Below are 71,815 nucleotides of genomic sequence, written 5' to 3'. Positions count from 1 at the left end.
GAGAGAAGGAGGCAGAGAGGGGGGAGGAGGGAGAGCGGGGGAGCTAAAGCGAGAGGAGAGGAAAAGGCGAGAGGGGCGGGGGCTGAGGTAGAAGAAGAGGAAGGAAGGAAACGGGCAAGGGAGGAGGTGGAGAAAGGGGTCTATAGACAAGAGGGAGCGAGAGAGACTCACTCACCCCTTTTATTTCCTCTTGAAGAAAGAGGGTAGGAGCAAAAGAAGGCGAGAGTGAGGAATTGAGAGTGGGAGCAGAAAAGGTAGAATACAGGTATAAAGAGGAGGACTGGGAGAGGCTAGTGGGTGGAGAGAAGAAGGAAGAGAGACGCTGCTGAGAGGCGTAGAAGCAAGAGAGACATGAGAAACTACTGAGAAGAAACAGGAGCAGCGAAGAGAGGAAACAAGTGATTCTACCGAGAGAAGAAAGTGAAGGAGGGGGGGACTGAAAGACTCTGCTGGCAAAAAGGAGGAGTTGAGAGACTCCTCTGAGAGAAGACAAACCAGAGACTGACTCTAACTCTCTCTTTGTGTGTCACACCAAAAGAATTTGATGCCCCTCAGTCTGTTCACCTCTGTGTGTTCATGTTTCCCACAGGTTTCTCTTCCCCCAACCCCCCAGCAGCAGCTCAGGAGGTCAGACCTGCCACTGATGGTAATAGCAGCAGCAGCTCCTCCTCCTGCAAGAAGAGAAAGTTAAACAACAGCAGCAACAATTCTGAAAGAGAAGAGTTTGATTCCATTTCCTCCTGCTCCTCTTCTCCTTCCAAAAACAACTCATCATCATCTTCCTCCATCATCACCACCTCCTCGGGGGGCCCCTCATCCAACCATCACCTGCAGAAGAAGCTGCGCTTTGAGGACTCCTTGGATTTTATTGGACTCGATGTGAAGATGGCTGAAGAGTCTTCCTCATCCTCTTCTCCTGCTGCCTCTTCTCAGCAGCAGCACCAGCAACAGCTCAAAAATAAAAGCCTTTTAATTTCTTCAGTGGCAGTGGGGCACCATGCAAATGGCTTGACCAAAGCTGCCTCCTCCACGGTCTCCAGTTTCGCCAACAGTAAACCTGGCTCTGCCAAGAAGTTAGTGATCAAGAACTTTAAAGGTAATAACAAGCCATAATTTGTCCTCACCTTTGATGAGTTGACACTCAACTCATGTGCTATTTCAACATGACAAGCTATCCAGCTGGCTTGTAAATAGGCTTTATTGGAAATACACTTCTGTGGTGAATGCCTGAATCTGTATGTAAAAAGGAAAATAATCTCTTATGGTGTAGACTTGCCAAATCTAATGCACACTTGGAGGCAAACTCCATCATTTGGGATTGCTTTTTAAGGCAGCTTTCATTGTGTCCTCTTGAGAGGAAGGATTTGAGACCTCTTACTCCTGATTTTTGCTTTTAAATCAACCTTATTCAGAATGGTACCATTTGATATCCCTAATGTAGTAATTCCAACTCCAGAAACAACAAATAGTTTAGTCCAGGGTGTTTGACAGGTCTCTGCAGAAGATAAGATAATTGTCCATCTCATTTTGTCCATCACAGTATGGTCTCTGTCTATTTTATTTCATTTTTAAATAACTTAAATTTGTAGGTGATTACTAAGCTTTTATGATTGAGCTGCTCTTCCCTTTCCCAGGTCTCTAAATGGATTGGCATACTTTTTTTTTTTTTTTTTTTGTCTTTTCCTCTCCTTGTTGCTCCACTTCTCCATCCTCTCACCAGAAGAATATGTGCTGCTCTTGTTGCTTGAGTTTTGGAGTGCTATGTGAGGCCAGGCAGCATTGTGACAGAGCTGATTGCTGCAGAAGCAGAGAAGCAAAGCTTGGGCTGATGTGATGCTGCCTGAGAGCTATTTCAGCAAATAGCTGCATTATGGGCCATTATAGGAGCAGGCAGGGAATGTGCATAGCTTTCAAGGAGCTGCCTGTCACTTTACCTGAAAACCATGGGTAAAATCCAAGGTTCATGCACCTTTTCTTGTTTCTTCCCTCTGCACCACCTCATGCTAGTCTCACAACTTAATTCCCTACCCCTATTCTACTCCCTCACATTGAACAAACGGTGGTTTATATAACACAGGGGTTGGCAACCTTTCAGAAGTGGTGTGCCAAGTCTTCATTTATTCACCCTAATTTAAGGTTTCGTGTGCCAGTAATACATTTTAACATTTTTAGAAGGTCTCTATCTATAAGTCTATAATATATAACTAAACTATTGTTGTATGTAAAGTAAATAAGGTTTTAAAAATGTTTAAGAAGCTTCATTTAAAATTAAATTAAAATGCAGAGCCCCCCGGACCAGTGGCCAGGACCTGGGCAGTGTGAGTGCCACTGAAAATCAGCTCACATGCCGCCTTTGGCACGTGTGCCATAGGTTGCCTACCCCTGATACAACATTTGCATCCCAAAGGATACTGAGCTGCTTCTTCATATGCTTTTAAGATATACAAGAGAAGAGGGGTTTTTTCTCTTATTCAGGACAGTAAGTTTGTAGTGCATCTATATCTAGTGCTAATTTATGGTGCTTAAATTAGATTATAACTGTGCTCTGTGGTATTCATGATAGCACTTATGAAAAGTTCTTCCACCCTACTGCGGAATGCACTATCCTCATTTAGTTTGACTGAGTTCTGGAATTTTAGGATGGTGATGCATGATAGTGAAGTCTAGTCTTCGTTTATGGCTTCTCTTACAGGTCATAGGTGAACAGAATATGGGCAGTAGTTTTCACAACTTACTTAATGTTTGTTAATGTTGTAAATTACACATTCTTGTGACCACTTGTTGCATATTATGAATTGTTGTGTTGTCTGACACTTAAAAAAATTACCAGCTCTGTGACTACTATTTATTGAGTCAGCATTAAATGACAGATTGAAAATATTTTTTTTAATTATGCCCTTATCTGTGTTACTAATAACACCTTATTAAAATTAGAATACATTTTAAAAATAGTAATTTTTCACTGTTTTATTTATGTATTTCTTTTTTTAATTCACTCAGCTTGGATAGTGAAAGTGGGCTAATCGCATTTCTACTTAGTGCATAAGAACCTGAATGGGAAACTAACATAATGCTGGAATATTGCCAACACTCTAGGAAATATATATATAAAAAACAAAATACCTGTCTCTATTATGACTTCCTTTTTCTCTCCCCCCCAAAAAAAATCACAAATTTCTGTTGTCTTAATTTTGTTTAAAAACTGGGTTTGCAACACCCAAACTACGGGCCAAACTTGACCTGAAAGTGTGCATGTCTTTCTCTTTAAACTCCCTCCCCCCCTTCCTTTCCCATATCCCAATAGTCCTCCTGGAATAAAGATGATCACTTAAGTATTTTGTTTTTAGAATTCTAAGTCTGCTCTGTCCTGAAACCCCTGATATTTTTTGATGCCTTGAGATGTGGCTATGATCCTGGCTGAAAAGAGTGAGAACCAATCATTTAGGCATCTCATCCATTTGTGTTAATTGTTCAGAAGGGTTCCTGTTGAACACTACAAGGGATTCTCCATCTCATAGGTGTTAAGGTCTCCACTTATGCTGCACTTCTAGCCCTTGCCAGAGGCTAGTGTTACTCACAGGATCCTGTTACTGAGCTAATTAATATTAATTTTTTTCATTAAAAAAATCCCCAAATATTTCCATAAACTTGCTTTAGGCAATCATTTTGTGGTTAGATTTGTGATTTAAAAATCAAACTCACTGCAGCACTGAGGATTTGACTTCGGAGATTTTTGTTAACCCGTTTTACATACTTTTTTGTTGAAGGTAATGTACAGTGGAAGAAGGCTGTACTAAATGATAGTGGAGTTGAATTTTTCCAAGTTTGACGTACTTGAACATAAAGAACAGGGCTTGAAAAACATAACATACACCTACTGGCCAGAACCTGCAGACCTAGGAAAACACCACTGCATTGGTTCAGATTGGAAGGTTTTCTTTGCAAACAAAGGTCTATAATCATAATGTTTCCTGTGTAAATATAGCTTGAAACCTGCATAAATTGTTGGGATGAGTCTCTTTCACCAGTTTCCCACTTGGCCATTGTATAGATGTTTTTCAGGTTGTGAGGAAGAGTAGTACATAATAATTACAACGTTCTTACTAGGTATATACAGTTGTCTGGCTTGGAACATCTGTCATACATATCTAAAAAGGGCTGGCTCCATCTTACCAACACGTGATGATCAATCTGTATGTCACTTTCTAATTATTTTGTCCTGTGCTGCTAGCCTAATAAAAAGTCAGTATTAATGAAAGTATAGACTGACAATATTTTTTCACTTGAACTGTTAAGTCATAGGTATTGCAGTGTTTATAGACCAGTGTCTGGTATCTGCTACAAGTGCTGTGATGTGCAGGCACAACAGGGTGACTTGAAGACTGAGAGTCGAGTTGAAACTTAGAATTTCCTTGCTACCTAACAATGAAAGCAGAATCTGCTATATGCCTAAAAAGACTTTCTTCATGTATGTTTTAGTGGAAGCTAGAGTGTTTTTGCAAATTTGTCATCTTCACATCATAAAACAGCTGGAATTTTCTGCTCTCCTTAAACAGGATCTCAACCTTTGTTTATATCCTAGATAAACCTAAATTGCCTGAAAACTACACAGATGAAACCTGGCAAAAATTGAAAGAAGCTGTAGAAGCTATCCAGAACAGTACTTCAATTAAGTACAATTTAGAAGAGCTCTATCAGGTAAGTGGGCCCGGTCTATATTTAAAGCCCTTCAGTCTAAATAAAATCTGGATATGCTCTGTTCATTTTTCATTTCTCAAAATGATTTTTATGATGATTAAAAAAAAAAGGAAATATGACAATTTGTAGTTACTTTCCTAGTGAACAAACTATTTACTTAGAACAGTTTCTCAAAGTGAATTTAAAAATCCAGAATAAAGGATTTGCAAGAGCTAAAGTTGAACTGAGAACCTTTTTACCTGCCAAGAGCATAATCTAAGGTGTGGTTTCCCTTGCAACAGTTGACACGAATTAAATAAGGCAAGGAGCTGTATTCCCTTTACTACTGCTTTTGAGTTTGTGCTGTGTAGCTGCTCAAGGAGAAACATGAAATCCTAAAACGTTTGGTGTTTAGGTAAGAAAAGGACAACTTGGATTAAAATGTAATCTATTTGTGTCTGTCTAAACACAATCTGTTCATAATTTAGGATCATAAACAACCATGTAAAAAAAAAATCATTTAACTTTTAAAGTAGGTGTAAAGTGTGTCACGATATTTCCTCATGAAAATCATATTCATTTGGTTGTCAGTGCTTGCCATTAGAATTATGTATATTTGACAGTGAAAACATTCAAACTACTTTTCCCCCCCATCATTAGTAATGATTAGTTTGCCCTGATTATTTATTTGTTTGTTTATTTTATTTAATTTATTTTTAAAGAATGCTGTCAGGTCTAAATTGAGTATTAGACCTTTTTTTATAAGCTCTTCAGTCTTTATATAATTACATTTCTGTTTCTGCATTCTTCATGTACAGTTACTTAACTAAATTTGTTTAGTCAAAATAACTGGGACTTCCTAAACTTAAGGTTTTTTTGTACCACCTAGTGCTGCAACTAGTTATAAAGAAGTATTTCTATTCTTTGGTCTGTTTTCCAGCTTTTATCGTTTGATTGGTTTTCATGTTTTTTCTCAAAAAGGTGAATTTTGAACTCCAGCAAATATGTGATGACATTCTATTTTTAGGTCTTATTGAAGTTTGGGATGGGTTGAATTGCCTGAATATGGGCTGATTGATTGATTTATTTATTTGGTCATTCCCATGTTCCTCCCCACCCACTGCATGTTACATGCACTTTAGATTCTTGTTTTGAACTTTTAAATCAAAACCAGCGAGGTTGAGAAATTTCATGTTTGGCACGTGCATGGTTCCACAATAAAGAGCACCTTCTTTGCAGCATTTGGAGGAATTGATGGCAAATTAGATACACGTGCAGTTGTTGATTGCAGGGTATTTCACCTCAGTACAAATAGGCTTATACTGTATTGAATAATGCAGAACTGCAAATAAACGTGTTTTTAAAAAATAAAGGGAATCATGGGCTAATCTACCACTCAGAGGACAAACAAATCAGTTAACTAGTTGAAATGACCTTTATCTACAAAGTCATACTGAAAACCTTGCCACTACTTCAAAGTAGTAATTTTAAATGAAGTTGCCCTCTTGGAGGTTGATATCAAACCAGGTTTCACTGTGGTACTTATGCTCAAGGAGAGTGAGTTACAACTACTTTGAGTGTCATGACTTTGAATATCCTGACATATGTGTTGAAAATCTCAGCCGTAATGTTACAATTATTTAAATATATTTAAGTGACTAGGAACATTTCATACTTGACTGCCCTCTAAGTTGAATCTAAAAATAAATGTCTTAATTTAAAAATAGTAATAGTGATTGCTAGTATTTTAAATGGTAAATAAACCAGTGCTGCTTGTGAACAGCTGCTTAGTAAATGGATCTGATTCCAAATATGCTTTGGCAGACACCATTATCTAAGCAGAGAGAGGAATGGCCAAAAAAAAAGCCTATAGAGGTTCCTTCCCACACTCTTCAAAAGGATTTATTCATATTTTGTTTTTGAACAGAGCTAAGCTTCTTGGTTTGACACATCTGTTTGCCAGTAAAATCCCACCGAGTGAACATTTTTTAAGCCTTTAATTTTTTAGACCACTAGCCATTAGCACTGTGTTAGTTCTTCTACTTCTCAGGTTGAAGTTGGGGAAGAGTGCACATAGATAAGCAGCTAAATAATCCTGGAGAACTGAAAGCTTTATACAAATGTTTATTTTTCAGAATAATTTTCTTCAGTACATCAATACTAGACTTGGGCAATAATTCCCTGTTTTAAATGTATGATTACAAATAAGAAAGGTCAGCTTTTTAAACATTTCTTGAAGTACCCAGTGCTGTGGCCTCAGACAGCCATGTGTGGTTTTCCCCCCTGCCTTCTCTTCTTCCTTATCCTCCCCCAAAACAAATGTAAACTTCACAATACCCAGATGGGTCTGGGGAGCCTTGATCCCATGTCCTGAGTATGGCTAATACATCTGAGAGTGCAGAATCCCGAGGCAGGGCGTCTTATTCTGAACAACCCACTTCTGTGAACGGCAAGTAGGTAGTGTGATTATTTGAAGTGTTACCACACAAGACATTCTGCTATTGCTATTATTTTAAATATTGATCTAGTACAATGTTGCAGTAGCAATTATACAGTATCGGTGGAAATACTTCCATTTAAAAGCACACAGTTTTCAGTGGAAATTCCCTCTATCTGCCTGTTTTAAAACAAAACAAAAAACTTGTCTGTTTTTTTCTGAAATTTCACACTTTGTGTGGAATTTTTTCTCCATTAAAACGCATGTATTTTGTATTTGATTTCTTGTGTTAAAACAAAAGGTTTGAAAATCCTATTTGACACAAGCGCGTCGTGAATTTTCCACTACTTACGACTGTGTAGAACTCCAGATATACATGTATATGTGTGAAGTTTCATACATTAAAATCATCTGAGTTTTATTTCACTTATTACACATTGAAATAAATACACCTGGGATGAAATCCATCCATTCATAATGGGCCTGTAGAAGGTCCTCCAAGGTGCATAAGTCCTTGCATCCATGCAAAGAGTGGGGAAACGGAGCGTTTATTTATGCAGCCACTGTTTTCTAAGGTCGGGGGGGACTCTGTAACACCTCAAAATAGGCTGGCAAAGAGGGGTGCAGATCAGGAGCAGATCAATTGCCAGAAACCATTGCCCTACGGAGTATGGAGAGCCAGCCATTGTTAACCCTCCTTATTAGCTAGAAGAATGGCTGCAGAGGGGTTGTGCACCTGGCTTGAAGGTGGTGTTCCATATTTCCAGCCCCCAGTAGTCATCTTCTCCCCCCCCCCCCCCAGCCCATTTGGGTGGAAGAGGGGTTACATTTTGTATCCTGTGTTTACTTGAAAGTTTGATCTGACTTCTCACATTTTAATGATATGTAAGTTAGAAGCTGACAACGTAGGCTATAGTAGCATGAGAGAAAGGGAGAAAACTCCAACCCATATGCCATCAAACTAAACAAAGAACTGTATAGTGGTTTTCTGTTAGATCAGTGGTTTTCAACTTGTGGTCCATGGACCCTTGGGATCCACAGACTATAATTAAGATTTCCAAAGGGGTCCGCACCTCCATTCAAAAAATGTTTAGGGGTCAGCAAATAAAAAATGATTGAAAACCATTATGTTAGATTCATACAATTTAAAAAAAAAAAAAAAAAAAACGAACTCAAGACTGAGAATTCTCAAGAACTCTCAGATACCAGGAAATTCAGTTCTGGCTTTCCTGGCAGCCAGAACTCAACCATTTTGTGCTTATGTAGCATTTTGTGTATGTGTTGTTGATACATCTTGCTTTCATGACTAAAACTACATTGAAAAAATGATGAATTCTAACTCCGTAAATCTGCGTCCCATATATATTCAGAGTTAACTGCTTGTTTCTGACAAAAGAAGTTTGTACTACTTTTTACTCCCTGTTCATCCTTTGGAGCTAATATAATTATGGGTGAGCATTTCACAGAATTGCTAACTTTGGATTGTAGAGTCTTTAATGCTTTACTGTTGTTGCAGAAGCTAGAAAGAACCCAACTTAACTGTCAGATCCCACGCTGAGTTAGTAGTGAACTGAGCAAATACAGTCTGACAATCATGGAGACAATACATGTGGAACTAAAGACTAGCTCTTCTACAGATCTCCACATATTCTTACACAAAAACCTTGTTAACCTAACAGTTAAAGTTGTTCATGTGCATTCCATGTAAACACAATCAATACAAATTAGGAAAACACCAGGTGAGGGTCCATCCACATAACAAGCAATGTCACTTCACATTGCCATTATGCCTACAGACTTTATCTTAATTGCCTTTTACTTCCCACTTAAACATCCAGGATGCATGCATTCATTTTTTCTAAATCACACCCAAATGCTCATATTAACTATGCCCTCAGGTAGTTTAAGATACTTTATTGAGAAAGTATAGAACACAGAGCACTACCAAAAAAATCTGAGGTCATAATTAGGCTTGTGTGACCTGGAGAGATGTTGCAGGATACCTCAGGATTTAGAGGGAACTTGAAGTGGGGAGTGTGAAAGGGTGACAGTGGAAATCATGCTCTCTTGCACTAAGGCTTCCCTGTCTCTCCCAGTGGAACAGCAAATGGCTTGGTAAGTTTAGTAGCTCATAAAATAAAACCTTAAGTGTCTGTGCTTCAGAGTAATAAAACCCATAAATTGCTGGAAAATTGAACTACCTTTGTTGCTTTAGGGACAAATCCTGCATTTCTCACTTGGGCACTTAATATATGTCTACACAGCAGTTAAGCACCTGCAGCTGGTGTGGGTCAGCTGACTCGGGCTCACAAGGCTCCGACTGCAGGGCTGTAAAATTGCTGCGCAGAAATTCAGGCTCAGGCTGGAGCCCAAACCCTGGGGCCTCCTGAGTGGGAAGGGTCCCAGACTCTAGCTTGAGCCCAAACATCTACACAACAGTTTTTAGCTCGGCAGCCCAAGCCCTGTGAGCCTGTGTCAGTTGACTCAGACCAGCTGTAGCTGTGCCACAGGTCTTTTATTCCAGTGTAGACGTATGCTAAGTCTCCCGTTGAAGTCTGTAGACCCGTGGGTTGTGAACTGTTTAGGGGCAGGCCCTTTTTGTGTCTTCTTACTGCTGTAAAGTGCTTCGTACATCTACTGTGCTCTGTAAGCAGCAGTATGTAATGTAGAGTTCGAGAGCGGGTAGATCTTGCTCAAGGATCAAAAACAAACATATCATGCTATTTTTTTTTTTTTATGGAAGCCATATGGAGAAATTCATATTTATCTTGCTATATCTGTTTCATTATTTATTTTAGGCTGTCGAAAATCTCTGCTCCTACAAGATTTCTGCAAACTTGTATAAACAATTGAGACAGATTTGTGAAGACCACATCAAAGCACAAATTCACCAATTCAGAGAATATCCTTTAACTGAAAGTCTTTTCATCTGCCAATCTCAGGAGTCATGTTTCTTGTGCATCAGTTGATGGCACTGGGGAGGTAGCATTATCTTATAGTTTGGCATTGTGACTGTTCTTTCTATTTCTGCCAGACTAGAAGATAAATGTTTGTAAAGCCATTTGGGATCTTCACAGAGAACAATGAAGCAAAATGAGTGCAGTCCCTGAACTGTTCTATTTATAACACACTTCTATAGCACCTTCTAAGTATTAGCAATGGCATCAACTGTTGTAATGCACAGGAAGACACCCGAAACTGCTTTATGTGCAGGTAAACAAAGAGAGAATTAATTTCAGCAACTTTAGTTTTGAACTGTATTAAGAATCTAGAAATATCTAGTATCAGAGGGGTAGCCGTGTTAGTCTGAATCTGTAAAAAGTAACAGAGGGTCCTGTGGCACCTTTAAGACTAACAGAAGTATTGGGAGCATAAGCTTTCGTGGGTAAGAACCTCACTTCTTGCATCTGAAGAAGTGAGGTTCTTACCCACGAAAGCTTATGCTCCCAATACTTCTGTTAGTCTTAAAGGTGCCACAGGACCCTCTGTTAGAAATATCTAGTACTCAGTTACTGGTTTGGGATCTTTAAAGCTTTCCTGCTGAAATGGAAAATGGACTATTGCTAGTACTTTTCCAAGAGGCAGACTTTCAATAACCCACTAATTTTAAACCTGCATATTTTGTGCCCACAATAAAATGTGGATGCAAATGTTATGTTTAGATATGTACCTGTAGGATTTGGGGTCACATGTTTGGTATTAGACACCTTAATTCTGGCATTTGTGCTTGGAAATGATCTCGTGTGCAAACTTTGTAAGTTTCAGGCCATATTTTCAGAGGGACTCAAACTGTAACATTCTGTATGTTTACACTTTAGTAAATCATTGTGTCTGAATAAAACAACATATAATGGACATTTTCCATATGCTAGCAAAGTACTATTGTTAACGGAGATTAGGCTTCTGAGTCCAAACATTTTTTTGTTTTTGATAATGGGACTTCAGCTCCTGAGTGATTTTAGGTGCTTTTAATAATTTTACCCTGGTCTTGAACTACTGTTAAAAACCATGACTCTAATAGAAACTAAAAATAGCCTATGAAAAAAAATTGTGATCCTTTCCAAAAGGTAGCTAGTGAATTTGTGATGCACTCTACTGAAAGTATTGTGGAAAAGCAAACAAGTAGTGTTGAGCTTCTTATGTAGCTAATGTCAGCTATGGGATTTTGGTCATAATTTTCTTAACTGCCTTTTCATGGATTCGCTGGACAGTGTTCTTTTTCTAAAGAAAATAGACAAATGTTGGCAAGATCACTGCAGACAAATGGTAAGTTTTTTGTTTTTTTTTCTTTTAAAAACAAACCTGTCTATTCCTGACAGTTTACTTATCTCGCTCATATTTTTTTTTTTTTTTTTTTACAAATACACTTTGTGCTTCTGAAGTGTTATCTAATGTCTAATGTAAAGGCTTCCTTTATAGGAGGAAATGACATCTAACTTGTTAGAAATGAAACTCTGAAAGCACTTCCCTGAGATGTACTTCTGAACATATAGCTTTGGTCTTGAATAAACATTTGAAACCCACATTGCGTGTGTGTATATGCTAGCCTTTCCCCTCGTGTTTGTAACTCGGAGACTAATTCTAATTTTACCCTTGATTCATGTCTAAATGCTATTTTGCATTCTTTCCCACCCTAAATCAAATACTAAATGTCATGTTGATCATCTTACTTAAAACATCCCACTGCATACTAATAAATGCAGAATACTCCCGAAATTGTTGGTAATTTTGGCACATACACATCTATAGGTATATGGCATTTCAATTTCAACTGATATAAAAATGCTGGTGACTTTGTCCCTCCTCCCCCAACAGATCATGATTAGGAGTATCTTTTTGTTCCTGGATCGAACTTATGTTCTTCAAAATTCAATGCTGCCATCTATTTGGTAAGGATGCAAAGAATAAAATAGATTTTTTTTTTTTAAAAACGCTTTCGTACTGTCTTACTAGTTGAAATATAGGAATTGCAGCTAGCTTATAATTTTCTGTCCTCCTTGAAGAGAGAGAGGGTTTGAATTTCATTTCCATGAAATGTGAGAGTTTTGCAGTGACTAATAGCAAATTTTAACTGAACTGATACCATCTAACTCCAGTTTGCATAATACAAGAAAGTAATTGAAAAGCCAGGATTTAGGGTCAAAGAGTCATTGGCTACACAGGTACACTACAAAGGTAGTGAGGCTATTTGTTACATCTGTAACATTCTAAAGATACAATGCTTTAAATATATTGGATAACGAATATGTACAACTCCTAATTTTATAAAGGGGTAAACTAAGGTTATGTCTACAGTACCAGCTAAGGCTGTGATTTCCAGGTCATCTACACATACTCACGTTAGTTCGATGAGAACTAGTGCAAGTATAAATAGCAGTTTAGCTGCAGTAGCAGAGGCAGCAACAGCATGGCTTACCCATGCTGAGTCCATACCTACAGGCAGGTTGTATTCAATATGGCTAAGCCATGCCACTGCTGCCACTGCCTTTGCTACCATGGCCACATTGCTATTTATACTCACAATAGCTCTCATCAAGCTAGCGCAAGTCAGAGTATGTGAGCTGGGAAATCACAGGATTTTTGAAAGTGAATTGCAGTGATTGGATGCCTCCGTTTTGGGGCGTCCAACTTAAATGTCTAACTTTTCAGAAAGTACTGAGCACCCACTCTCAAATCAGACCCATTTAAGGCATCACTTTGGACACCCAAAACGGAGATCCCTGCTTCCACATCACCATTCATCATTTAAAATCTTTAGTTAAGGACACCCAGTGATAGAGCTGAGATTAGAACCCTGGCTTCCATTCCATGCTTAGTTCTTTTGACAAAACTGCTTTAACTTTGTATATATGCTAGTCTTAATATTAAATTGAGGAAACACTTTTTAAGGCACATCAGTTTTTAATCTTTCTAAATCCAGCTAATCCAAGCTAAGAATGGTTAATGTCCTAAAACAAGGTGATTATCAAAAATAAATCTCACTTGTATATGCAGATGTGAGAATGTGTACAAGAGTTTTACTTTAGATAGTTGCCTATTGTTGTATGTGTGCATTTACCTCTGAAATGGCTTAGGAAACTCTGAGAAAGTAAATATTTGAGCATCAGAATCGAGAACGTGTGCTGTTGTTTTTATTGTAATGGTTAAAAATAAAAAATCAGGGATGGGTCTGATGCAAATTATTTAAGAGGCTTTTTTCTCTTTTTAGGGATATGGGTTTAGAGTTATTTAGGACTCATATAATTAGCGATCAGAAAGTTCAGAACAAGACCATTGATGGCATTCTTCTCCTGATTGAGAGGGAAAGAAATGGTGAGGCTATTGATAGGAGTTTGCTCCGAAGCCTTCTAAGTATGCTTTCTGATTTGCAGGTGAGTACATTTTCTTCAGTTTGCAGAAAACTGAAAAAAGCATCACACTTGGGTTCAAGGATACAATATGCTTTAAACTGAATTATTCTTCTTTATTCCCTAGATTTATCAAGATTCTTTTGAACATAGATTCTTGGAAGAGACTAATCGTCTGTATGCAGCAGAGGGACAGAGGCTTATGCAAGAACGAGAGGTATTTTATGTTTTAATCTTTTTCCTCTTGTTTGCAGCCACTGAGGTAACATCTTAGCTAAGAGAGAGCAGAATAATGTGTTCCTATAGTGCATTCTCCTCGTGCATAAGGGTAGCAGGAAATATTCTCCGCAATAGTGGGACCCACACGTTTACCTTTTTAAAGACTGTACTCGTGGCAAATGTACTCAAGCACCATCACTTTAGGGCCTGGTGTTCTTGGTCCCAAAATTGGTCTGTAGCTGCTGCTGTCAGACTTTGGTCTCAGCATCTCTTCAACATTTCTTCATTATGTAAACAGTAAAATAACTTTCTTCCATCTTTTCAGGTTCCAGAGTATCTTCATCATGTCAACAAGCGATTAGAAGAAGAAGCAGATAGAATTATCACATACTTGGATCAAAGTACACAGTAAGTGTGTGATCTGCCTTGGCTTGGTATCTTTAGCCATTCGGTTCTAATCCTGTTGAAGGCTTTTGCCACACAAAATAACTATAGTTATTGACTAACTTGTTATTTGTATACAAATGTAATGTAAGCTGCCAAATGCTTCTCCTCTTCCCTAAAACTGCTTGGAGCCAATCAATCATTGTCTTATTTTGCACAGCTAACTGGAGTGGTTCAGATTAGAGGCTGATTTGACTTTTGGGCAATTAATTTGATTTGCGGGTCATTTTAGGGGAGAGAGCCTGTGTTCCTACTAGCAGTGGCAACTACCTGTATGAGCAAATACTCAGTTACCTTCCTAACGAAAGTAGAGCGAGGCCAGCAATAGTTATCGGGTATTCTCAGAGGGAAAACTCTAAACTAGTTAAAGGATGTAAATACCATTCAAGGAAGAAAACCCCTTGAATGTCAGTTTCTTGGATAACACAGTCATCACCCTGGAAACTTAAAATGAAGATTACCTTTCGGGGTGGACTCAGGTGCAGGAGGTTGCTGGTGGGGATGCTGGAATTCCCCTACTGAGACATACTCTGAGGCCACTGCTGTGGTTACTGGGAGGAAGTGGAGACCTGCAATAGGATGTATGGCCCTCTTTGAATACGTGGGCAGCAGGTCTTACATTGGAGTTGGGAGGGAGCAGGCCACTGAATGATATAGAGGCCTCTTACTGTAGTGCAGGGGTTCTCCTAACAAATATTTTGGTGGCCTCAGAGTGTGGCCACCAGCTCTTGCTGCTGGCCACTCTGACAAACCAGTCTCTCTGTTCCTGCCCGCCATAGTCCTTCAGCAAGCGCCCGCCCCAGGGAAGGTGTGTCGGGAACTCACTGGCCACCTGTGGAGTCCCAGGCTCCCCATACCCCAGGCAAGCGGGAGCAGAAGAGTGCCCCAATGACTGAACACCATAGCTGACTCCGGTGCTGTGCACACCAGCCCCATGTGTCTCCAGAAGTGCTGCTTGGGGCCCCCGAGGAGGCTGCGTGGTGCAGGACGCCGATCCCTGCTGGCGGCGCCAAAACAAACACCCAGGCAGCGCATCTCGCTGCCCTTGGTAACAATTATTCAGAAGCAACAGCTGGGTGCTGCAGGGAGAGGCTGCTGCTCCCTCTCTTGCCCCCCCCCCCGAATCTCCACCCATGCTTTGGCTGTCATGGCCACAAAAAAATCTGCTGGTGGCTGCATTTGAGAAATGCTGCTCTAGTGGATGAGGAGGCAGCACCAGAGATGAACTCTCTGAGGGAGGGGATTTGGGACTGCTGTGTATGCTGTTTCTCCAGTCCTGCTGTCCCTACCCCCTCAGCCACTAGAGTAAGAGGCTGCTAGATCCTTCAGTGGATCCCTTCTTCCTGAGTTCATTATTAGCAAAGTCCCCGTTCTAATTTAGGAGCTGTTGGTTCAAATACCTGTCATCTTTGCCCCTTCCTGGTCACTGTCTCCTTGCTTTATGGTCTCTTGAAAGGCCTGAATGCCCTCTTGCATGAGGTTGGAGGAAACATATTCCCTGAGGAGCTGCTTCCCTAACTTTCTGCCCTGATGAGATCCATCTTGTGCATCACCTCGAGGCACTCAGATACCATAGTGATGAGTTTACTATAAATCCCTAGTCAGCAACCAGCATGTAGAGTCACCTACTGGGGGAAACAGGTTAAATATATTTATTAAACAAACAGCCCCGAGTTATTGATCAGGAGCCTACCAAATGCCAAGTGTAGATTTAAGTCAGGCTAGTCTGTTCTTCAAATGGGATTTAAAACTGTTAGTGATAGAAAAAGGAAAAGTAATTCTAAACATTTCTTCTATAGGAAGCCACTAATTGCTACTGTAGAAAAGCAACTGCTAGGTGAACATTTAACAGCCATTCTTCAGAAAGGTAATCTTTCTTCTTTATAGAAATGTTTCTAATTACTGCTTCGGGGCTTTCATTCCTGTGCTGAAAAGAAAGTGACACATTCAGGTGCTGGGGGAGGACACAAGCCACATCATTCTTTAACACTCCTTGCTACTCAGTTCATGAAATAGCACTGAACATTTTGCAGGAGGGCAAGTCCCAGTCTCCTTTTCAGAGGTAAGGAGCCACAATGGTGTCTTCAAATACATTGCAGAGCAGAAGGAAAACTAGAATTAAAATATAGATGTTGGGTTGAGGATTCAAGTAACCTTTTGAAGATCATGAGTGGGGGTAGCCTTTGCATTAGGGCCCGATGTAGCAAGGGAGACCATTCGGGATTAGCAAGCAAACATGCTACTGTACTCTAAAGAAGGCAAAAGCAGTGAAGATACACTGCTTTAGCCCTGTAATAATCTCTCCTCCTGGTCATGAGACCGTGTGTGCTCCAAGGAAGGTGAATAATGGATACATGAGTGCAGCCTGCACAAATTGTTCATCTAATATGCTTTAATATTTTTCCTTTGACTTGAAAATTACTAGACACCTGTTAGCCGAATGGTGTGTGGGAGGGTGTTCTGTTAAGAAGCCCTGCCCCCACCTGTTCCCTCTTCCTAGCTACTAGAAGTGAGGGTATTCGGGGATTCTTACTTATGTGATGTCCCTGGACTCTGCTGTGGTTTTTCAGACATCTGCTACCAAGAGGTTAATATGAAAGATGAAGATGCTGCTTGGCTACATGAAGAGACTTGCATTTTTTATAGGGTTATAAAGCTTAATTTTCTGCAAAAATTGAGGTTTAGGACTTCTGAGCTTCCTAGCAAAGCTTCCCAGGGGCTAATGGAGCATAAACTTTTTTTATTACTGAATTTAAAGGAGCAATGAAGTGTGATGAGACAGTTATGTATAGTACGATAGTCCAAGATACATGGCCCAATTAAACAAGGGCTTTCAGGTACAGAGTTAATTCAGATTGCCATTCAGTTTTTTGTTGTCTAGCCAGTTTGACTGCCAATTTTTTTTTTTTTTTTTAAATCGACAAACTATTCCATTGGAGAATAAATGGATATATTGAGTGATAATATGGCTGGGTTAACATGAGATTTGAAGTTCTTTACATTCCAGTAGCATGCATGGATCACTTCCAATGATTATACCTTTTTTTAGATGTTTAAACTTTCAAACTCACAGGTTTAAACCACCTTCTTGATGAAAACCGAATTCAAGACTTGTCTCTTCTATATCAGTTGTTCAGTCGGGTCAGAGGTGGAGTGCAAGTTCTCTTACAGCATTGGATTGAATACATAAAGGTACTGATATATATCCAGGATCTTGTACTGACTTTTTATAATCCCTGAGGCTTGTCCACAAACATTTCTTTTCATAAACAAGTATTACAGCTTAGAAAGATGCAACATAGTTTTAACAGATGACTTGGAAACTTTTAAACAGCATGCTTATATGCAACCGAACAACCTGTGAAATTGCACTGGGAATGATGTATTGTTTTAGAATAATTTGAATATTGTCTTGAAGTATCTATCATTCCAAAATCTGGATTTTTGTTTTTGGTTTACACAGAACAACATGTATTGATCGAGGAAAGACATATTCCTGGTATCTTCCTGTCACTTTAGAATAACGTTGGCTGTAATTTATACCTTTATTTCCAGGTCAAGTTTACCTTGTCTACACTTACAGAGCTGTAGCGCTTAATGATGACTCTACCTACGCCGACGGAAGAACTTCTCCCGTTGGCATAGGTACTCCACCTCCGAGAAGTGATAACTATGTCTATGGGAGAAGCCCTTCCATCAACATGGTGCTGTCTGCACCGGGGGGCTAGGTTGGTAGAACTGTGTCACTCGGGTGTGGATTTTCCACACCTCTGAACAACATAGTTATACTGACATAGGCTTGGTCTACACCACTACCTGAAGTGATACTGCCAGTTATCTTTTTTTATAGTTAACTCTTTGGGTTTCCACTCATTTGTTCAGAAAAGTCCACTGAGAAATTTGGAATTTAAAATGTTAATTCATACTAATTGTGTACCAAAGGAAAAACACTTCTCTATTTCTAACAATGAAGCTTATGTGATTGTATTTTGATTACTTTTGACTGTGCACCAGCATCATGGATATTGCCAGGCTAGGATCTTGTCTGAAAGAGCAGTTTGCTGCCAACAGCATATGTGGGGTTTTGTTAGTTTGCTGTTGCCTTGTGTTGCACATAGAAAAAAATCCAAAAGCACTAACTTTCAGCAACAAATGTAAAGTTTTTGCTTATTAAGTGGAATACACTTTCATACATGCAGTATTTGTATTCCTGAGTGTGTGAGTAGAGTATCACCAGTCTGTATTGCTCCAGCCTACACTTAAATTCTCTGCTTTAATTGAGTGGTGGATTTAGGGGGGAAAAGCTACTTAAAAAGCAAAGGACATACATACTAGATTACAACACTAAAGACCTTTATTATCCTTCATTTATTCATAGGAAAACTCCCATTGACTTAAGTGTTCAGTGGGCAGATGATTCTGTAACTTTAATAATATTGTCACACAGGCATCCTAACTTTGGTAGGAGAGTGCTTTGTATTACTGTTGTGGTGAAATTGACTTCACTGGGAGTCTTGCCCATGTAAGTCTCTGCAGGAATGAGTCCTTACAGCATGTAATATTTTGGTCGTATATAGTTTGACTATCATCTTTAAGTGTTTGTACCATAAAGTTGGCTTACCATTGTGTTTGCATCTCTTCTGAAATCCAAGTTCTGCTATATACTGACTTCAGCAATTTGATTTTTTTTTTTTTTAATTGCTGTCTATCTTGGTATGGTGATTCAAAATATAAAATACTATCTGTGTGTAGCAAGTACATTCTGCCATTTTAATTATTGTTGTGTTAGGGAAGCAAACATTTTTCATTGTAAAATCTGAACTTTTACATCATCCAACTTTTGTTTGAAGATTTCATTCAGATCTGATATTTAGAATTTTGATTGAAGGGTGAATTTTTGTTTTTCAGGCATTTGGTAGCACTATAGTAATTAACCCAGAAAAAGACAAAACTATGGTCCAAGAACTGCTAGATTTTAAGGATAAAGTTGACCATATTATTGATGTCTGCTTTCTGAAGAATGAGAAATTTGTCAATGCTATGAAAGAAGCATTTGAAACCTTCATTAACAAGAGACCAAATAAACCAGCTGAACTGATAGGTATCATTTTCAGTCTCTTTCTACATAGAAGCTGTTTTTTGTTTTGTTGGTTGGTTTTTTGTTTTGGGTTTTTTGATTATGCAATTTGAACAGATGATTAGGGGAATGATGGGATTTTATATATGAAAGGAGGCTTAACAGAAAGCATAACTAAACTGTATAATCTCCTACCACAATGTATATTTCTGCAAATACACCTCTACCCCGATATAATGCGGTAAAGCAGCACTCTGGGGGACGAGGCTGTTTTACCTCATTGTATCCGAATTCGTGTTACCGCAAGCGGTTCCTCTGCGTCCCCCCGTTACTTGCTGCGTCCCTCCCCGGGGCCCCCGTGCCCCAGCTCACCTCTGCTCTGCCTCCTCCCACGAGCGCGCCGCAGCTCCGCTTCTCACCCCTCCCTCCCAGGCTTGCCACGCCAATCAGGTGTTTTGCGTGGCAAGCCTGGGAGGGAGGAGAAGTGGAGCTGAGTGGCGTCAGGGCCACCCAGAGGATTCAGGGGGCCTGGGGCAAAGCGGGGGAGCTGCAGCGCTTGAACTCACCCGGCGGTGGTCCGGGTCTTCGGCAGGATTTTGGCGGCGGGGGGCCCTTCAGTCGCTCAGCGTCTTCGGCAGCACTGAAGGACCCCCCGCCGCCGAAATGCCGCCAAAGACCCAAACCGCTGCCGGGCCAGGGCTTGCGGGGCCCCTGCAGGGCCTGGGGCAAATTGCCCCACTTGCCCTCCCGCCCCCCGTGCGGCCCTGAGCAGCGTGCTCGTGGGAGGAGGAGGAGGAGGCGGAGCGGAGGTGAGTTGGGGCGGGGAGCGGTTCCTCTGCGCCCCCCCCCCCCCGTTACTTGCTGCGGCCCCCCTGCCCCAGCTCACCTCTGCCTCCGCCTGTCCTACGAGCACACCACTCAGCTCCACTTCTCCTCCCTCCCAGGCTTGCTGTGCAAAACAGCTGATTGGCGCAGCAAGCCTTGGGGGGACGGGGGGGAAAGCGGAGCTGAGTGGTGCGCTCGTGGGAGGAGGCAGAGGTGAGCTGGGGCGGGGGGGGCGCAGAGGAACTGCTCATCTCCGCCTTCTCCCCTGAGCACGCCGCTCCGCTCTTCCCCCCCCCCCACCCCCACCCCCGGCTTGCCGGACCAAACAGCTGATTGGCGTGGCACGCCTGGGGGGGAGGGGGAGAGAAGCTTGGGTGGGGAGCGGTAAAAGCAGTTCCTCTCCCTACCCCAATGTAACGCAGTCTCACCTATAACACGGCGAGATTTTTTGGCTCCCGAGGACCGCGTTATATCGGGGTAGAGGTGTAGCTTAATAGGATTCCAGAAGCATTAGATATTGTTATGAAGAATGACCATTCACCATTTCACTGGCTAGTTTTTGTTGTGGTTTTTTGTTGAGTTGAGGTATATCAGCCATGCTTCAGGACCCAAGTCAATCACTAATAGAGATTAGGCAAAACTTTCCTGACAATGGAGTTAGTTTGGTCTTCAGGAGTCTGTGCAATCCCTGTGATACCTCATATGTGCACAGAGTGACGTAGGGGTCTGCAGCCTGTGCAACTATGTAGTAGTGGATCCACTAACCATATGACCTTCCTGCCCACTCTCTCTCCATCCTCTCAGCGAATGGAGCCCCAGTGGACCAGTGTTCTGTGGCATTCAGAAATACAGACCTGCTCACTTTCCTGTGCAATGGAACCATACCTGTTATGCTATCTGGGCTGGTGGGGCTACCCTTTTAGTGGAAACTTGCTTCAGAGTGCCCTATTTTTCAGTGGTCTCTGTTTCAATAATTTTAGCAGATATTCTCCCACCATTTGAAACTGAAATAAACTGAAACTGGTGATTGAAATCCGCTAGTATGCACAATTTTTCTTCCCCAAGTTTAAATTTCTAGAACGATTTTAACAACAGATTTTACTCTGGTACCTAAAGCCTTCTTTTGCTGCTACTTTAGCTATAGACCTTTATGTGGAGTATGGTTTATTATGTTTAAAAACCTTAATTTTAAAGTAACCGATACAGGCCTGTGGAATAGTCATGAGTTTGTGATTTTTCGTCATCTTATATTTAAGCTGGTACTCTCACTCATATGAGAAGAGGTCCTTGAACTATTGCAATTTAATGATGTTTTAAAGGCATAAATAAAAATGGTGTCAAAATGGCAGTGCTAAATTTGTTCATGGTAATGTCTAATTGTTCTGGCTTTCCAAAAGGACCATCGTTTTTGGTTTATTTTTTTAAAACGTCTCCAGAATGAGCTAAATGTCAAAATTTTAAATGTAGGTTCATTCTGATGCTCGGCAGAGTCAGGTTTTCAATTCCTTTTCCCTGTTTTACTTTTTAGCTAAGTATGTGGATTCAAAGCTTCGTGCAGGCAACAAAGAAGCTACTGATGAAGAACTTGAAAAAATGCTGGATAAAATTATGATTATATTTAGGTTCATTTATGGTAAGGGTTACAATTTTGTTTGTGTACAACTGTTTTATCTGTAACAATGTTTCCTTGCAAGTTGATAGATTAAAATCAATCTGCCTCAAAAAAAAAAAAAAAAAAAAAAAGTGCAGTATCTCTGTGGATTTAGTTTATCTTCCAATCATTTAGCTGTAGAGAGTGCCCTAAATGCTCATGTGGTGCCTGATTCAGAACTAATTGAAGTTAACTGAAAAGCTCCCATGGACTTTAGATGGGGCCTATTGAGTAACCTTTCATTTAAATGTTGCAGTTTTCACAAACAAGTTTTATCTGATCATTAACAAATCATGTCCTTTACATTACAGGAAAAGATGTCTTTGAGGCCTTCTATAAGAAAGATCTAGCAAAGCGGCTATTAGTTGGGAAAAGTGCATCAGTAGATGCAGAAAAATCTATGCTTTCCAAACTCAAACATGGTGAGTATCTTGCCCGCCCGCCCTCCCTCCCTGCTTTTCTCTGTTAGAAATAATAGTCTAAATTAATATCTGTTTTTCCCCCATAACAGATATTTTTGGGGGGCTTTCTTTTTTGAAAGAAGTGAAAGGGGAAATGCAGTGGGTGTGTAAATCTTTTTCTACAATGTTATGTTTATCTTTAACAATTTTATTGTGTTTTAAAAAAACAATTTCATATAAGCAAATACATTAGTACCAGGCAGAAGTCAGGAATTGAAAGTTCAAGCTGACCATCTAGCTTGTACCATCCTGGTCTTTGGGGGTAAATCTGAGGGATTCTGGCACAAAATACTTATGCTATGAGAATATAATGTGCTTTTTCCTCTTGGGTCATGATTTTTATCCAGTATAAGGACTCTCAGCCCCGTGTAACTGCCAGTCAGCTCTTACCGATTGACCTTCACTGTTTCATAATACAAAATCTTGTGCCAGACAGGATTTCTAAAGTTTAATCCAGGTTCAAACTTCAAGAATCTAAAGATCACCATGCAGAAGATCAAAGTTAAAATCAATGTGCAGGTACTCAATGGGCTGGACAGTTCTTAAATTAGGAATAATATATTTTCTGAATTTCTATTTGTGTGCTAGATTTGAATGGCTCTCTGACCAATGGTATAACCATTTTAAATGTAAAAAGAACGAGGAGTACTTGTGGCACCTTAGAGACTAACAAATGTATTTGAGCATAAGCTTTTGTGGGCTAAAATCCACTTCATCGGATGCATGCAGTAGAAAATACAGTAGGAAGATATATCTATATATATACAGAGAACATGAAAAAATGGGTGTCGCCATACCAACTGTAATGAGAGTAATTAATTTAGGTGAGCTATTATCAGCAGGAGAAAAAAAACTTTTGTAGTGATAATCAGGATGGCCCATTTCCAACAGTTGACAAGAAGGTGTGAGTAACAGTAGGGGGAAAAAATTAGCATGGGGAAACAGTTTTTACTTTGTGTAATGATCCATCCACTCCCAAGCTTTATTCAAGCCTAATTTAATGGTGTCTAGTTTGAAGAAACAAATTTACAGAGCCAGAAGAATACCCAGAAGTCACCCACTACAGGACAGGCCCAACAAAGAAATTAACAGAACGCCACTAGCAGTCACCTTCAGCCCCCAACGAAAACCTCTCCAGCGCATCATCAAGGATCTACAACCTATCCTGAAAGACGATCTCTCACTCTCACAGATCTTGGGAGACAGGCCAGTCCTCGCTTACAGACAGCCCCCCAACCTGAAGCCAAATACTCACCAGCAACCACACAACAAAAACACTAACCCAGGAACCCATCCTTGCAAAAAAGCCTGTTGCCAACTTTGTCCACATATCTATTCAGGGGACACCATCATAGGACCTAATCACATCAGCCACACTATCAGAGGCTCGTTCACCTGCACATCTACCAATGTGATATATGCCATCATGTGCCAGCAATGCCCCTCTGCCATGTACATTGGCCAAACCGGACAGTCTCTACGCAAAAGAATAAATGGACACAAATCAGACGTCCAGAATTATAACATTCAAAAACCAGTCAGAGAACACTTCAACCTCCCTGGTCACTCGATTACAGACCGCAAAGTCGCAATTCTTCGACAAAAAAACTTCAAAAACAGACTCCAACGAGAAACTGCAGAATTGGAATTAATTTGCAAACTAGACGCAATTAAATTAGGCTTGAATAAAGACTGGGAGTGGATGGGTCATTACACAAAGTAAAAACTGTTTCCCCATGCTAATTCTTCCTCCCTCCCTCTCCCCTCCCTCCTCCCCCTGTTACTCACACCTTCTCGTCAACTGTTGGAAATGGGCCATCCTGATTATCACTACAAACGTTTTTTTTTCTCCTGTTGATAATAGCTCACCTTAATTAATTACTCTCATTACAGTTGGTATGGCAACACCCATTTTTTCATATTCTGTGTATATATATCTTCCTACTGTATTTTCTACTGCATGCATCCGATGAAGTGGGTTTTAGCCCACGAAAGCTTATGCTCAAATACATTTGTTAGTCTCTAAGGTGCCACAAGTACTCCTCGTTCTTTTTGCTGATACAGACTAACACGGCTACCCCTCTGAAACCTGTCACTGTTTTAAATGTGTTACGTCTTAGTTTTTGACTGTTTTTTTAATTATAAAAACTTCTCTTATAGAATGTGGAGCTGCTTTCACCAGCAAGCTTGAAGGAATGTTTAAAGACATGGAACTTTCAAAAGATATCATGATACAGTTTAAACAGGTATAGCTGTAAAGCCTGCCATGGCTTGTTCTCTAGTGTTTTATTACTTTCCTTGTGGGTATGTGTGATGCACCCCAGGGGTACTCAGGGTTGTGAGGCACCTCACTACTACCTCCTCTTAGCTTGAAGGAATCTTGGCTGTGCCTGTTGTGGATCAACTCCTTGAAACCACCAGCCTCTGGCAGCACAGCACAGCCTCGCTCACTCTGTAGAGTAGTAACACATGAATCCTGGAGTCTTCAGAACAAATGGTTACATATAAAACAAAATCATAACATGCTTTCTACTGACTAAATTTAACTAACAATTTACACCCCTGTCTAAACAAAAAAAGCTTATTTCAGCCAAAGTTCTCTCCAGCATATTCAACAAAGCCTGGTTGAGACCTGTTTTTCATAAAGCAAGCTCTGTCCCTTTACTTCGTCAGTGAAGGATTGTCAGGGTGTCATCTTTGCCTCCCAAATACAATAGGGCAAATCCGTGTAGTACACCTTAATATAAGGTTCTCCCCAGCTCTCCTATCCTCACCCTATTCTGGTGTTTTTCTCTTCCTGTTAGTTAGTGTCTCTGAAGTTCCCACAATCTTTCCTTAACATTCAGTTCTGACAGGTGATAGGAGATCCAACGTGAACTATACAGTACTTAATTTACATGTAAAGAGCCAGCTAGATAAACATTCTTGCCAGAAAACACATTTGCTGGTGACCAGACCTTCAAGAACATAATTTTCAGTGTAGATACATAACTCCTTATACAATATCCATACGTGCATTTTGCAATGATGTTGATAACCAGCGTGACACTGGCTTTTATTTGAGATCTCTCATGACACTGGTGAACTAGAATGTACATGCCAAACCCCAAAAATTCCTGTAACCTCTGCACCTCCTGGCCAGATGGCATTGAAGTTCTTGGGTCACAGTGTGTTATGGCCAAAATGTTTGTTTAAAGCTCCAGTTGTAAATATTTCCTTACCATTTGAAGTAACTTTCTCTCCTTCAGAAGACACAGAGAATAACTTGCTCTTACAGGGTGCAGTTTTTTTAACTTGTTTCTTTTTTGTACAAAGATCCTTGGGAGGGGATGATTTTTTCAAAGACAAAAGGCAATTAGAAGCACAACTCCTACTGAAAAGTCAATGGGAATTGAATACTCAAATCCTATTTGTGCCTTTTGAGACTCTTCCACCTTAGTTCACTAATTGATTTAACTAATAACAGAGCAAAAATCAGCAGAACAAGTACCTACTGGGATTTAATAGGAAATGTATTGAAATAAATATGCAAACTTGTTGAATGTCTAGCTTAACAGCATTACAAGCTGATGAGACTAGATCACTGATCTAGTGGATAGAGTAGAGCACATGGTGTCAGCACAACTCAGTTGTGTTCCTTACTCTGCCACTGATTTGGGTTGACTTTGGTCAAGTTATTTAACCTCTTGGCTTCAGTTTCTCTGTCTTTTAAATAGTCTTGTACTCCACAATGGCAGTGTATGGGTTTCTTTACAAACAGCAAAAAGTGTTTTGAGAGCCTCTGAAAGGTGCTATCATACTCGTTCTAATACTCATGTAGTTAACTTGCATTCTGTGCAGAGGATATATCATGAGGTCACTTGCATTCTGTGCAGACATGGCACTGATAATGCCTGTTTAACTTCCTGGTAGTTCTGCCTGTAAGAATAAAAGAACAGCACCACTTTTTCAATATGCTTTTGTTTCTCCTTGCAGTATATGCAAAATCAGAATGTACCTGGTAACATTGAACTAACAGTGAACATCCTGACTATGGGTTATTGGCCAACCTATGTGCCTATGGAAGTCCACTTACCACCAGAGGTAAGGATAACTATGTTGGACTTTGCATACAGGAGTAGAACACTTCTTTCTTAGGCTTGCCATTAGTTAATGTTTAATGTTTAACTGCCTTTTGAATAAAGGGTTAAGGATTATAACTATATATTTAAAAATAGATCAACCTTTAGGACATAAATACATGGTTAACATCTCTTTAAAAAACAAAACCTTAACATTGTTTTTCCTATCTAAGCTTGCTCCTCCCTTAAACTGTTTTGTTTTCATTTCATGTATTTGATTAAATAAATGCAAATCGAAATGAAGTGGAGTTTTTAAAGTGGAGTTTTTCTTTCTTTCCCGTTCTTTAGATGGTAAAACTGCAGGAGATCTTCAAGACCTTCTACCTGGGAAAACACAGTGGTAGGAAACTTCAGTGGCAATCAACACTAGGTCACTGTGTACTAAAAGCAGAATTTAAAGAGGCAAGTATGAGTCTCTGGGTTATTTTCTGCTGGTGTATTCCTGCAGTCTGGCTTTTGTCCGTTTTGAGGTACTTTGTGATATGATCATGGATACCTCTAGGAAAGAATCTTGCAATATGATTAATATTTAGCATTGGCAATAACCTTCTTGAATTTCTTTTAATATAATGACTGTGTGGTACCATCCAGATTGGTGCCATTGCAGGAGCTACCCAAAATATTTTGTGTTTAATGCATCAGAGACTCTGGTATTGGATGGTATAATTCACACAAGATAAATGACACACATGTTACTTAATTTATTGGTCTGAAAGTAGAGAGAAGTACTGCACACCATGTTTGTGATGGTGGGGAACAAATAGTAATTGAACATCTCATGTCTAAGACTGGTGCTGTATTTCAGTTAGCACATGGTGGTTAGTAATATGCCTTTTCAGATTCCTGACCCAAATAAAATGGATAGCTTTCCTGCAAGCCAAGTTTTCATTTGAATTAATGTACAATACATGAATGATTTTTGACTTTCTTTCCAAGAAGACTTAGTAACATCTGATCACTTCATCCTTGACAGGGCAAAAAAGAGCTTCAAGTCTCTTTGTTCCAGACACTGGTGCTGCTTATGTTTAATGAAGGCGAGGAGTTCAGTTTAGAGGAGATAAAGCAAGCAACTGGGATAGGTCAGTATTAAATGCAGTTGATGGTGTCTGAATGCTGTTGTCTAAAATACTAAATAGCTTGTTTCTGCTTTAGAGGATGGAGAGTTAAGGAGAACACTCCAGTCATTAGCCTGTGGCAAAGCTAGAGTACTGACAAAAAGTCCCAAAGGCAAAGACGTGGAAGATGGTGATAAATTTACATGCAATGATGATTTCAGACATAAACTCTTCAGGATAAAGATAAACCAAATCCAGATGAAAGAAACGGTATGGGTTTGGGTTTGTTTTTTTTCCCCCGATTGCTGCCCTCTCTCCTGATTCTTAGTTCAATTATCTTTTGCATGTAAAAAAATACAGTAAACTTTCTTTTGTCCAGTGTTGAATTTTTATATTTGGTCACCTACATGAAGTATGCAGGTGTACTTTGTGTGGCAAGTGAACCATAGGGTTTAAATCTGGATTAGCAAACTAATCCAGATTACCTTGCAGCTATCCTATTAATCAGATTTGATAATCTACCCATATTTCTAGGAATCTGAAAGATTTAAGTAGTACCTGTTGTTGTGTGCCATTGACCTTTGTATTCTGAAGCTTGGCTAAATAAAAACTTTGCAAACTGCTATAGATTAATCTGGCCAGATTACATGGGAATAAGAAAATTCAGAGCCTTAATTGGCATTCTGTTCTCTATATTATGGCTAGGCGTTAATTTATCATTGGGTTCCTGCTGATATCTGAAACTATTTTAATCCCCTGTGTGAGTATGTTTCTCTTTGTAGACAATAGCCTTTCAAAAAGGACTTTGGAAGGAAGTCAGGAGACAAATATTTGACACCAAAAATGCTGGGGTTAATGTGTAGCTTTCTGCAGGTCAGACAACCAGAAAAGGATGACTTTGACTGTTTTAGTGTTCTTTTTAAAACTTTTTTTTTAAACTGCTCATCCAGGTAGAGGAACAGGCAAGCACTACAGAGAGAGTATTTCAGGACCGGCAGTACCAAATTGATGCTGCAATTGTGCGAATCATGAAGATGCGCAAGACTCTAAGCCACAATTTGCTTGTGTCAGAGGTGTACAACCAGCTTAAATTCCCAGTAAAGGTAGAGTTCTGATTCTTTCTTTTGTTTCAGAAGATATTGTTCCTTGCTATACTTTCTCCTCATCGGTGTTGTAGAGATCGCTCGAATAAATAATACAGCCAGTGAAGCACTCTTATTTGGTAGGGAAAGTATTCCCTTCTAGGAATTTTGTTTGAGGTGCCAGTTATATTTATTTGTGCATTCGAGTGAACAGACATAATAAGACTTTTTTTTAAGTAAAGCTACAAGATAAAGCATATTATTCTAGAGCTGGGCAAACTACTGGTTGTGAATAACATTAAAAACTTAGCCTCCTTTTTGTTTGCAAGTCATTCTCGGACTGATTTTTTTTGTTTTTGTTTTGCATGCATTTATAAGTAAGGCTGCGAGTTTCCGTGACTTCTGCAGCAGCCGGTGTGCCTGGTTCAGGGGCAGCTCAGGTAGCCCCTGCGCCAGGCGCACTGGCTGCTGCTGGAGCAGTCTCAGGCCCCCTCCAGCAACAGCAGAGTTTGGGTGTGGGAGGGGGCAGGGGATGGGGTGAGGTGGGGTCCCTGCGGCGACATACCCCTCACTCAGTTGCTAGGCAGAGGCGTGGCCAGGCAGCTCTGCACGCTGCCTCTGCCTGCAGGCACCGCCCCTCGCAGCTCTCATGGGCCGGGAACTGCGGCCATGCCTCCGCCTAGCAGCTGAGCGAGGGGGATGTCACCGCTTCCGGGGACGCCCCCCAGGTAAGCGCTGCCCAGAGCCCACCTCACCGCATCCCAGGCCCCAGTCCCCTGCCCCCTCCCACACTCAAACTCTCTGCTGCTGCTGGGAGGGGGTCCTGGGCCGCTTTCCCCCAGCATCCGCAGGGCCCCCGGGCAGCGACCCCTCCCCCCCTCAAGTTTTAGTCACAGGTATTTTTAGTAAAAGTCATGGACAGGTCACGGGCTGTGAATTTTTGTTTACTACCTGTGACCTGTCTCTGACTTTTACTAAAAATACCCATGACTAAAATGTAGCCTTATTTATAAGCACTCACCAATTGTTAGGGAATGTGTCCTGGCTATGCATTCTCTGGAAAGACTCTGTGGGTTGTCATTTGTGACAAGTTGCATAGTATTGGTGCTGCTTCCCAGCTGCTTAATTCAAACTTCTTATCAAGAAGAGAATAACAAATACCTAATACAACTTTTCAGACCAATAGTTCTGGTTAAAACTTTGTGTAAACTGAGATTTACAAACACCTGTAGCTTGTGGCTGTCTCAAACAATGAATGAGATGTCTGTATCTATAGGGAGAGATCCATTCAAGTTCATATTGAACTTGGAGCTTAGTTTGCAAATAAACATGTGAATCACTTGTTTCATTTTTCAGCCAGATGTAACTTCTGGTGTTTTCCAGTGCAAGAAATGTAAAGTAGAAAGCTTTGCCACTTTCTTCTGTAGCTTTCTTGAAAAACACCAATTTTTAAATTTTCTCTGCAGATAAGTAAGCATTTGTATTGCATAAAATTGGCAGCCAGGCATGCATAGGTATAATAGCTGACATAAATGCTTTTTCTCCCTTGTTCGTGGGGATCTTTCGCACAACATCAATCTAGGTCACTAACTTATACAATATGCTTTCAAATGTACAAAGTACATCTCTGTTACTGGATGAAAGCTCCACACAAACAGGAGATAAGCATTTATTTTTATATATATAAAAATTTTATAAAATTGTGTTACAAAATACCCTTTGTGACCTGATTTAGAAGACACACAAGCATTACATTATGGGAAGTATGTCTGCCTGAATTCCAGTTTTAATGGGGCATTCATGTTTGACAGACCCCAAAATTGACAGTCACACACTTTTTTGCTTTCTATTTCTGTGAAAGACATTTTAGATCTGTCATGCTCTTGTACCTGAAGTATTTTCTGTGGCATTTCTGTAATTGATCAATAGGATATTTAGCTATTCAGATGGTAATTTGAAAAATGTTTTCATGTAATATTGTTAAAGTAGGAGGAACTGAGTGATCAGAAACTTTGTAGAGATGGCTGCAAAAAAAGTAGTACTGATGATCTGCATTATTTTACAGCCTGCTGACCTTAAGAAGAGAATAGAATCCTTAATTGACAGGGACTACATGGAAAGAGACAAAGAGAACCCAAACCAGTACAACTATATTGCATAAACATATGTTGGCCTTTGTTTTTCTGCACATTTGGTGTCATACTAAATTGCCGGTGGATAAACTAGCCTGTTGATCCCATTATTTGACTTTTTATACTACCGATGAATGAATGAAAGCGGTGTAATGGAAAAGTATAGTAGAGTGGACTTTTTTCAGTGGTTAACATGCCCATTTAAAGAGTACTATTTACATTTTAAGAAGAATGCTGTTGAACTCTTTGCATGTTATTTAGTATGATGTGCAGAAAACTGTAAGAGAGTACCTGGTCTTCGTGATTCCATTTGTCTCCAAGTCTGAAGAGGAGTCCCTTGATATATGACAAATGTTCTTTTACATCTTTAAACTATGAAGCAAAGGTTAATTAACATACAGGAAATAGCCTTTAAAATGCTTAAACTGCATGCAAACTTTTAATTTACTGTACAGAATATTGGATATATTTATCAAGTAGCAAAACGACCAATGATTTGATTCACTCATATTTGGATTTCACCCGGGGGGGGGAATAATTACCAAGTCAAGTTATACTTATTGATGTAGAAAACATTCTCTGTTGCAATTAGGAGGAAATGTAAAGGAAATGGTATCAATATAAAATGATTGTAAGGTTACAAAATATGTACCATTCCTTAAATAACTGTGCCACTTACTTTAATTAACAAGCTTAGACTTGTATTTATATGGCTTACCCCAAAATGTAAAGTGTTTACCCTATTCTTAACATAAAACAGCAGCAACAGAAACAGTGACAATTTTTACTAGTCTTGAGCAGGAGAGTCCAACTCTTTGCAGTAACACTCAGCAAAAGAGAATGTATTATAAAATGAGGCAAAAAGCAACACAGTTCTTGCGCGCGCACACACAAAAAAGCTACATGAACCAAAATTACAAATGGATTTTAATACTATTTTTCTTTGAAACAATCTAAATGGCTTGAACTTCACCCTAGGTTTAGACAGGGTGAGAATCTTATAGACATGTCCTGCGTTGGATTGCTTTTAGGAGTTAACTCAAGCCAACCTAAAGCTTTAAGAACTCAGTCCTAGACAGTAGCAGGCTTTGCCTCCTAGAACCCTAAGCCTACCTCTCATACAGAAAGATACTTAAATATTGCTTCAAGGCATCTAGATCCTGTTTTCCTAGTTGACAAGAGCATTATTTGGATCTTCGTGAAACCTGGGAGGAAAAAATAGCTTGAATACAGAGGTTCCCCAAACAGTGAGGTTATTGCTTGAAGTTTTTGCAACCGGAACCTTTTTTTGCTGTAGCAGAATATGCCAGGAATATAAAGTGGCAGCAGAAGAGTTAATTTTTCCAGTTTTCCTAGACAGGTGACAGCTCCCCTACCCCTCCTCACCAGTTTCAGCCATGCGGCATAGGAAGATGAAGAATCTGATTCACTTTCAGGCATCTACAGCCCTGAGAAATGCCAGACAACCCTAGGAGGCAAGAAAATGTTACTTTATTTTAAAATAATAATAATGGTCTTTCCTTAACCCGCCTGATGACTAGCACTCATATATTCTTGATGATCTATTATTTCATCACCTTATGGCCCTGTGGAGTACATAAACCCTGTAGTGTGAGAGAATGTGTGTGTGTGTGTGTGTGTGTGTATGTATGTATGTATGTATGTATGTATACACATTATATCCAGAACTTCCCCTTCCTGAATGTTGCTTTTCGTAAACAACTGTATGGTGTGAATTGCCTCCATTTTTTTTCTCAAGCTCCTTTACATAAAGTGCTCACTTTACAAAACAAAGAAGCTGGGTTCTCCCCCAAGTAAAGAGCACTCCTCATTTCATATCGTTCCCTCAATGCTGACTTCTTATAAAATTTGCACAGCTCTCTTCCACGTGAGCCGCAGTAAGAAACCTGTCAATTTTTTGCATAGTAGTTATCAGTCTAATCCAATGGGAGACATTCAGGGTCACTACCTTTGAGAGGCATAATATATCCAGTGGGGGCATTTCTTGTGGAGGCTGCTTCTGTAGGGAATCAGGCAAGCCTATAACTATTAGCTCAGAAGCAGAGAGCCACCAGAGAGAGGACAACAATGAAATTGAGATCATGGCTTTTCTATCTTCATTATTTTTAAACTTCTTTCTGTATCTGTTGCATTATGTCTCTTTTCTCCATGTATATGGTGGTTCTGTTTTCTCAAATAAAAGATTTATTTAAAAGAAGATACTGTTTATGGAGGGAAAGCTTTAAAATATTCACTTTTAGGGGAAGGATGGAAACCAAAATATTTGACTGCCCATGTTCTGATTTGTTGCAACAGTTTAAATACAACCAATGCCACATACTTAAAAAGGAGACTCCATTAGAATCTCTAATTAGATGGGTGTTGAATTTCAACTATAACCAACCAGAAGGTTTTATTTTTTTGTTTTTATTTATCCCATTTATTTCAACCAGTAAATGCAGAGACTATTGTGTAGAAAACTCATGTCCTGAATTGTCAACATACTTCAAGATTTGACACTGAAACTGAGTTAACCTTTTCACTGGCAGTCCAGCTATTAAACTAACCCGATGAATGGCCTATGAGAACACTGGCTTGATCAGGAACTGAAGAAAAGCAGGGAAAAGCATGCCCTCATATCCCTTTATTTACCCCACTGGCCTATCCCCGACAAATTGTTCATTTCTTCTGCTAGTGGTTTTCGCTCCTGGCTAGTGACAAAGCTGCAGCCAAGATTAGCATCCAGCCATACTTCTTGCTGGGATCACGTGCCTGCCTACTGAGCCATATATTAATTTTTGTTTTAGTGGGCTTGGACCACAACTCATTTGGCTATAAAACAGCTTGTCTGTTCGGCCACATATTTTTAATCCTGACTCTTGCATGCAGTTTATAGCAGACTAGTTCATAAGAAATTGCAGTTTATTCTTAGAAGTATATATTTTAGGTTTTTTAATCTTTATACCCATAAATGGACTATTTTTTTGTCTTGGCTGGTTTAAAAAAAGTGACCATTTTGTTTAAATGCTGTAATTGCGAAAGTGTTGTAAACCATTGTTTTGTTCTATAGTTCACACAAAGGTGCCAAAGTAAATAGTTAATAAGAGACCTAACAAATTTGTTAAGTTGCTTTAGCCGTGGTTTATATTTTGATCTTTCTAATGCTCATCTTTCAGTCACAGTATTTTTCGTTTCCCTAAACATATCATTTGCCCTAATGCTTACTTTTAAACAATGTTTTATTTGCGCATCTAAACCAATGTTCAAATACCACTGTTTTTTAGTGATTTCATATAATAGGAAGAGTATTTTCTTTGAAAAGTTACAGTAAAGTTGTAAGAGTACAGCAGCATTCAAAAAATGTAATATACTTTTTGTATAACAATTCTTCAGAAGTATCTCTGGAGTGAAAAAAACTAACCCTGTTACTTTTAAGAAGCCTCTTCACTCGGCTACTAGAATATAAAATTGTGCTTGTTTAACTGCATCAAAATGTTATAGTTATGCAGATTTGCAAATGGGGCATGTGTCACCATTGCGTCCTTTAATGCAAAAAGCAAAACCTTTTTAATGTTTCATAACAAGTCTAAAATGGGTACAGAGAGTCTTTGTTAAGTTGGTAAATAATGTAAATACATGTCCTTTCAAAGAGTGAGTCTGTTATCTAGGTATTTTGTGTCATTTAATAAATATTAAACAGTTTTGTGTTGATAAACTCTTATTTGTGTGTGTGAAGTGTCTTTTTAATCAGACTTGTATATATTGGTGTGCTAATGTGTCTTTGGCACTCTCCTTAATATCTTTGGGATGTATTTTGATAACAAGATTTTTGCTTTCTTCCTGGGTTCATCCGATGAAGTAGTTACCTTTTGTTGAGGTATCACACTTACTTGGGTTTTCCAAGTGGGTTCCATTCTTCGATTCACCTTGTTTGTTTTATTTTTATATTTTTAAGATCTGACACACTGTTTTCTAAGAGAGAGGCTGGTAAACATGATTTAAAAATTAAGGGCCAGATCCAAGCCCCATTAAATCCAGTGACTTCACTGAGCTTTGAACCAGGCCCAGAATGCACGGGAGTACTAAAAACTGCACTAAAGTACTAAATAGGGATTGCTACCTGTTTCCGTAGTACAGAACCCAAATACACAGTTCCCAGGCCAGACTGGGGAGTGACTCCTTGAGAAAACAGGACTGGCTGCAGCTAGCCCTGAATCATTGTCTCTTGTCGCTACTGGTGCTGCTGTCAAGTGAGAGCTTGCTCAGAATCATTTTAGATACTAATCTGAAATATGAAGAACACTTTTGGAAAAAACACATTGTACTCACTTCTGTACTATGCTGGGCCACCTTTTTGGTGGGTTGTGCCATCTGACACTTGGTGCCTTTTGGGAAAACTTGTTACACGCATAGGACTTGTCCATGCAGAATTCACTGACAGAGAGGCTTCCCTTTCACAAAGCAAGTCCCACTGATGTCAGTGGGACTGCTCTCATGAATAAGGGTTTGCCAGATCAGTTGCTTTTGCAATGACGGTGCAGAGCATATGTTTCAACACATAATGGCAGGCTTGAAGAGTTTGGTGGCCCGAAGCAAAGCAAGTCATTCATTCTCTATGCAAATACCCTCTGCTGAAGACTAGGATGGTACTGCAGGAACAATGAGCTTGAATGCTGAGACCTTGTCTAAGAAATTAATGCTCCTTACACAGTGCATTCTCTATATGGGTATAATCTGCATCTTGTTCTTCTTCCTGTGCATCTAACCTTTTTTTAGCTTAAATAATTCCCTAAAGCAAAGTGAATGGAGGAGGGGAGGGGGATGAAGGCTAATTGGTCTCTTAATATCTTCTTTCTGGAAAAATAGAAGATATGTAACAAATAAGGTTGCTGATAAGGCCTCCTAAAATATGGTTTTATTGTATAAGGCCATTTGCAATAAGATCAGGTGTGTGTGTGTGTGTGTGTGTGTGTGTGTGTGTGTGTGTGTGTGTGTGTGTGTGTGTGTGTGAGAGAGAGAGAGAGAAAACCATCTGCAGGGCAAGGTATGCCAGTATAACAGTTTATTCCTAGGCAGAAACCAACCCTAAGCTACTGAACGTTGTAACTAGGTAATTAATCAAAATACTTTTGCTGGGCTAGGTGCTTAGAACTCTATTGTACAAAGATATCTTCCAGTCTGGCAATACTTAAAGTTCTAGAGTAGCACTGGGGGAAAGGAATAAGAATCAATGCACAGGTTGAAGTGAGGATAATGGGCAGAGAAGGGAGGCAGATGCTGAACATCCCTAGGCAGAGGGAGTGGTATTCCTCCTGGGCTTTTTTAAAGTTGCCCACCTGGAATTCCTTGCTACCACATCTGTGGGATAAGGATTAAGGTATACATCATAGGAGGAAGGAAGGGACATCTCACTGCTCCTTCTGAGCCATTCGCCTGCTCTGGGTTTCCAGCCACGTGAAGGGCATCCATATAGTCTCTCAATGGTCAGAATTTTGCAAAGAGGGTTGCAAAAATATAAACAGGGCCCTTCCTTCTAAAATGCAGTAAAGGTCCAATATGTCTCCACTAGCATTTTCAAAGGAAAGTATTGGATTTCCAAGTCACTATGCCTCCTGTTCACGAGGCCATGTGAGTCATCAGATTTTAAAGGACACACCTGAGCCGGTCTTGAAAAGAACTTAGCGTTGCATCAAGCTCCAGATTTTGCTTGTTGTCACAGAACTATGGCAGTGCGTGTGTATGGCAGCACAATACTACAATGGGGAGTTCTATGCAAAAGACTGTGAATAAAACTATGAAGCCTTTCTCTCCTTTTGGAAAGGTAAATCTAAAGCTAGAAGTTTTGTGCAGTGCCCCCACACACATCCACCTTCCTCCTCCCCTATGACCTCCTGAGGTCCCTTCCAACCCTGATATTCTATGATTCTATACTGTAAGACACCTGGTACCTAATATACTATTTTATCCTGAATCTGTCTTAATGCAATAGAAACCTTTGGAATAAAATGATAGTTCTTCAGGATTTATATAGCACTATCAGTGTGGATGGTGCTATGATATATGTGTGGTCCTGAATTATACTAAAGTTCCAGACTGCAGAGCCAAGGTTGGTGGCCCCTGTGCTGAACTGTGTTTGGAACAAAGTCTAGTCCTTCCAGATCTGATCAGGCCCCAGATACCAGGGCTAGGAGGCCAGTCTCTGCTCCTGTGACTACCAGCAACCAGGCTTCCAAGAAGCCTGGATCAGACTCAGTTCCTATGGTTCTCTCAGTTGAGCCCCCGAGGCTACAGATGTCTGAACCGAGGGTCACGTGGTTGGATCTGACTGCCATGGTTCCAGAAGAACAGGCAAGAGACAACTCAGCCACCCCCACCGATACAGTACCTTGTGCCCTTCTAGTTATCCTACGGAACCATTGCAGCTGCAGGATCAGGGTCGGTTCCAACTTCTGCTTCCGGATTCAGAAAGATGAAATTCATCAGTGTGACAGACTCTGGGCTGTCAGCCCCTTTGGTTCCATCTGTCACAGCACCAAAGAAGAGACACAGAGACAAAACAGCTGCTGTTACCAATCCCAATTTTGGATCTGTCCGATTCTGACAGGACTGACATGGAGACAAAGTGGATGTCTGTTCCAACCACGGCTTTGATAACAAAGGAGATGAAGTTGTGGAAAATATTGGATTTGAGGTTGTCCATGTCTTTAAGTCATCGGTTCCAGCTACATCTTCTGTTCTGGAGAGTTCTAGCCCAGTGACAGCTCAGGTTCACCTTCCAGCTCCACTTGATTCATCAGTTCCGAGTGGAGGAAACTGTTTCCGAAAGGAGGCATGTTTCCCCATTTCCACAATCTTCTTCCTCGTCCACTGTTAGGAAGCAGAGGCTAGAGGTTGCTACTGGTCTTTCTCCAGAACACTCTATCCTTCCTCCTCCGGACCTCTATGGTAGGGTGACCAGATGTCCCAATTTTATAGGGATAGTCCCGATATTTGGGTTTTTTTCTTTATATAGGCTCCTATTATCCCCATCCCCTCCCCCCCTCCCCCACCCTCTGTCCCGATTTTTCACACTTGCTATCTGGTCACCCTACTCTGCAGAGTCTCCAAGACCTGGATCTCATAATTCCATTCAGATCCGCTACTATCTCCAGTACATTCTTTCTCAGATCCAGACCTGGATCTTTACCAGGAAGAAGACAGAACAAGAATATGGAGACCCATGGCTCGTTTTGTAACATCATATGGTCCACCTCCTGCAGGCATGTTCCTGCACCCTAGTTGCTGGGGAGATTGGCAATCCTGGGGTTCATGGCTGTACTGGGGGCCACCTCAGGGATTTTTCAATTACACGCCAACCAGATGGAGAGGTAATGTTTTGTTTGTTAAAGATCCGACAGTCCACAAATCCATGGGTCCAGCTCCTCCGTCAACTTTACCGATAATGATGCCTGATAGGCTGTCTGAGGGAGAAGATGAAGAGGTAGCTCCCCTTTTTGAACAGGAGCATTCCAAAGTGGATTATGAACCCAACTTATCACCAGATGAACATGTAGGGGTGGCTTTAGTCTCCTCCCCTTCTGAGGATGCTTCGCAGTTCCACCATTTTTATGCTGTCCAATTTAAATCTTCCTCCAGTGCCTGCAGAAGAGACGTCTCACCCAGTGTCTGATATCCTTGATACTACTTCAAGGAGTAGAGTATCCCTAGCACTTCTGGATGCTCTGTTTCATCTGGCTAAGTCCGTGTGGACCATGCCTGCTTCTCATCAACCTGTTTCTAAGAAACCTGACAAGCTGTTGTCTCAGACACTCTCTGAGGTTTCTGAATTCCTGAGGAGTTGGAGATTTTATTCCTGATACTTTCTGGTATAGAAAAAGGATAATGGGGAGGGAGGGGCTAGTTGATATTAGACTTTAAAGAATGTTAACAAATACGCTTGAAGGATTCAGTTTCAAATGTTGACTCTGGCCTTCATAATTCTTTCACTGTTCGTCATTGATTGGTTTGGTCTCCATCTAAAGCAGTGGCTCTCAAACATTTTTACTAATGACCCCTTTCACATAGCAAGCCTCTGAGTGCGACCCCCGTTATAAATTAAAAACACTTTTTAATATATTTAACACCATTATAAATTCTGGAGGCAAAGTGGGATTTGGGGTGGAGGCTGACAGCTCATGACCCCCCCATGTAATCACCTCGTGACCCCCTGAGGGGTCCTGACCCCCAGTTTGAGAACCCCTGATCTAAAGGAGGCCTATTTTCATATTTCACTTCATCACACACTTTGATTTGTGGTTGCTGGGTGTCATTTCCATTACAAGGTGCCTCCATTTGGCCTCTCTGCAGTGTCCCAGAGTTTGTACAAAATGCCTCTCCATAAGAAATCAGTGTGTTTTCATTTATCCTTATTTGGATGACTGGCTACTGAAGACCACTGTGCACGAGGACCTGTACGCAACATGGCTTAACAAAACCAATCTCTTTAGATCCTGGGCTTCTTCTCAACTCCTCAAAGTCAAAAGGTCCCCTTTAATAGACTCCATACTAGACTCTGTGGAAGACAGAGCTTTTCTCTCAGAAGACACATTTCTCAAAAGGAGCCAGTATGTATTAAAGATCCAACAATGTCCCACTTAGAGAGTGAAATTCTTTTCAGGTTTCATGGGTGTAATGCTGCCTGGTATGAGGCACAGCTAAAAGCACCAATGTCAGGTCAGACTGCCAGGAAACAGGGCATGGACCCCAAACTGGTGTTATACTCTATCATAAGATTTCACCAATCCAATAACAAATGTGTGCTTCCAAAATACTATATTAGTTAGTATGGAGCCACACAGTCCCATTTAGGCCCTCTAGCCCCTCATATCCCACAGACAAACCAGACTTCTGTGATTAAATGATTTTTAAAACCAAAAATCCCTATTAAAAAAATGTGCATACATGGTTGATGAATGCACCAATGCAAATGGGCATCAAGTATTAAGTCCTTGCGTATGTTATCTTGATGTCCGTGATAGGCCAGTAGATTCATTCTAGATGTTCAGGTTATAGAAGACACATCAGCTGCATCTTAGAAGAGCTTAATGCTTGTAAATTGAACCCCAAACAAATGGCTGCTTGTGCATTTGATGGAGCTGCAAACTTCTCTGGAAGACATGGTGGAGCATACGCTTTGCTCAGAGAAAAAAGTGTAACCCTAATCTCTCCTATACACACTGCAGAGGCCATCTACTCCAGCTAATGCTAGTACAAGCTGCAGAATCTTCAAAAGACATTAAAAAGTTATAACTTTAATGGCTTTATTGTACTTTTTTTTTTTTTTCCCAGCAAGAGTCCAAAAGGACTGAATGTCTTGGAAACACATAGAAGATATACTGGGACTGAAGTTCAAATTAGTCCAACCTGGGAAAACCTGCTGGCTTTCTCATGAGCGATTCTTTGCTGTTGTCTTAAAATTACTGCAACCGTTATTACTGGTGTGATGGGTTGGATCACAGAAACCCTCTTGGGAACTGCCAACTGATGTGCCAAGACTACTACTGCCCCTGATTTCCCTGCCAGCCTGGGACTCCAGCACCCTGTCTTGTTGAGCCAGACACACCAGTCTGCTCCAACACAGGCCCAGGGTCTGAACCACGTGCCCCAAAGCTGCAGCCTTAGCTGAAAGCAACTTGAGAGAAGTGTTCCTGTCTTTAACACTCAGATACCCAACTCCCAATGGGGTCTAAACCCCAAATAAATCCGTTTTACCCTGTATAAAGCTTGTACAGCGTAAACTTATAAAATGTTCGTCCTCTATAACACTGATAGAGAGATATGCACAGCTATTTGCCCCCTGGTATTAATGCATACTCTGGGTTAATTAATAAGTAAAAAGTGATTTTATTAAATACAGAAAGTAGGATTTAAGTGGTTCCAAGTAGTAACAAACAGAACAAAGTGAATTACCAAGTAAAATAAAATAGAACATGCAAGTCTATGTCTAAGAAAACCAAATACAGATAAAACCTCACCAGTTCCAGTAAGCTTTCTTTTACAGACTAGTCTGGGTTCAGCAATCACTCACACCCCCTGTAATTACTGTCCTTTGTTCTAATCTCTTTCAGGTATCCTTGGGGGTGGAGAGGCTCTCTCTTTAGCCAGCTGAAGACAAAATGGAAGAGTCTCCCACGGGCTTAAATAGACTTTCTCTTCTGGGTGGAGACCCCCTTCTCTCCCCTATGCAAAGTCCAGCTCTAAGATGGAGTTTTGGAGTCACATGGGCAAGTCACATGTCCGTGCATGACTCAGTTTTTACAGGCAGCAGCCATTGCTTACCTGTTCGCTTGAATGTCCTCATGTAGACTTCTTATGTGGATTGGAGCCTCCCAAGATCCATTGTCCCTTAAGTGCTTCTTGATTGGGCACTTAATTTGCACAATCCTTTCTCAAGAAGCTGACCAAATGCTTTACAAAGGCTACTTAAAAATCAACCCAGTGCCCAGCCAATATTCATAACTTTGAATACAAAAATGATATATGCATACAAATAGGATTAATAGATTTAGTAGATCATAACCTTTACAGAGATATGTTACATGGCATATGTAGCATAAAACATATTTCAGTTATATCATATACATTCATAAACATAGTCCCATGAAGCCTTATGGGGTACATTGTCACAACTGGCTTTGGAAAGTATCCAACAAGATACTGTAGGACAGATCTAAATAGTGAGGCTGGTGGACTACTTTTGTTACTAAGTTCAGAGAAGACTATCGCCATTTCTCTCTCTTGTAAGTCTACTGTTGAAACCACTTGGGTCATTAAAAATGTCATCCAGGCATCTGCTACAACAGTAGTAGATCTCTGTCCACCAATAGAAGCTACCCTTGGATCAATCAGAGATATCCATTGAAAACGTACTGGAAGAAACAAAGATTTCAGTCCAGAAGTTGACTAATGAAGTTACTTATATTAACTCCATAAGTGAAGAGGACAAGAAGTGTTTGTTAAGCCAGCTGAAAAAGTACACAGACTTGATTCTTACAAATCTACAATAGCGATTTCTGGATTCGACTCAACCTCCACGTAACTTTTACAGATGCCTGTCTTATAAAACACCGACAGTTGAGTGGAGTTAGGCGCTGCCAGCAATGGGGCTACTATGTGATCAGGACAGAACAGAAAATTTTGAACACAGAATGGAATATCATACAACAAACTAATGAAGATTTAACTTCAACTTCTTCATCATCACTAGTGATTCAACCCAATTTTTGTGCTATGTTTTCTGGGATGAAAGAAGTAGGAATTAATCTCTTGCTACTCCCAGTCACAACAGCTACAGTTGAGCGTTGTTTCCTCATTGAACAGAATTTTGTGTTCTGAAAAAAGTCGCCTTCAGTCTGATCATGAGCATATCATGAAGGACTAGAAGTAATGGACAAACAAGAAGACACCAAAGAATTGAGCAAGAATTACAACAAGAAACCAAGAAGGACGTAGATGTCGTGTTTTATAGTAGGCTTGACTAGCCAACTTTAGTTTCTGTGATGATTTTAAAACATGAGTTAAATCTAATAAAATGGTCGTGGAACATTTTTCAGTTTTTATTATGGTGCCATACAGCCCACCTTTGCCCTCATGGTCTCAACCTTCGTTGGTCCTCCGCGCCCCCCCCTCCCCCTTTCAATTCTGGGGAAAACACTGTTAGGGACTCAGCCTCTCTACAAAGGGGTAGAGGGTGAGCTTCCTTCTGTGACTATTTACAAGTCTGGGGTGTGTGGGGAAAGACTGAATTTTCTATTTGAAGCAGCATACTTTTAAAATCACAGCATGAAATCAATTTCCCTGCTGTTTAAAGGCACAGTAACAAAAATGTTTTATAGGTTTGACATTTATCAAAAAAAATTGCTAGAATGGGATTTTTCAGAGCACACTGTCTGAATTTCTGGTCACAACAGTAAATCTGCATTCTGTTCACCCTTGTGCTCTGTTTCCCTATGTATTCTGAAGAAATGTGGTAACTTTTGGGCCATAGAAGTCCAGGTGCTACTTCACAGTTTTCACTGTGGTAGCCCCTGTGCCCATTCACAACTTCATTGTAACAGCCCGAACAGAAAGCAGATCACCCTGCTCAAACATAACCCTCTAATACTTAATCTACAAGAGAATCTCTTCTGTGGTAGCAGTATAGGGCCAAAGCCATGCAGTAGATTCCATCCACAAGAGAGCAGTGGAATACAGTCAGTGTGTTTCAATATGAAAACAAGAACATTTTTCATTTTCACTAATACATCCTATAGTTTACAGATGAGTCCTGCATTTGGGGCTTTTATCATATGTCCTGAATTCCACAGAGACTATAAGCACTGAAACCTTTGTCGGCGATCTGCATTGATCACTAATATGAAACATAGTTAAAATGTCAATGTTTAGTACCTCATACAATCTGACTTTAGAAAGAAATTGTGTTAGGAAAAGGCTGGATTGCTAGACCAGTGTAAGTTACTGTCCATCACTCCCACCACTCAAAAAAAAAAATCCCCTTAACTAGCTTGCCATTTATTATACAATGCATAAAAGTTTGATTCTGTCATCACTGTTAGCCCTAGCTGCCTGACTACTTAATATGAGTGTAGAACAGATCTATACTGAAACTGATGCTGAAGAAGACACTGAATCTCAATGAGGTAGGTGTGCCATTTTATTTAAAGCCTGATCATAAATTGCTGTCACCTCAGGAAGAATCAGACAGGTAATGCAATCAAGTTTAAAAGGATTAGCAACTGATTGCTCAATTATATAGCTCCTCATGTTGAAATATTGTCTGTCTCAACCCCTCCCTGTCCTTCTGGTCAGCTCACAAAACATCCCCAGCTGTTTCAGAAAATCATACTTCAGAGCCTGTTCCCTTTCTTTGAAAGTTTTACTTTGTCTGTTTGTTTGTTTGTTTGTTTGTTTCCTGCAGCATGATCTATTATTCCTATAAGTTATAATAGAAGTTTCCTTTGTTTCTGATTAAAATGCATCAGGTGACTGCTAGAGTCTTGACTCAGCGCTTTCATTAAGGTGCTGAATTTAATTGTTTGGTTTACTGTCACCGCCTCTTTCAGACAATCTGCATTTCAGAAACAACTAGTGGCTCCTGGCATTACTTTATTATAGTTGCTACTCACTTTGGGTATTAAGAAATTGCTTTAAAGACACCAGTACAGCAGTCCAAAGCTGTCAAGATCTACTCTTTTTTTTAATGTTAAAAGGCTAATGCTTTCATGTAATGTAGAATCCTCGTAATGGTAACATCCTGGTGGATACAGTATGATCCTCATTAAGCAGCTGTCCAGACTATAGCCAAATCCTGGACATTCCTGGAGGGTTGGCAACCGTAAGAACATGCCAAAGCAGAGACATTGGGAGAACTTTTTATAGTTTTGACTGGACTTTCTGTGCTCTGTGCCGATAGGCTGTTTCCTCCAACCTTCTCCCTCCCTCTCCATCAGTCTTTTCACCTCAGCCTCATTTTTCCTACCCTCTTCTCCCCTACCTGTCTCCCTTGCCCCCTTCCCTTCCCTTCAACTTGGTGCCTCCTAACTAACCCCTCCTGCTCCAAAAAGTCATGGCCCTAACATGCCATTTGCTGCTATCACAGTCTTCACTCTGCCGGTGTGTTCTACCCATCTCTCTTCCCTCCCCTCCCCCCCCCCCCCCCCGCTGGGTCTGTCATGTCTATTTAGATTGTAAGCTCTTCAGGGCAGGGACTGTCTGCTCCTCTGTGTTTGTACAGCACCTAGCACAACGGGGCACTATTCTTGATTGGCCCTTAGACACCAGGGTAATAAACATGATTAATACTAAGTATTCCTCAGAGGCTGAATCCTGCAAGGTCCTTGATTCCTATTCCCTTCAGCGGGACTGGAGAGTTTTTTGCACCTTTTAGGATGGGGCACCCTAAGTCTGACCCCAACCCACAAATGTTGCTGTCATGCTCGCTCAATAAAAATAGCTGTGTGGGTTTACAAAATTAACCTGGTAGTTTTTGCTAAAGGGAGAAGACTTTATTTTGTCCCTTCCTAACTAGGCTAGTTCCAGAACTAAGATGAGGGCAAAGGGTTTGGGACCTGCCAGAAAGGCGGTCGCGTAGGCTGCATGCCTGCCACTCTGGGGCTGGAGAGAATATCTTGAAAACCCAGCCTCTGTTAGTAGGATCAAGGTAATTCAAGTTAGGAGAGCGAGAGAGAAAAAGAGAGAACTAAGGGGCTGACATAAGGTTGGAAGCTGGTTAAAATATGCAAATGTCTCCTGCGCAAAACTAAACCCAACACTTCAGGGGGCTGAAGGGTGAGTGAGGGTTCTGAAGATTGCAGACCAAATTCATCTCTGGATCCAACTCCATTAACCTCAATGGAGCTTGCACTCACTCACACCAGAGTAGAATTTGTCCCTATGTTTCCACAGGCCAGGCCTACAGAGGTCCTCGACGGCTCTGCATTTCGGGGCTGGGACCTAGAGAGATCCCCCCAGGGGCTGTCTCATCATCATTATCACTGCAGCTAACAGAAATTTGCAACCACAGGCCCAGGGCAGCCATCAGCATCTCTTGTTTCATTGTGTGATAGTAAAATAATAAGAAGTTAGGCTAGAGACTGTATTTTTGTCATTTTTATTAAGAAAAATTAAATCCTGCTCCAGCTCCCACTTACATCAATGCGAGTTTTGCCACTGACCTCAATGGGAGCAGGATTGGGCCCATCAATTGTATTAGAAAAATTAGCTTTCCCACAATTCCCAGGGTTGAACTGTCTCCTCATCTTCCTCTTGCTTAAAACAGTCAACATGACACACCACCACCAAACAGCTTCAGCCAATCCCAGAACACACAATGCATGTGATAAGCTCACAATGAGATGAGGTGACATCACAGGCAGTCTTACAGGGGGTGGGGGAGGGCAAAGCAACCATGTGAAAAAGAAAACTGCCTGAATGTTTTTAGTGTTCTTGATTAACGGGAACAGAGGGTCCTGTGGCACCTTTGAGACTAACAGAAGTATTGGAGCTTACGCTTATCTCTTGTAGGAGTAAATATGTGACTTTTGTAGTCCAGGTCCAATACTTACGCTCCAATACTTCTGTTAGTCTCAAAGGTGCCACAGGACCCTCTGTTGCTTTTTACAGATTCAGACTAACACGGCTACCCCTCTGATACTTGATTAACGGGGACACTCTTAGGGGGCCTTGTCAGGTTAAAAATGAGATATATGTTAAGAAATCACTTACCTGTTTCTAATCATACCTTGCCATATTTAGTGATAAGCAAATCTTCTTAACATTTGTTCAGTTTTAATAATCTATTTGGTCCCTTCTATCACTCTACTAAACTCAGACAATGAAACAGACTAACCAGTTTCACTTTTGTTTCTCCTGAATTTCTGCTCATGTTCACATTCTGGCTCTGATGCACTAGCCAAAGGCTGGAATGTACAGTATGCAAATAGTACAAGGGAACATATAAATCCACAAACATTTAGGAATGAACCCACAGGCCCTGAAGTAAAGCGCCAACTGATACAAAATACAGCATTCCAGAATACAGATTGCTACAAACACATCAACCGAGTGCTCTCCTTTCTTTAGTGGCTCCACATTCATTACAGAGTCTAGCTGAAGATCTCTGTTCTGGTATTCAAACTCCTTCCTGCAACTGGTCCTATGTGCCTGAGAGATCACACTTCATGATCCTGAAAGCTTGACCTGGACTACAAAAGTCACATATTTACTCCTACAAGAGATAATGACCACAGACCTTGCTACTTTTAGAACTAATGGCTTGATCCTGCACCAATGATCCCGCACCAAAGGAAGCTTTTCCATTCACTTCAATAGGCACAGGATCAGGTATTACATGCAAAATTAATTTCTTCAGCTTAGCTTTTTTCCAGTAAGTTCTACAAACACGCTAACAAAAAACGTGTCTACTAATCAAGCTATTTCTCCAACATACGGAGAAGGAAGGAAGAAAGATTGTCATTATTTCCATTTAAATAGAAATGGGGGCTCAGATACAGTGGTGCCTGGAGAGAGAGATTAGATATATCTGCATGCCCACAGAGCTTGGGTTGATCCTTTGAGTAGTTAGACATTTTTTTAAAAGGAAGGGACTGAAATAGTTAATATGCCCAATCCTGCAAGCACTTTGTGTGAGGAACTCCCAACAGTAAGACTCATTGATTTCAATGGAGTTCCATGCTTGAAGGGCTTGCAATATCAGGCTAATTGCTTGTGCAGCTCTTTGGAGAAATAAAGCATTACAAGTAATTACGTAAATTACAATTATTGATATTATAGATCATTCATATTACACCAGCCCCCTCAGGACCATACATAACACAGCTCCTGTGATCTTCTGTCTTGTCTACATCATTACACTGCCTCTTTGAATCCCTCCACTGGCTCACCACATTAGGCTCACCCCATCAATTTACTCACCTTCTTGGCCTCACCTCACCTTCAAGAACTTTCATGACTCTGCTCCTCCCTCATTGTCTGCTCAAGTTTCTTAGGCCCTGCTCCTGGATAGGCCTACGCACATGCTCAATTGCATTTGCAGTAGAGTTAAGCAGGATCAGGGGTATAGACCATAGCGTGACTACTCATGTGCTTAAAGATAAGCATGTAAGCATTTTAAAACTTAAGGCTTCAGACTGTAAGATGTTAGGAGCAGGGCTCTTCATGACCGTTTATAAAGCAAAATATCCAGTAAAATGGGGGCCCAATCTGGACTGGGCCTTCTGAATGCTACTGTAAAATAAAATAACATTAAAATAAATAGCTTGTTCATGTTACAGTAACATTACTTTAATGCATTTGTAGTCATTATAAATATTCTAAATAATGAATTATATGCATAATAAATTATTTTACATTGTAACCTCTGAGAAAGGGACTACTTTAATATTTGTGTCTTGTTCATTATTGAGACAATGTTTTGGCAGTTGCCATAATTACGTTTATGTTATATTATATTTATATTTATTATTACTTATTTGAAAAACAATATGTGATCATGTCATTAAAGACCATTATAATCCACACACCCAAGGTTGCATAGGCAATCTTAATATTGCCATTTGCTAACTTTTGCATGCTTGACTCTCCAGCCTTACTATGTTCTTTAAATGAATTTTTTTATGTGTAATTTCTTAAGTTTATAAAAAAGCAAACAAAAAATCCCACATGGGACATCAGCAAACCTTTAGATCCACTACACAGATCTCTGCCACTTGAGCTAACAGAGTAATGGATAGCAATACAGTAATAGGTTGTCATTCTCTACACTGACCAGCACTGGGGTTGGATGGGTCACACACTTTGCCAATGGGTTTCACAGATATTTGTTGACAGCAGAGGTATATTGAGATTCAGGAATCCTGGGTTCCATTTCAGGCTCTGGACGGGAGTGTTCTGACTGTTTTCACCAAGTCTGAAACTGTCTGCCCATGCCCTTCAATCTGTCCTTGTCCCAGTCCTGTCTCTCTCCCATCCCTGCTCCTTGTCTACCCAGTCCCAGGCTCCATTTCTCAGGCTTCTCATCCCAGTCCCAGTCACTTTGCCGAGCCAGTCCTAGTCTTCCCCTCCAAGCTCCCTGTTTGAGTCCGAATTGCCCCCTCCCCATACCCACTCGCTTATCAATTTCACCCCCCCATCCCAACTTTTTGTCCCCAGTCTCCATGCCTACCCAGTCCCACTTTCCCCCTCCCAACTTCTTGTCTCCCTCTCCCCTCCACTGGCTCCCAGTCCAGTCTCCCGCACAGGGCTCCTCATCCAATTTCAATCTAATCCCTATACCCACCCCCTTCCCAATTCCCTGTCTCAGTCCCACCCCTTTCCCTGGCTGCTTGTCCCAGTCTCCCCTACACCTTGTCCAATCTCAGTGGTTACCCTCCCAATCAACTAGCTCCTAGACTTGCGTCTGATGAAGTGGGCATTCACCCACGAAAGCTTATGCTCCAATACTTCTGTTAGTCTTAAAGGTGCCACAGGACCCTCTGTTGCTTTTTAGCTCCTAGTCGTCACTTGTTTCCTTCACCTGCTCCTAGTACCAGTCTCCTTGCCCAGCCAGTCCCAGTCTCCCCACCCCACCCCACCAACTCTCAGTCACAGTTTCTCTCTCCCCAACCCTTCAGTCCCAGTGTCAGCAGGCTCCTTGTCCCAATCTACTCATTTCTCTCCTGCAAGGCCAGCTGTTCTCTCCTCTGCATTCCAGTCAGGCAGCGTCCTTCTCCACACTGCCTGGGCACCAGCAGGGGAGTCATTGACAGCATTGGACAGACAGGGTCTCCTGGTCTCAATTCTGGTGCCTGGCCTCTTGTTCCAGGAGCAACAATTACAGGGAAAGACTGACTTTATCCTGGGATCCCTGCACTGGAGCATGCTCTGTTGCTCTGTGGGGATAGCACTTGTGCAGTCAAGGCACATACAGGAGCTATGAGAAGATGGCACATACAATCTGGTCATGACTCAGAGCTGTGAAAGGTTCAAGGATGATCAGTGAGGGCAGATTCTTCAGGAATTTAGTTGTAAAAACAAAGAAGTCTCTACTAAATGAGTGAACTGCCATTTTTGAAAGGCTTATAACTTGACCAAATTTGACTGTATTTTCACAAGACCAGCAAATGGCACCTCCCTGACACAAAGGCTTTACACCCTCCACCCCCCCGAATTGTACTTCTTTGTTCCAAAGCATGGGAGCGCTAAAAACTTCTTCAACACTTTCTGATAGGGGCAAAAGAATGTATTTTTCCCTACTGTCATTCTGAGAAACGGCTGAACCGTTTTGGATGAAATTAAAAAAAAAAATCAGCCTGAGACACACACTGCATGGAAAATTTAATCCCAAACAGTTAAAATTTGGCAACATTATAAGCAACTGAAAATGGGGTCTTAGAATGGGAAGTGTTAGGCAACCTTAGTAGGTGGTGTTAGCAGCCCTATATTTTCACTCTATGCATCCGAAGAAGTGAGGTTTTTACCCACGAAAGCTTATGCCCAAATAAATCTGTTAGTCTTTAAGGTGCCACCAGACTCCTTGTTGTTTTAGCAGCCCTAGTAATTAGAACACATTATATTACATTACTCCTCTGTTGGGGAATGATTTTTGAGGGATTACAGTTATTTCAGCCTGATGCACCCTTCCCCTATAGAGATAAAGTGCAGCTCCTTTTTCTTACTCTGAGATGGGAGGAAACAGGGAGCTAAGCCCCAGTCGTATGTTGCATCCCTGGTTTGCCACCTGCCCGCCCGCCTCATTTATGAGGTGGACTACACCTGTGACCCATAAAATTGGCGGCGGGGTGAGGCCGGCTCTGTGATTGGCTGCCCGCCGAGTGCACCTCCCCGTCATATGACCGGCCTTGCGCTCTCCTTGCGCCCGTCCGTTCGTCTCGCAGAGCCCCGGCGCTGGTGACTATGGCGACGCGCAGCCCCTGGCCGCGGCCCCTCAGCCTGCCCTGCTGCTGCCTCCTGCTCCTCGCGCTCGGCAGCCCCGGTGAGCGCCCGGCCTGGCTCGGCGGCCTCCGCGCGCCCAGGAGGCGCCGGGCCTGGGAGAGGCGGGGGTTGGCGCCTCAGCCTGCGGGCGGTGGGGGCGAGACCCTTGGGGAGGGGTCCTGCCCCGGGGGCTGCGGCATTCGGGGAGAGGCTCCGTGAGGGGAAGGGGGCGCCCTGAGGATGTGGCTATGGGGTTTCGGTGGGGCGGCGCTGTGGCGCGGGGGGGTGCCTGGGGATTTTGTGGGTCAGGCCCCTCTGGGGGAGGGGTGTGCTCTGTGCGGGGTGTCAGGTGGATGGGGGGTAAAGGGAGTGTTATTTGGGGGATCCCTGGGGGGGGGCAGGGGTGCGCAGTGGGCGAGGTCTGCGCGCGCAGCGCGGGGGGTGTCCTCTCTCTCTACGGCCAGGAGTTGCATTGCTGAGGTTGCACACAAATGCACGAAGTCCAGGCGCTTATTTAATCCGGGGCAGGCAGCCCCACCAGTAAAGACCCTGGTGCAAAGGGCAGTGGGAGTGGGGGGGGAGAGGTTCATACACTCAACCAGCTCTGCTCGGTCCTTAAGGATGGTGCTGGTCGGTAGCACTGAAAGGGAGGAGAGATGAGCACTTGTTCCACTTGTGTGGGAGCTTAAGTGGTGTTACTTTTCTGGTCTCACTGGGCCAGTGTGCTGTGCCTTGAGGTGGTGACTGGGCTTCAGACAAAAGCATAATACAGAAGGTTCAACACAAATTTCAGTTCTGGCCATAACTGAATTTCCTGCGTCTTCTGTGCTAAACAGGCCCAGGCTATGTCTACACTGCACACCTTTTAGTGACACTACTGTGCCCCTAAAAGGTGCACAGTGTAGCTGCTCTTTGTCGGCAGGAGAGAGCTCTCCCGCCAACAAAAAATGTCACCCCAACGAGACCCAGTAGCTTTGTCAGCAGTAGAGCTCCCGCAGACAAAGCGCACTTCACACCAGTGCTTTTTGCTGGTAAAACTTTTGTTGTTTGGGGTGGTGGTGTGGGGTTTCCACACCCCCTGAACAGCCAACATTTTACTGCCGAAAGTCCAGTGTAGACAAAGCCCCATCATGTCTGTGAAATGCTTCTTTAATCCTCCCTAGTCTACCTAACTGCTTCTCTTTCTTTGTTTAATAATGTGGCATTTCAGTTTTGACTCCATAATATAAGACCTGGTTTTTCCCACACCACAAACTCAGGCTAATTTTTGTTTGTTTTTTGTTTTTTGCTACTGCTTTAGATAGAAGTGTGTACCTTGATGTAGGGAGGACAGTCATGGGCCTACCAGTTCCAACTCTGTATATTCCAGATGTGCTGTCCTCTGCAAAATTAAAATGACCACGAATTTGATCTCTTCTAGCTAGTTGCACTCGGAACTTGTCAATGCTGTTTCTAGGCACAGTGTATTGATATCTTTACTGAATTGTGCTATCAGGTTAATCTTCTGACTATAATGAAGATATTGTAGTTGCTGGCCTTGTCCTCCCCACAGGGATAGGAGAATAGCATGGAAAGGGATATGGGAGAAGTAGCTGTCTTTTTGTCTTGTATATCTCAAAATTTATTTGGACTAACAAAATATGCATTTTGACGACTTTCTGGACTGTTGCATTAATCTTGCTTTCTACTTAAAGTACTGGGTATTCCAGAAGAGCAGTCTAAAACTGTCTGTAACCATAAGTACCTGGACAAGAGCTGCCGCCTCTAAAACATGTTCTTTCTTGTAGCCAAACCTGTCTCTACAGTTTTGCAAGTCCAAATAAGCTGCCAAGCAGAAATCAAAACTGTACAGGCTATGCTGGAGTAGTACTCTGCTTGTTAAAGTTAAGTGGCATCTTTCCCCACACCTTACTAGATGCATGTGATTCTTCATGTAGTGCTTTTGGTGCACTAGCCTTTCACTTTGGGTGACTTAATCCAAAGTGAGAGTGATGTATGGTCTCCACCAGACAGCTCAGCATATGAAGCCCCTTTCTCAAAGTAGCTTCCCTCTTTTGGATCAGAGGAGCCTGAGCTATACGACCAACTTTTGCTGGAACAACTATATCAGTCACAGATCGCACTTCATCATACCCCTTACTGACGTAGCTATTCCAGCAAAAGTTTTGTAGCGTAAAGTTCCTCCACTTGCTACTGCTAGGGTTACCATATTTCGGGTTCCCAAAAAGAGGACCCAGGTTGGGGGGGGGGGGGGGGGGGGAAGCTGGGGGATACTCACTGGAGGTGGGGGACAGTGTTACTCCCTGTCATGTTGGCAGGGCAGCTGAAGCCCTTTGGGGACCACTCCCCCAGGACTGGGGGGTGGGGGGAGCTGGATGGGTGGGATCCAGCAGCTGTGGTTTGCAGAGGAATGGACCAATCAGATGCAGGAGAGAGACCAGTTGGCATTCTTTCTGGGCTGCAGCTTGTTCTGCTCTGCAAACCCGTCCTCCTCCTCTCCTCTCCCCCTTCATGTTTGAAAACCCCGGAGAGAAAAAGCGGGCTCAAAAAAGAGGTTATGTCTGGAAACCCCAGACATATGGTAACCCTAGTTTCTGCTGCATCCACCACCACATCAGAACAAAAAACTTTTCTCGTTCTTCTGGCAAAGCAAGCATTGTTTTCCAATTTATTTCTGTAGGTCGTGATGAGTGAGTTAGAGAACATTGGCTTGAGTATTGGGTATCCAACTTACCCTTTTGAGTAGGGATCACCCTACGTTCAGGCATCCTTCATAATCACTAAATAACCTCTAAAAAGACTGATCTTTCCAATAAGTAGAGGATGTTGCTCTAAATTCTGCTTCCATTCTGCTCTCTTATTGGAATAGTCCAGCTGCAAGGCAAAAAGATAATTTTTCACTTCAGTTGCACCTTTATCCAAACATCTTAGCCTTTTATGAAGGTGCATAAGTGGCTTTCTTCATCTGTAAAATGGGAATGAGGCATAGAGGCAAAGAAACTTACTGGAGCAAGTCAGTAGCACGAAATAGAACTGAGTCCTTGCTATGAGTCTCTTGCCCAATCCATGCTGTTTTTCAAGACAGTATGAAGATAGTAATTACAGAGCTAGCATGTGTTGTGCTCTGTGGCTCATCAAATATTTATCATGAACATTTTTCTTTTTAACAAATTATGCTGTGGACTTGAATAACAACGCTGTGATGTAATCTCTGATGGTGACAACATGAAGATTATGGAGTTGTATATAACTGCTACTCTTACGTTTGTACCTCTTGGCTTGATTTCCATGCGACAACTTTTTTACTAACATCTTGCTATAAGACTGCTGTCAAAACGTCCTGCTTACTTATATAGAGCGGGAAATGGTGGTGACGCTTTCATCTAGTAACACTAAGCATCCCTCTTGCTGAAAACCACATCGAAGTGCAACTTTCTGTGACCGGGTACAAATGAGTTTCAGCGATCTGTATTGGTAGAGCCTGGAAACTTGAACAAGTTCTGGTAATGATTAAATGCAGAGGCACTTGGAGACTCTGTAATGGCTGCAATCACCTAAACTCAAAGCTATCTAGTAGCATATCATGTGGTGTGGGCAAGAGCATAGTGAAGGGAGGTGACATTATGGAGAGGCTAAAGAAAAACATGTCCAGTAGTGGGAGCAGGTGTTTCTCTAAAGAAAATGGGTGGAGTGAGTATCTGGGGGCTGACTAGTACATACAAGGTCTAGCAAGGAAGCTTGGAGACTTACTTAAAAGACAAGGTTTTGCAACTCCTTACAGCTCAGTCACTGCTTACGTCCGCTCTAATGAGGGTTGTTTTGAAACCTTGTACTTTACTAACTTTTTTTTTTAAAGGTGGTGGTGGCAGGGAGAGGGAAGATGGTTGTATACCAAAACAATAAACCCTTAAGTACTAACATTCTTTTCTTGGCGAGAGTGTTTTTTGACTGGCTTTTCTGAACACTGAAGTGTCACTAACAAATTACCATGCATCACTGCATAGGCAGGCTGGCTTATTCATTGCAGTCCTTGGACTAAAATTTCTCAAAACTCTTATCCTTTTGGATAAACCAAACTGGAATCTTAATCACACACTGTACTATAACCTTGGATCCAAATGCAGATCAGTGTTATCTCCCTAACCTGGTGTAATCTCTCTACGTAGAAAGAATTTGTAGTGGTAACAAGTACAATTTACTTGTTCCAAAGTTCCTTTGATAAGCTTCACAAAACTTGGTCTTTGGTACTACTCTTGCCATAGAAAGTGTATAAATCAGTTCTGGCTTGTCAGTAATGATAGGATATGATTCAGACAGGTTTTTCCTGGCAGTTTGAGTACAGTCCTCTGAATAAAAAGAAGATAATATTTTGAAAACAATGGCAAACTGTAGTCCAATATCATCAAAGCTGATTTACCTGTCAGCAAGTAGGGAGCTTGCAAGCTGAACCAGTTCCCACTGTTAGGTTTGTGTTTGGTTTTTTTGGTTTTTTTTTTAACAGTGCATCTCAAAATGCCTTTGAGAATAATGTAGTCAAAAAAATCCTCAGGGTTTTGTGGAAAGGAACCATAAGGTGACCTATGCTATTAAAACAGGGCTTGTGCTCTTTCTACCTGGAATGCCTCACTTTTTATATTGGGCAAGACCTGCATTTCTAACCTCTCTTCTGAAGACTGTGGCCAGCTGGCGAGCTAGTAAAAGTATAATAATGCAGATATCAAGAAAGTGAAAAAGGGAAGTGAGAGTTGTTAGACTTTTAAACACCTGTAGCACTGACAACCTATAAAGAGTCAGAAGGGAAAATAAATTTGCTATCCAGGCTCTTTAGTTAAAGTCCAGAAACTCAAAACACAATTTAAAAAAGGCACAAACACTCATCCTTTGCAGGTCATCTTAGGTCATAATTGTTGATAAAACAGACCATAATGACTACTTACAGCCATTATCTCACTAACTAGTTCAGGGAATCTGTCTTGAAGTATTAAATAACTTCAGTGTTAAAACCTTAGTTAAATGTGTTATTGACATAACCTCTTAAGCTTTGACAAGCTGCTTAGCTCATGCATCAAGTCCAAGGTGCTCAAACTTTCTAAACTTGTTCTTGCTTTCTAGCTGCTTTAAGTAAAATGCAAATTCTGCAGAGCTAAATTTGCCTACATCAGACAACTGATGTGCAAAACATTCCTTATGTAACAGGACTGGATAAAACTCCAGAACTCTTCTGCAATTTTAATTTCAAAATCCAGCAGTTATATCCTATTTCTAATTCTAGTATTAAAAATCACGTAACTTTCTTCATGTCTCTAGCAAAAAGCCTGGAAGAACTTGCTCTGTTTACAATCACAAAATGTTTTAATGAATGAATTTGTGAAATATACAATAAAATGAAGTATCAGTGTCTTGTAATCAAACAATTACTATATGTATTACAGGTTTTTTCCAGTCACATGCAGTGGAAGTAGATGTGAAAGATCTCTCCAATAATACGTGCATCTATGCAAAATGGATGATGAGCTTCTTGATAAAATATGAAACAAACAGTAGTGAATATGTAAGTACTGAATTTAGTGATAACTTCTGCTGTTGTATGTACTATCCATTTCACTTCTCTGTTCAGTCTTGAGAAACTTCAAAACAATTACCCTTGTAGCTAGTTCTGGTAAGGTTGAAGAATAAGTCAAGCTTACCTCTTTTAAATAGCTGATCTCAACATTTTTTTAAAGGGGCAGTCAGGGTTTGTTTAAATAACTATGTAATATGTTACTGAGTTGGCATATTACATTTTATTCAGCTTGGACAAGAGGTTAGTTTGACTTCCTTGCTCTGTCTTAGCATGGTACTCTGAGTTAACACTGGGTAATATTAAAACTTAAGATATTTTTGTTTGAAATAACTCATTAAACTCTAGTGAATCATGTTTAACACTAAAACAAGGGCTTTAACCTACTTGTTTGGGGGCAATTAGGAAACTTTTGAATCTCCCTATATTCTAATCTTCCACTCTTTAAAAACTTCTAGTTCTTATTGTTGCAAACATCGCTTTTCAAGTGTAAATTAACTGTCTTCCTGAGTCTCGATTAAGCAACAGTTGCACTGGATCACACTTTTCCAGCAGAACAAAATTGATGTAATTCTTTAAGTCTTCACTGCTATTATTCTGAGCATGTGGACAAGAGTGAAAATAAGGTACAAGTTTCATTCTTCAGGAGCTTGGGAAAAGGCCTGGAGCAGGCTGATCCAGAAGATAGGCAGGAGGAATGGTAGAGTAGCAAAGATGTTACAGCCATCACACTAGCAAGGAGGCTCTGGTGCGGGAACAAAGAATGAATGATCATTTCTCATTCCAGCTAGGTGGGTAGTGATCATAATTCATTACAATGTCTGGGGATACATGAAGCCAGAAGCTATCATTCTGCTCAGGAACAGCATGCTTTTTCCAACAGGTTTTGAAGGAGGATTGGCTTTTCACCTGGAAGTGGCCCCTGGACACTTAGGAGGGGATGGGGCTGGCTTCATCTTAGTTTAGTTACAGTGACTATTTATCTGGAACACTTCTCAAACCCCATATGAGGGGAATAAGTGAGAGTGAGAAGAGAATGTCAACTTTATATTTAAAAAAAAAAAAAAGCAGTGAGTTTGGGGAAGATAAAGCATATAGTAAAGGAAATGGAAGAGGAGAGAAGAAATAGCCACTGAATGTTTCAGGGAGAGATGCCATGATCTATTAGTGGAGTGAAATCCAAAAGGGTAAAAAGTATAAAACATAGCCACTTTCTGTCTCAAATTTTTTAAAGATTTTTCTCCAGCTAGTGGACTAAGTATCAGGGTAATAATTTATTCCCAAGCCCTTACTAAAACTGAATGACACTGCTCAGTCATGCTTAGGGCCTTACCAAATTCACAGGTTTCAGAGTAGCAGCCGTGTTAGTCTGTATCCGTAAAAAGAACAGGAGTACTTGTGGCACCTTAGAGACTAACAAATTTATTAGAGCATAAGCTTTCGTGGGCTACAACCCACTTCTTCGGATGCGCATCCGAAGAAGTGGGTTGTAGCCCACGAAAGCTTATGCTCTAATAAATTTGTTAGTCTCTAAGGTGCCACAAGTACTCCTGTTCTTTTTACCAAATTCACAGTCCATTTTGGTCAATTCCACAGTCATAAGAATTTAAAAATTGTAAATTTCATGATTTCAGCTATTTAAATCTGAAATTTCAGTGTTGTAATTGTAGGGGTCCTGACCCAAAAAGGAGGGAGGGGTGTGTGTGTGGGGGGGAGGTTTGCAAGGTTATTGTAGGGGGAGTTGCAGTACTGCTACCCTTACTTCTGCGCTGCTGCTTGCACTGCCTTCAGAGTTGGGTAGCTGGAGAGTGGCAGCTACCGTCTGGGAGCCGAGCTCTGAAGGCAGAGCCGCCACTAGCAGCAGCACAGAAGTAAGGATGGCGTGGTATGGTATTGCACCCTTAATTCTGCGCTGCTGCCTGCAGAGCTGGGAACCTCAGTCAGCATACACCGCTCTCCAGCCACCCAGCTCTGAAGGCAGTGCAGAAGTAAGTGGCAATACCACAAACCTCCCAAAATCTTGTGGACACCCCCCCCGCAACTCCTTTTTGGGTCAGGACCCCACATTTGAGAAATGCTAGTCTTCTCCCTATAGTATAGGGTAAAAGTACACAAGACCAAATTTCAGTCTGTGTGGCATGTTTTTCATGGCTGTGAATTTGGGTAGGGCCCTAGTCATGCTTCATGGCTCTACTCAAGCCTGTAGCAGGTTCTCACTCAAAACCATAACTGTTAAGTGTGGTTCTGGCCTCGCTACCCATACTGAATTACTTCAGCTAAATATCAGTTTTCCTGAGTGTGAGTGACCTTTGAAGTTACTGCTGTAAAGTACTGTCTAAATGCTAGGGTGTAGTGTCTCCTCCCCTCCTCTCTTTCCCTCCCCCCCCCCCCCCCCCCCCGGCAGGTTAAGACCTTTGGCTAGATCTTTCAACTCGTGTTGTCTCATGACTGAATCCATCACAGCACTTTTCGAATTCAGATGGTGGTAAACTCTAGAACAGTGTGTATAATGGAGTAACTTTCTTAACCCTTCTATGAGTTCAGTTCTCTGTTCCTATTTCTTTGTTTACATTAGGAATTGTTATATGGAAGCTTCCACTTCAAGATTATGAAACTTTTCAGGGAATACTCCAGCATGAGGAGAATGTCTGTCTGAATTAAGCTACTTTTTTCTTCTAGAAAAATGTAACCTTAAAGCCATCTACTAATGTAACGCATGACGGAAGCACCTGTGGCAATAACACACATGCCCCATTACTAGCAATACAATTTGGAGCAGGTCACTCTTGGAGTATCAACTTTACTAAGACTAACGAAACTTATCAGGGAAACATCATCTCATTTACCTACAACACCAATGATGCAGTCTTTAAAGATGCTAAAACAAAAGGTAATACGGGGGATTTTATCTTGTGTGGCTGAGCAATGACTACATTAAAGATAAATGATGATGATTATTGCAATATACCATCCCTCTAATTGGTTTTTATAGCTACTCATTCCTCTGCCCCATCCCTTTCTTACAAGTGGTGCAGACCAATAAGAGCGTCCTATGTGTTTTTATGAATGTATTGTAGATTCTAGTTAATGTTTGCAGTAATCTACTAGACTCTCCCTCAATATGGATGGGGAAAGGGTTGTTTGTTTGTTGTTCTTGCTGACTTTCATGTGCATTGGCCAGTCTCCAAGAACACTAGTGTTATGATACAAATTGTTACAATGTACAACACTTTACTAAACATGAGAGTGCATCTTGGACAGCTGGTTGCAAAGCACTAACTTTGGACCCCTTTCCTGTACCTTAGGAATTTGAAAAGGCAGCATCCTGCTGGGAGGAGCAGTTCCTTTTCCGAGATGTGCTTAGTTAGCTTTGTAAGCTATAGTACCACTCTACAATACTTAATGGCTATGTGAAGGGGCGAGGGGGGGGGGAAATGTGTAGCAGCGGTGTTAAAGTGACTAAACTTACAGGAATCCTGCTCCTTGTATTGATTGTAAACTTCCTTTTTTTCTGTCTAAAACACATGAAGAGTAATCTGTATTCTTGCTCATAGGACCAATTACGATTGTTGTAAATGACACTATGCATCCAGTCCAACTGAATACTGTCTACAAATGCCATCACCTTGACTCTATTGAAGTGGCAAATGTGTCTCTGTTCTTCTGGGATGTCATTCTGCAGGCTTTTGTTCAAAATGGCACTGTTAGTAAACATGGTAAGTCACTTAAAATTGTGTGTGATGGTTCTGTATCCAAACTCCCATTTTAGGAATGCAGTACAGAGTGACTTTAATGTTGTAAAGTAGTGAATCACTGCAATTTTTATAAGGAATTGCTGCTTATCTTGCCTAAACTCTTGAGAACCAACATGAGTATAAACATCCATTATCCTTGTTCATATCCTGAACCAGCCGCTGATTTGAAACAAGATCAGTGGAGCAGACTGACTTGGCAGTCTGTATAATACATTGGTCAAAATGCAGTTCCTAATGAGTATTTTGCTAGCTGACTTGGGATTTTTAAATACTCTGATCCCTGAACTAATTGTACCACTACAACTAGATCATATCTGAGTCTCACGGTACCTCTGTAAACAGAAGTCCTACTGCCTCTTAGTCCAGGACTCAAACATTTTGAGCCTCAGGTGTCCAGTTCAACAGTGACTAGCAGGTAGTCTTCCTAAAGAGCACACAAAGCAAGTATACTGCACTTCAGAGGCTTGTTAGGCTTCTTTCCTTTAGAGCCATTAGCCTGGCCAGAACTTCCTCTGCCCACGGTCTTCACCTGCTATGCTGCTCCTAACTTTGCCAGTGCAGAATGGAACTAGCTTACCTCTTCGGTTACTGTTAATGGAAAGACCGTTCTGTTTGCAATATTGCACTGTTACTGCATGCCTTGATGCTAAAACATCAAAGATTTGACTAAAAAACTCTGTAGGGGGCTTAAAAAGCCAAAATACTCCCTCCACAAAAAACATGACAGCAGTGTCATCTGTAACAAACAACCTCGGACAACTGCTTAATGTTAGCAAAAATGTATCTTCATGCTAGGAAGTCACACGCTACTTTTTTCAGATTCTACATGTGAAGCTGATAAATCTACTGTTGCACCTACCACTGTTGCCAACTTAACTACTGCACCTATCACTACTGCTTCATCACCTCTGCCAACTACAACTTCTAAACCAGTGGAGAAACCACTCATTGGAAACTATTCTCTTAAAGATGGCGATAAAACCTGTCTTCTGGCTACAATGGGGCTGCAACTGAATGTCTCCCAAGAGAAGGTGCTGTTTTTAATATCTTAAAAGCAAAGAGGAAGAGTGCGGCAATATTTTCTTGTTTGCAGAAGTATGGATACATGACTAGAGCCTCACAACTTAACCAATATTTGGCATTACCTTTAGTGGTATGAATGTCCCCCTCTAGTATACATGTATCAGACCAATCAAGGGATACTATCTAGCTCCAGAACTCTGCCTACCTACCTTTTAAAATGGTAACTTGCTGAGGAATATCTTGATATTGTAACCTGAGCAGGGCATTTCAATAGCTTTAAGGCTGGTACCTGCAGGTGCTCTGCTTGGTTGCAGAGGGAGCCCAAATTAAGGCATCTGATTGCCAGAGCTGTGCTATTATCTGATGCACAAAATAAAGGAAGGATCTGTCTTCAGCTCCATAAAAGAGCTGAATGGGAGAGTGTTAGTGGGCAAGATTTTTCCCCCCTCATCTTGTCCAGTACTGCTAACCTTAAGTGTCACTTAAATAGCTTGGCTGAACATGATTCAGTTTACCCTAGCATGAAGACTCACCTTGTTTTATGATATGGTCTTGTCAAGAGTAAGACTAAACATTGAGGGGGAAAATAGGGAGTTCCCTTCTGACAGCAGCAGAATGCCTTTTTTGAACAGCTAGAAGCCTCTTGACTAATCAATGTTTGGTTTTAATTTCAGCCTGTTTTGATTAACATCAATCCGAAGACAACTAATGTCACTGGTAGCTGTGGCAACACATCTGCTACTCTGCGATTGAGTGACAGCAACAGGACGTTTATTGATTTCACCTTTGCTGTTGTAAGTAACATATTACAGTTGAGCACTAAGCTTCCAATTAAATCTTCATTTCTTGTGTCTAAACACTTGGCACATAATGCCTGTATCTTAAAAGCTTCTTACATACTTGATTGTCTCTAACAGAGTTATATAGGTGGCTGGTATCTTACTCTACAGGTGAAGCAACTGAGTCTCTTAATTGACTGCCCAAGGTTACCTATTGGCAAAATGAGGATTGTGCTCTAGGAGTGTCTGGTTCCAGTAACATGCTCAGTACACTAAATATGCTCTCTATTAAATGGACCGCACTAGTGTGTACCATTTGTTGGTAAATGCTCTTTCACACTTGTAGTTTAAAAGCACATACTGCAGAGGCAATCTTCTAAATATATATGTACTTGTGTGTATGGGATAAACCCTTCAATTTTAACACAAATGGGCTTTTTTTCTCTTAAACAGAAAAACACAAGTGCAAACACACAAAGATTCTATCTGAAAGAAGTGAACATCACGCTGATCAGCTCTATAAATGGTTCTGGTAAGATACTATTTGGCTTAGAGAGCACTTCAGTGTTGACTGCATTCTGTCTATATTTAGCAAATACTTGTCAACTAATTTTTTTAACCAATACTAGTTCATACTCCATGGTCAAATCTACAGTGACTAGCTATAGTAACAAATTGTCTACATTTGCTTTAGAGATTGCCCTAACTTGCTACTTTCCTTATCCCATTTTGGCCTTGTTACAACTGTGTAGCACGTATCCTTGCCTACCTCTGAAGTTTCCTGAAGTGCAGTAAAGTTCTTAAAAATCCTTCCTTGGGAAAGGAGATACACAGCCACATTGCTGACAGTCTTTAGTATGAGCACCCTAAGTGAGCAGTTCTCATTAATAGGCACAGCAATATTCTTTGTGAAGAGGTGCAACCTATAAGGCTTAAGCATATTCTTCCAGATCAGCAGTTCTCAAGCTATGGAGTAGGAGGTACAGGAATTTTTCAAGGGAGCACAAACGGTGTCCTCCCTTCCCCCCAACTCTGGCTGGCAGCTGGGGCTCATGCAGAAGGACTGTGCACACCCAGGAGGCAGGGTAGGGGATAAAGGGGACTGCAGGGGAGGGATGGACGGACTGCCTGACTCCCGTGGGCAGGAGAGGACAGACAGATGGACCACTGTGAGTGGGCTCCACCAGTAGCAGCACAGAAGTAAGGATGGCAATGAGGCACTAAGTCTGCTGTGAAAAGTGAATATCACTTTTCACAGCAGACTTAATGCCTCATTGCCACCCTTACTTCTGTGCTGCTACTGGTGCAGCATTGCCTTCAGAGCTGGGTGTCCGGTATATGTACCTGGGGTCCAGCTATAAAGGACTGCAGACACAAAAAAGGGGTCTGTGATGAAATAAGTTTGAGAACCACTGTTCTAGACATTTTGTCTTACACATCTAAGGTAACTATTCTTCTGTATGGAAGGAAAACTTATCTTTCCTTCCGCGTTCTTCTTGATAACTGAGAATTCATTCTGTAGCATTTCAGAAACCAAAGTGTGTGTGTGTGGTGTTTTTTATTTATTTATTTATTTATTTATTAATTTAAAAATTCTTAAATGTGGTGGCTTTTGTTTTTTGTTAAGTGGATCATGCTGGCCTACTAATATGTTGGCAATAATCTCTATAATAAGAGGCCTCAGACAAAGTTTAGACGTGTAAACAGTTTATACTGTTGCAGTGATGAACTGCAGGGGCATGTATGAGTAGACTAGTGACTTAAATCTTCTGAAACTGTACCAGCTTTAATTATCCACCCCTCTTCTGTACTGAACCGGACTTCCTGTAGTCCACAAACTTGTTACTCTCCTTTAAAGTGCTACATAACCACATTTCAGAGGAAATAATGCTGAGCAATAGACTCAGAACCTTTCAGCTGAATAGGCTTATGATCTTGGTAGTACACCCTTTGAACAAGGCACTCTCGATAAATAGACTTTTTAGTCCATAGAAAACTCATCGACAAATGTCCGTATTAGAATATTTTCTTTTTTTAAGAACCTTTAAATGCTGGAAACAACAACCTCAGCATCTGGGACACCTTCCTGGGCAGTTCCTACATGTGCCAAAAAGAGCAGACTGTTTTGGTGACTGAAGATCTTCAAATACATACTTTTGATCTGAGGATTCAGCCATTCAAAGTACAAGACAACAAGTATTCTAAAGGTAAGAATAAACCCAAATCAAGCAGACTTGTAGGGTGCTCTAACAAGGTTCACAACATAGGAGTAGATAAAAGCTTTATAGATACTAGCATATCTAATCCATTGGCCAGTACTTTATTTTTGCTTAGGCTAAAATGACTCTCTAAAATTTCCATTTGGGAAATGGCACCAGCCTTCTATCCTGGTTGATATGAACACCTTGCTTTTATCAATGTTTTGTCCTGGAGAAACCTCCCTTTTAAAATAAATAAATAAATAAATCATACCACGAACTGGCAACAGCCCCGTAGGTTTATACAAAAGGGCCTAAAGACATTGACTTTATGGCAATCTCCCCCTCCCCTCACAGCCATAGAGAACCACTGTTGACTTACTGAAATCTGCAAATGCTGGTAGTGAGGGAGACTGCCCAGAGTGCTGCAAGAAATAATGGGATGAAGCTTGGAAAAAGAGCATTTCTGCTGAATGTAATCCAAGCTCTTTCTTATCAGACTGGAGGGGGAAAGGATTATTCAAGTGATAGGGGTCCAAAAAACTGGAAAAAGTTCTTACTGCAAAGTACAACCTTGCATTGGCCAGGGGTATGGGAAGACCTAATCTGTCTCCTCACTAATTCTGAAGAGATGCAGTATAAACAGTTCTAGTTCTCATTGTGGAAGGCCAAATGGGCTTCTGCATAATTCTGTAAATAGTACTTGAAAACTAGGTATATGTTACAGTAGTGCTTGCAGCCCACTTTTGGGTTTAGATCAGTTTGTAGACTGATAAAATATGTAAGTTAGGATGGGAGGTGGAAGTGTGCCTTTAAAAAAAAAAAATCCAATTTTAAAAGTATACTGAAAGACTTATCATAGTAATATAGATAGATAGATATTGGAATTGGAAAAGGTTCAGGAAAGAGCAGCAAATGACTAGGGGTATGGAACAGCTTCTGTAGGAGGAGATTAATAAGACTGAGGAGGTTGGGGGGGGGGGGGAATATGATGGAGGTCTATAAAATCATGACTGGTATGGAGAAAGCAAATAAGTGGTGTTTACTTCTTCTTCTTCTTCTTCTCATAACACAAGAACTAGGGGTCACCAAACAAAATTAATAGGCAGCAGGTTTAAAACACACACAAGGAAGTATTTCTTCACACAGTGCAGTCAACCTGTTGAACTCTTTGACAGAGGGTGTTGTGAAGGCCAAGACCATAACGGGGTTAAAAAAAATAACTAGATAAATTCAGGGAGGATAGGTCCATCAATGGCTATTAGCCAGGATGGGCAGGGATGGTGTCCCTAGCATCTGTTTGCCAGAAGCTGGGAATGGGTGACAGGGGCTGGATCACTCGATTACCTGTTGTGTTCATTCCCTCTGGGGCACCTGGCATTGGCCACTGTTGGAAGACAGGACACTGGGCTAGGTGGACCTTTGGTCTGACCCAGTTTCAACATTCTTATGTTAATGTTGAATTCCTTAAATGCTACTAAATGAGTTCTGATTGCAGTTGGCGCTCCCTGTTACAGCCACTTCTTCATCCACATGTTAACTTATGACCACTTCAGCTGGCTTTTCAATACTGAAACCACGTTGCTTTTGAACTCATTTAAAATATCTGTGTACACACTTACGCTAACCAGGCTTTTTCTAGCTTTGTATTTAAATCTCCAATAGAATTGTGATACTGCAATTCAAGTTTATTAGTTGACATAAAAACTTCTCCTCTATAATGCCTTCTCTAATGCCTCTTAAACTTTATCATTTTAGTAAATAAGCTACTGTATCCAGCAAAAATGCCCCAATCTAACTATAAACTAGCACTTAGGGAAACTACCTATGAATCTGTACAGTTTTCTCACTAAACTATACAGGTATGATAAATACTTGCTTGTAACTTTGAGCCTTCGTGTTAGGGAAAATATTTTTGTTTCCCAAGAGAGGTACAATAGCATGCTGTTTCTTTATTTATTCCTTGTCACAACCTTTTTCTCATCTACAGCCCAGGAGTGTTCGCTGGATGATGACACCATTCTAATACCAATTATAGTTGGTGCTGCTCTTGCGGGCTTGATTGTCATTATAGTGATCGCTTACATAATTGGCAGAAGAAAAACCTATGCTGGATATCAAACCTTGTAAATCTGAATGTGATCACTGTTCCAGTTTCACTTTAATGAAGCAAGTGCAAGTTCCCAAATGCAAACAAACCACTTCAAGTAAACATTTGCATCATCTAATTAGGGCTGGAGACTGTGGGTGCTTTGTCTCTTTTGGTGTTTGGTCAGATAAAACAATGGGAATGTAACTCTACTTCCTGGACTAAGAAAAACATGGGGTTTTGTAGCTGTACTCAAAGTAGCAAATAAGCCTTATTTGGCAAATTATTAGGTAAAGATATTACCTGCAAACAATTACTTGGGATTCATGTCTGCATGTTACAAATATTAACAGTCTGAAAAGGGAACAGTCTAAATTAGGGCACTATTATGATGCATTGGGCAACTTGTAAAATTGCATTAAACTTGTACGTGTCTCACCTGCATTCCTTAGTTACTGTCACAATTGCAGGGTAACCTGGCTGCCTTTAACTGTATATTAAACCTGGAATGCTTGCCAGGGACTTGAGAGTGCCTAGTATCTCTTTTCTGGCTCATAGTACTAAATGCCATACTAATGGTTTTTCAAGCAAGTTTACGTTGAAGTGACAGTAGTAACCCACTTAATTCCAACAAGAGCTGCAATAGCTCCCTCTTATTTTGGTAGCTTCAGTAGCCATTCTTATAGTTAACCCATTCATTTAGATATGTAAACTTAAAAACTTCAATTGGCATATCTGGGAGTTAAAGCCCAGTTTCTAAATGCTTTAGAGAACTGTTGTGCACAAACGACCAGAAACCTAGTGCCTGTTACACCCTGGCATCCCCGTAGATACCAAAACAGACAGTTCTACTAAAGTACTACAGTATTCCTGCTGGCACCAGTTTTAAAAAGGGAATAAGAACCTTAAGTATTTCTAGAATTTAAAGGGCACTTAACTTTGTATCATATCTTGCACAGAAAGTCTGTCTTGCTCACTTCCTTTGAGTGATGTGTGTTAAAGAAGCTCTCGGTTTAATAATCCAAAATCAGTTGTCACAACTTCAGCTGTTTTTAAATCTCCATATTAAATCATTCTTTGCTAATCAAAACTTGCATTGTAACTGTCCCATGATGGCATTTCATCTGCTGATTCATGTACTTTGTGCTTAATTGTGTGCTGTGCAGAGATGTAATATTGTGCATGTGTGTAGGAGTTACTAATGCTGTGAAGAATGCAAAAGTAAAGCATAAGTCTGAGGCTGACACACTGCACCTTTCTCCTTGCTGTTTGGAGTAGGTCCTCTGCTTAAAACAAAACAAAGTGTAATGCAATTGGACTGTTCCTTAAACTGCAGCTATATAGAGACTAACCCTCACTGTATATCTTTAAGTTTCTCTGGTCTCCTAATCAGTGTGGTGTAATTCAGAGTGCACTGCCTAAAAAAGGTGGCCTTTCCTAAAAGGAATGAGTTTTGTGTTATAGACAGGGATTGGTCATATTAATGAACATAGGACAAACTGAGTTTAACAGGGAAAGTTGGTTCATTTTTCTTAATTTTGGCTTGGAATTGTCATGGTAATAGATGCTTATTAGGGGTATACAGAGCTGCTTGTGGCATGTTTGGTGATGCTCTCTAAAAACAATCGGTAATACTAATTTGGTTTTCAGTAACAGATTTCATAGTGACTAATGTATATTTAGGACTCTGACTAAAAGAGCAAGAATGGTTGAATAACTCTTATTAATGCTTGTTGCAAGCAGAACTCAGGCCTTAGTCTAATATCAAAACCTCTTAAAAATAAATAAATAAAAATGTAAATGGAGGAACTAGCTTCAAACTTAAATTTTTAATTTGAGAATTTCTCCAAAAACATAAATTGTATTAAAATATCTTTAATTGCAACAGTTCTTATAGAAAGTCTTTTTGTAGAACTCCAGTGATTGTTGGTGTTTACATGTGCCAGTTATGTACTTTTTAACTAGCATTTATCACAACTATTTTCTTTGTCCATCTGATGTCTTAAATCTCCCAGGTTTCTATATGCCAACTCTATTCCTGAATTTCAGACTAAACTCTCACCTTCTCGTTGAAGGTGTAGAAATGTTATTTAGGGAAAACCAGTGGATTTGTTCAAGAAATTGGCTCTGATGAAAATAATACCAGATCTGGTGTGCCGGTAACTGGCTCATGTAAACATCTAAGTTTCATGTGTCTGCTTAAACTGTTTAAACCACTAGTTCTCTGTATTGTATTTCTCCATAGGGACTTGCTTGTCAGTTTACTCTACATATTGCTTTAAACAATAAAGATTCTTCTATTTCTTAAGGAACCTTGGTAACTTTTTTTAATTAAAGCAATGATTTCTTGAACTGTAGTGATCACTTAAAAATAGACTTCTTGACTAAAATCGATTCTTACTTTAGATCAGATTATCCAACCTAACTGTAGGACCACCTTCCTTAATCTTCTCTTCTGTTGCTTAGTTCTCTCTGCATCTTTCTGTAACATGCTAGGAGGGACTGTCTGCTTATAGACTGTAGTCTTTTTCTAACCACTAGTCTAGATATTAAATCACTTTCGTTAGAAGCTTGGCTATCCTACTTTAAACTTGTAGTGAACTGTAGAACACCTCCCTAACCAAGTAGACTTACAAAATCTAATTTCACTAGTCAAACTTAAACTGATTGAAGTATTAGTCTTGGCTATAACTAAAGCAGCAAATAGGTCAGTGTCTCTTACAATTCTTCGCTTTGGGAGTGGCTTCTCTTTAGCAAGCCTAAATTTACCTGGGGTTAACTTCAATCACCAGAAGTGGAGAAGCTGTAGGGACTTCTTTCTCTGAAAATTTTGCTTGCTTGGTAAGAGCTCTTCCTGTATGCTAGGATCCATCTAAGTCCTGCTCATAGGAGAGGGGATAAGCTTTCCTGGAAAGCTGCAGGAAAAATGCTATCTGTTGCTGATTCTGCTAGTTCAGTCTCCGGCCTCAATAAGATTGTAAAATTACATCTATAGGTTTCCTCATTGTTGGATACTCCAGGTGGTCTAGAAGTGGTGGCATGCAACGCTCGTATTGCATAAATCTGTCCTTCAGAAATCCATAGAGCAGGCATAAAATTCATTCTGAACAGGGGAGACTTTTCTCTTAATGTTTTCTGTAGTTAATCAAAAGCACAATACTTGAGGTAAATGTGCTTTCTCTATTGCTTATGATTAGAATGATCACCTGTGCTGCTTGTCCTAAGTCTCCATAAGAGCTTTTTGACCAAACAAACAGCTATATGTCCAACTAATGGGAAAATGCTGGGTATGCAGATGATGTACTCTGCACTGTAGAACCACGGTCTTGTCTCCTTACAGATTCAGTGCTTTAGCCAAGATGTCACACCATGCATGAATAATGATGCTGTAGCATATGTCCCCTGTTTCAAGAGTAAATACTAAAATGAATCTTCATTTGCCTACCCCTGATTTGGCAGAGGGACCACACATCTAGTGTACACAATTGTATTGGTGATAGTCTGACAAGGGAGGAGGATGAGTAAAATCAGATTCTCTTTTGACTCCTGGCTATTGGCTTGGGGTCAATCAATCAGTAAAATCTCACTGCCTTTCCTTTCAGGCTTCATTAGTCAAAGTCCATGCTGTGATTGAAGTCTCAACGGTTTTTGACTTCAGTCTACAATGCCAGCACATGCATCTTAAACTCAATCTGAGCTCAGTGAAGCTTTACACAACTTCTTCAAAACTATCTAGAAAGTTAGGTTCCTCCAAGAGACACTCAGCCTAAGTCTAAACTTAAATGGAGCTTAAGCATCCTCTGAAAAATATCTTCAAGGATGAGACCGTGGTGGTAAAATTGCAAATTACTAAATTTGCATCTTGTAATGAACTTGCTCATCTTGCAGTGCTAAAACTCAGGTGACTGTATTTGTAGTCCTCAGCTTTTGTTCCCAAGCATTTTACTCTTAAATAGCTTTAATAAAGAAAAGTAGGTTATTCACATCTTTAACTGAACTACACTCAGATGCAAAGTAACAGTTTTCAACATCACTGCTTTCTTTCTATTTAACTGTGAAAGGTCCGCCCTAATATTCTGACCAGTGGTAAAAAGTCCAAGACTGGGTGTGTTGGAATAATATATTGTGTAATTTCATCATACACAAAATGGATTCCAGAAACTTCATGTTCGTCTTAAAAATGGGGAGGGGAAGCATTGCAATCATCTTTATTTATAAACAGGGTCTGGTTGAAGGAGAGCTCTAATGCTGGATGGGAAGCTATGTAAACCGTTAGGGAGAGGTTGCAGTGTTTAACATTTCTATTCAACTGGCTTTCTTTTGAAACTTGCCCTCTTTCCATCTAGCTGAAGACTGCAGCCCAGATGTGGACAACTTCATTGTGCCCATAACAGTGGGAGCAGCTTTGGGAGGATTAGTTGCTCTAGTGCTTGTGACTTATTTTGTAAGCCACAAGAAACACAGTAATGCTGGATATCAGCAATTTTAAATATGGGAAAGTGGTGGGGAGGGGGGGAGAAACTGTCTCCTCTTACATCTGAATGGTTTTGTCAAATAGCTTCTTGAAAATTACATTTGTTTAAGAAACAGTTAATTTTTAATTAGCATTACATCTGAACTTGACAACTCCCCCTGAGTAATTTTAGTCTGGTCCTTGATCAGACTAAAGCTTGTTTCCATCTTCTGGATGTGATGCTACCAAAAATACCAATTCAGTAATTCTATGATCTATATGTACACAGTGGCTGTATATGAATAAAGTTTTGTTCCTAATCTCTGTGAATGGCACTTAACCAGTACTAAGTTTGCTGTGGATGTCTTCAAGTATTAATGTATATAATCCTACATTGCAGTTTATTTTTTACTATTGATAGTGCCTTATATACAGTTTGTCAAATATTAAAGCTGTTGTGTGAATGCCCCATTAGAAAGGTTAAAACTGACTTTTGCGACTTAAAGATGCTCTGTAGGTGCAGTTCTCTGGATACACCTTTTTGCGTATGCAAGTGTAACTTACATGTTCTGCACTTTGTCTGGGTCATCTCTTTTGTACAGCTGGTCTACAGAACAAAAATACTTGTAAGAATACTATAGTATTTTGAGCTACTAATTAATGGATCTCATGACTGTCTCCAAAGTCAAACTCTTATTCAAGAGAAAAGGGAAGATGGGTTGGGCTGGAACCTAACTCTGTACAGCCTTAATGTGAACTCGCATGGTCAGTCTGTATAGCTTCCAAACTCCTCCAAGAAAATATTTCCCCTTTCTGTCTGTGGAACAACAGACTTGCAGTGATAAGTAGTAGAATCCGTTATTAGTGTACAACTGTTTATATTTCAACTTGCAAACTTGGGAGCCACTAAGTGTTAGGTTCCACAACCATTCTTCTTTGATCTGAAGGGGACCTCTCTGACAGAATTAAGGAGATGCTAAAAGTAGCTTAACTACCATGTTCTCCCTGCCCTGCTAATGTAAACTTAAAAATCTACTGGTGGCTAATGGGCACCTTTCATCAGTATTAAATTAACTCATTTTAGTATTAATGACTTTAGGATTCCTATGCGCTATTTAATCAAGTCCTCTTACCAGCCAAAACTGATTCAAAGTGACTAAGGTAAAGCTGTAACTATTGTACCTCAACCTGAAAGAGAGAGGAGTTATGATCACTCTTCTTAAAATAACTTGCACCATAAATTGTCCTTTCTCCCCTGCATTGCTGAACTGCACAGCAGCAGCCTCTGAATTGGAATGAATACTGCTGCAGGGCCAGACTTTGTGTTTGTGTTTTGATTATATTTTCCTCCCTTTTAATCCAAAGTTGTTATAAACCCAGGCTTTGTCTTAATGGATAAGTGGCAACTGGTTACCAGGTTAATATAGCTGAGCTAAATTTGGCACAGTAACTAAAGCAGTGGTTCTCAATCTGTTTACCACTGTGGGTCGCATATACAGCTCTCTGTGTTGTGGGCCACATCCACACACTACTACCTGTATGGCCCTGAGGATGTCACTTGGGCTGCAGTTGTGTGCTGATTTGGCTGCACGTGGCCTGCAGGCATGGATTGAGAACCGCTGCTCTAAAAAAAAGCTAATTCAATTCGACTCACATTACGGGGCAGCATTAAAGTAGTAGCTGCTACCTTTTGACAGAGTGCTACATCTGTACAGGACATGTCTTCTATTCAGACATAAAAGCAAGCAAAGTCCATTCTTCAGGAATCTCCCAAAGCTTTAACAAAGCCCTCCACTTCAAAATCTCACCACCGGGATTGGGGTGAACTAGATTAACATGTTTATAAAAGTTCTTTAACTCATACTAGATGACCACCCCCAAGAGGTAGTAACAGCCATTAGCTTGGGGCACTGGACATCTAATTACTTAGTGCTGCTCTGGAGATTGTTTTCAAAGCAAAGTC

The 71,815-nt window shown here is 40.8% G+C and overlaps 2 protein-coding genes across 2 annotated transcripts in view; both read left to right on the top strand.

Annotated features, from left to right (window-relative positions):
• CUL4B (cullin 4B) overlaps positions 1–34,240 on the top strand; it is a 34,598-nt gene extending 358 nt beyond the window's left edge. The window contains exons 2-21 of the mRNA XM_065410248.1: positions 590–1,096; positions 4,583–4,698; positions 9,913–10,016; positions 11,311–11,380; positions 11,930–12,003; positions 13,323–13,485; positions 13,589–13,678; positions 14,006–14,088; positions 15,924–15,991; positions 17,198–17,316; positions 19,033–19,225; positions 21,555–21,659; positions 21,989–22,099; positions 24,299–24,384; positions 26,114–26,221; positions 26,548–26,661; positions 27,233–27,338; positions 27,412–27,584; positions 28,265–28,417; positions 30,462–34,240. Coding sequence (XP_065266320.1) covers positions 590–1,096; positions 4,583–4,698; positions 9,913–10,016; positions 11,311–11,380; positions 11,930–12,003; positions 13,323–13,485; positions 13,589–13,678; positions 14,006–14,088; positions 15,924–15,991; positions 17,198–17,316; positions 19,033–19,225; positions 21,555–21,659; positions 21,989–22,099; positions 24,299–24,384; positions 26,114–26,221; positions 26,548–26,661; positions 27,233–27,338; positions 27,412–27,584; positions 28,265–28,417; positions 30,462–30,557 — 2,639 coding nt within the window. The 3' untranslated portion in view covers positions 30,558–34,240. The remainder of the gene's footprint in view (positions 1–589; positions 1,097–4,582; positions 4,699–9,912; positions 10,017–11,310; positions 11,381–11,929; positions 12,004–13,322; positions 13,486–13,588; positions 13,679–14,005; positions 14,089–15,923; positions 15,992–17,197; positions 17,317–19,032; positions 19,226–21,554; positions 21,660–21,988; positions 22,100–24,298; positions 24,385–26,113; positions 26,222–26,547; positions 26,662–27,232; positions 27,339–27,411; positions 27,585–28,264; positions 28,418–30,461) is intronic.
• Positions 34,241–49,947: 15,707 nt separating this feature from the next.
• On the top strand, positions 49,948–67,707 carry LAMP2 (lysosomal associated membrane protein 2). Its single transcript, XM_065410408.1, has 9 exons — positions 49,948–50,056; positions 55,428–55,546; positions 58,235–58,445; positions 59,110–59,271; positions 60,130–60,341; positions 61,008–61,127; positions 61,566–61,644; positions 63,152–63,319; positions 65,301–67,707. Exons 1-9 carry the CDS (start codon positions 49,978–49,980, stop codon positions 65,438–65,440), a joined length of 1,290 nt encoding a protein of 429 aa, XP_065266480.1. The 5' UTR covers positions 49,948–49,977; the 3' UTR covers positions 65,441–67,707.
• Positions 67,708–71,815: the final 4,108 nt, after the last annotated feature.

This window comes from Emys orbicularis, chromosome 9 (assembly GCF_028017835.1).
Source record: "Emys orbicularis isolate rEmyOrb1 chromosome 9, rEmyOrb1.hap1, whole genome shotgun sequence".
NCBI lineage: Eukaryota > Metazoa > Chordata > Testudines > Emydidae > Emys > Emys orbicularis.
Note: the sequence above shows the minus strand (reverse complement) of the source record. Positions and strands in the feature narration are given on the sequence as shown.

Coding starts and splice junctions, on each gene's coding strand:
- LAMP2 (XM_065410408.1), top strand. CDS start 49,978: ATGGCGACGCGCAGCCCCTGGCCGCGGCCCCTCAGCCTGCCCTGCTGC. Junction 55,547..58,234: donor AAACAAACAGTAGTGAATAT/GTAAGTACTGAA, acceptor TTTTTCTTCTAG/AAAAATGTAACCTTAAAGCC. Junction 59,272..60,129: donor TGGCACTGTTAGTAAACATG/GTAAGTCACTTA, acceptor TACTTTTTTCAG/ATTCTACATGTGAAGCTGAT.